The sequence below is a fragment of the Dermacentor andersoni genome, chromosome 4 (assembly GCF_023375885.2).
Source record: "Dermacentor andersoni chromosome 4, qqDerAnde1_hic_scaffold, whole genome shotgun sequence".
NCBI classification, from domain to species: Eukaryota; Metazoa; Arthropoda; class Arachnida; order Ixodida; family Ixodidae; genus Dermacentor; species Dermacentor andersoni.
In genome coordinates, this window is record NC_092817.1 from 60,963,378 (window position 1) to 61,035,466 (window position 72,089).

The following is a 72,089-nucleotide window of genomic DNA, read 5'->3' on the forward strand; positions in this document are numbered from 1 at the left end:
ATTCACATGGTATCAGGTATTTGGCAATATACAGTTAGTATGGGTTTCTTTATGATTTAATTATGCTGACGGGCAATCATTGTTTATGGCGCTCCAGAACGCCAGGCTACCATTGCGACGCGGATGCTAAATCAGCGCGTATTTACTTTCGGGGATCTATGGCACGATTCACTGAGTTACGGAAACAACTATAGAATTCGTTCCTGAGTGGTATACAGGACTGAACTTCTGGCTGTACTAAAGGAAATTCGAAAGGCGTCACGCCTGTGAGGCAGACGCACGCCCTGTACATCATGTCATTCACTTATTAACATGATCCTTTGTGTTACGGTGGTAAAAGTAAAAGACATGCGGTGGCAAATTCTTTATATCCTCTATATTTTACTACACGTTTTGGCTTTTTTGTCCTCTGCAGGGCACAGGCATATATGCCGCTTCCTTAGGTTGTTTTCGCGGAAGGCGTCTCCTTTTAGGCCGAAACTCACCTTGACTATAGAGGCTTTTGGTTGGAGCCACTTGACAGTCAAAGGGATATGTGCCTGCGTTTTCGTTTGAAGAACTTTGCCGGGGCGTCGGCTGTGGCTCTGTTCGCAGCTGTGCAAGTCCCGCCGCGAGCTGGGCAGCATTCCTTACGGGCTGGCGCTGTTCGACGCCGAGCTGGACGACGCGCGCAACGAGTGCAGCGCGCGCAACAAGTACGGCAACCACACGCTGGTGCGTGCCGGACGCCGCGCCCTACAGTACGTCGCCGGCGACCAGTTCCGGCGAGAGGGTCGCTACCGGGACTGCGCGCAGGCGCCTGCGCCATAGCCGTCCTATAGCAGCCGCGTCCCAGCATGGTCTTCGAGATCGCACGTCGGCGATCACCGCAACGTGCACGATCTCGGAAGCCGTGGTCGCAGGCTCGAATAGAGTTATTGTATACTCAGTAAACCATATAGGGTAGAACTGCGCCCGGCGCTGTCTGGACGGAAGCTGCAGGTGAATAATAAAAATGCTGCTTTTGCAACGTTTCGTTCCTTTCCTATAATGGAAGGTCCATTCGATTCACCGCGTGCGTCATTCGTGAATTGGTTCACCTTCTCTCAGTGTAAGCTTCTTGCTCGTCTAGTCCGGCTCTTCCTGTACGCTAACTTGGGCGCTATACCCTCTTCCTCAATTGTCCCATACACGGGACACCGAGAACTCGTTTTTCGCAAAAGCTATGCCACGTATGCAATGAATACCGACTCCGATGCTGGCCAAGACCGCGGAGTCGCCGGCTTGGTTCCCGTTTCCAGCGTCCGCCTCCCGATTGAATAAAATTAAAAAAAAAACATGTATATCCAACACATATGTCAGAATCTGTGTGTAGCAAAGCTTTCGTAAAGTGGTTATTTAAATTTTATACAACCGAATGCGTGGCGTATAATTGTCTTTAGTTTCCTCCAGTGCAATCTGTAATGTCATGCACTGCTTATATTTATGCACCGAACATGTCACAACTTCGATTTCATGCAATGTTTACGCGATACGACGTTCACAAGCTAGGCCGAAATGCTTAGCATCGAAGTGGATGAATTCTCAATGCGAGGCGGTGACGCAGCGGTGTAACGAATGCGAAGGCGATATATGATCTTTTCGAGGGAAGACTGATGAGAGGTTCACGCACCGAGAAGGTCAACACGTATCCAAACACATAATTAAAGACACATATTTAAAGATTGTATACCCCATCGTGTAACGGTGACACCTACCCATTCTGGCCGGAGGACTGGCCGTTCAATATCGTGCACTATTCCATTCAGATGCATGTGCGCTTTAGATATACCCATTGAGCTGACGTTATATTCAGATGTTCTTTGTCCAGATTTATTGTCTGATTTCGTTTCATTTTTCGGATCTGCCGGATCGGGACACGACAACAAAACATAACGCAGCAACAAGAATCACAATGGGCGTGGGGCAATCGCCTTACTACGTTCACAGACCTCACTCAACACTACAGACTCGAAAGACGCAAATTCCCGACCCCGCACGATAAATTAAACAGGAACGAAGCTGTAAGCTTAAGCCGCATCCAGACTACGTGCGCAACGTACGGATCATGCACATGGATCGTAAGCGTAAACATACAATGCGCAAACATAGTTTGTTCACACTACTGTCGCATTGAGCACAAAGTGCGCAAAATTCTTAACCAGCCTGGGTGTGCTTACTGCAAACACACACCTACCCTAGCCCGGCCATCTTGCACAACTGTTACCCAGGCTTATACCCAACTGATGCGTGTAAAGCGTGCGGACAGAGAGCAACACTGCGACACATGCTCTGGGAACGTGCCGGCAACAACGGTACCGAAACTTCCGCCGTTCGCGACGCGTCCATAACGGCGGCCGTTACCAGCGTAGTGGAATCCTCGAGCTCCCTCGTTCCCGACGCCTCCCCGGTTGCGGGGGACGCCGGAGACCTTCTCCGTCGGCGTCGCCGCCGCTGGGAGGCGGCTGTCAAAAGTCCGGAGCTGGAAGACCAGCTCCGGGCCGTCCGGCAAACCGAAGACGCCGCCTGAGTCCAAGGATTCGAGCCACTACCTGAGGCCGCCACCACAACCAAAAACTGCAATACCATTGTTTTTCGTAAAGTTTGTTTTTTTTCTTCTTTACGCAGAAGAGAGGTGCGCTCTATGGCGCTGTACATTGTTTGTCGGCGTTAAATGCTATGCAACTTGTCTATTCGGCGAGGAACTTACGTTACATACGAGTACGTGCATGTATTTGCCGCAAACTATTAAGCCACTATTAAGGAGTAAGTGAGAATGTCCTTAAATAAATAAAACTTGACAGTCACTTTAGCACACGCCAAAGAGGATAAAGGCGGAAGCCTGCGCGCTCACGAGACATTCATTACATTACATGACATAGAAAAAAATTAATTATGGGGCTTTACGTGCCAAAGCCACTTTCTGATTATGGGGTACGCCGTAGTGCGGTACTCCGGACCACCTGGGGATCCTTAACCTGCACCTACATCTAAGTACGCGGATGTTTTCGCATTTCGCCCCCATCTAAATGCGGCCGCCACGGCCGGCATTCGATACCGCGACCTCGTGCTTTCCAGCCCAGCACCATAGCCACTAAGCAACCACTGCGGGTTACTTGACAGTTTCATTCGAATGCGTTATTGCTTCCTCTTACTTGTCCCCCCCCCCCCCCCCTCGAAGGTCATGGGCGCGATTGCTTTTTTAACTGCCTTAATTAACTGCGTCTTACTTCGTTTTAATTAACACCGAAGGTCACGGGTTCGTGTGTTATAATTATATATATATTAATTAACTGTGCCTTTATTAACGTCGCCTCAACACCAAAGATAGTAGGTTCGACTCTCGACTTTGACGATGTCAGTTGGAATCTAACTTGGAGATACGGCCGGTTTGCCCATATTTCCGTGTTGGGTCGTGGCTTCAGGTGCTTTAACTTCGCCTTAACACCAAAAGTCGTGGCTTCAACTCTGGGCCTTCACGATGTCATATGGAATCCAACTTGGAATCAATGGTGGCACCATCAATTTTGGTGCCATTAAGTTTTGGTCCCACCAAAGGTGGATGGTTCGACTTCCACCAAAGGTAGTGGTTTCGAGTGCAGGGCTACTGACTTTTGTGTAGTAGGTCACATTGCAGTTATTTTTGGCCGATATTAAGTAATCGGCGTCCTGATATGCGAAATGACACACTAATCACGCTTTATCGCATGTCTGTCAGACCGCTTCTGGAATTTGGCTGTGTTTTGTATTCTGGAAGTGCAAAATATAATATAAAACCACTTGTTCTTTTACAGAGGGAAGCTCTTCGACTACGTTTAGGTCTTCCTAAACTTGTTGTTAATAAATGTATCGTACCAGCAAGCGCCTACATTCTCTTCACACGAGATTCCACATGTTTACGGTTCAAACCTGCTTAAGATTTTAATTTATGACATTTATTTGTGAACAAAATTCATCTTATGAGAACACGTAACCACAGTTGCATATTCCACAGGTTGTATTTGTGCAGGCACCATTAGCACCTCTAAATGTTCGTATTCGTGAGTTCATTCCGCTAGATAGTTCCACGTCGTCACTCAAAATTTACCTTGCAGACGCTAAATTGCTACCCCCAACATATTTGAATGCCCTTTTGCGAGACTATCTGGCCCGTTTCCTAGAAAACGTAATGGCAAGTGATGCTTCCTCGTGCGAAGAGAAGGCAGACGCGAGAATCTGCTCACCATCCCTAGACTGGTCTTTCACTTCGCCTTACAGATTATGCACGAATCTTCCAGGCCGAACTCTTAGCGATAATTATTGCTTTGCGGAAGCGGCCACTTTATGCTAGAAGAGTAGTTATTGGCACAGATTTTCTTTCTGCATGCAGCTTTGAACACATTTCATGCATTAGTTCCGCCCCACTTAAGTTTAGTTCGTTTAGCATGGGTACCAGACCACCGAGAGATTCACCTTAATAAAATAGCTGATTCTCTAGCACGAGCCTCTTCCTGTCTCTTAATATCTCTTAATATCTATGATTCTGGCAACTGCACGTATCACTGCGGACAGATATAGGCAGTTTTCTTTGACTGAAGACAAAAACTGCCTCTCTTTAGCAATATCTACGAACTTTATGCAACTAAATTATACTTGGAACCGAAAATGGCACCTTACCCATCGATTTGAAGCTCCACTTAAAGGCTGCGATGCCGTATCCCATATAGATTCATTTTTAGTTGCATATATGTGGGCCGCTGTGCCGTAATCTCAACTCAACGAACAACTCAACGAAAACGATGTTTGGAAATTCCACTTCGTAATCTAGGGTTGCCTTTACCCAGTAGTGTTCTACTCTCATTTGGGGCGCCATCAGAGTTGTTCGAAACGCACGTTCGGTTTGGGTTTAGTTTCACCTCATGCAATTGGCCTAGCATAGGTATTATAGGGTACAGCCACAGGAACTCATCCAGAGCCGTTTATAATTCCCTCTGCGGCAGAAAAAAAATTACCCTATTTCCACATTAAGGAAGGAAGGAAATCAACTTTATTCAAGGTCCTGCAGGCCACGAGAGCTTTGGGCTCTCATGGAGTGGGCGTCTCCCACGACGGAACCGGGAGGTTGAGTTTCCTGGCGGCGTCGTGGACCTGCTGGACGGCGCAGAGTTGGGGAGCGAGTTCTTCGCTCCGGATTGCTTCTTCAAACTTGCGCTTGTCCGGTTCGGAGTTTATGTGAGCTTGCGAGCACGGCTAGAGTAAATGATATACGTTAAGGTATGTATTGCAATTGGTGCAATAACACTTGTGGAGCTCAGGCATGTAATGGTGTAGTCTGTTTCGCGTGGGGGCATGAGTCTGTTTGTAGCATTCTGAGTGTAACCGCTTGAGCTCGAGTGAGCGTGCGGTGTGGCGTGCTATACTCTCTACGTTGTAGGTTATAGCGTTTAGTGATTTCATTGTATGTAGTGGGGGCGTCCTTGTTCTCCGAGTGGTCGGGTGAAGCCGCGCGGCCTGTAAGCGCGCGCGCAGCCTCGTGTACCGCCTCGTTAAAGTTGGGGACGTCGCCGATCTTTGGTCCTAAGTGTGCCGGGAACCAGTATATGACGTGGTTCTTAATCTCTTTCTTTGTAACAATTCTGAGAGCCTGTGCGCAGACGGTGCCCTTTGGAAAGCTCTGATAGCGGCTATGGAGCCGCTGTAGATATGGGAAAGATTGTCGTCGGTGAGCGCAACAGCGATCGCAACCTGTTCAGCCTGTTCAGGCTTCCTTGCAATTACCGTGGCTGCATATCTTGGGGATCCGCGGCCGTCCACAACCGCCACTGCGAAAGCTGAGCGTTCGCGGTTCGCCAATGCTTGGTTAAGGAGGAATTGTCCTCTAGCTTGTCGTCGACCCCTGTTGTTTTCGGGGAGTACGTTTCTGGGTATAGGTCGGACCGTGATCTTGGCGCGCATGTCCCGTGGGAGGTCCTCAACGTCTTTTTCTACGTCTCCTTGGGCAAAGCCTAGCTTCCCTAGGATCGTGCGCCCCGGAGGCGTCGTCGAAAGCCTAGCAAGCTGGGCGCGCTGCTGGGCTTCGGCGATTTCTTCCAGGGTGTTGTGCATGCCCAGGTGCCCCAGCTTTTCGTTGCTGGTGCTGGTCGGAATGCCGAGGGCTTGCTTGGTGACCTTTCTGATTTGGGCATTAAGTCTGTCTGTTTCGGATCGTGACCAATTGGGCATTGCCGCCACGTATGCGAAGTGACAGGTAGCGTCACTTCGTAGCCCGATAGCGTTGTTGGTTTTGGTGATGAGCTTATGAACCGTAAAGACATTGACGTATTTAGTCTCTACGATCATACCCAGGACTCTGATTTTGTCGACGCACGGTATGGCATGTCCTGAATTGGTTCATAGGGTAATTTCCTGATTATAATCGAAGTCTGACGAGTATGGCCTGCGGCCCTTCTGCGTGGGTTTGCGTACGAGCAGCTCCGACTTGGTAGGCGAGCATCTGAGTCCTGTGGGAATTGGAAATTCTTCTACGGTGTTCACTGCTTCTTGCAAGATGTCCTGCACCATGCCCGGGGTTCCTTTGGAGACCCACATGTTGGCGTCATCTGCGTATATGGTGTGCTCAAGTCCGCGGATCTGTCCCAGTTTCTCAGCAAGTCCCACCATGGCAAGGTTGAAAAGCATAGGGGAGATGACCGAGCCTTGGGGGATGCCCCTGCTCCCCAGCGAGAGTGTCTGCGTGAAGAGGTCGGCAAATCGGAGCGTAGCCGTCCTGTTATCCAAGAATGACTTGACGTACACGTGGAATCTAGCTCCGAGGTTCAGTTCGGAAATGGTGTCCACAATGTATTGGTGAGATAGGTTATAGAACGCTTTCTCGAGATCCAACCCGAGAATGGCCTTTGCGTTTCTAATGGGGTCATAAATGATAAAAGTTCCTATTTATCACGTTTGATTCTTAAATAAACAATAAAATTCAAATAGAGAAAACACAACAACAACACATTGTGGACACCATTTCCGAACTCAACCTCGGAGCTAGATTCCACGGGTACGTCAAGTCATTCTTAGATAACAGGACGGCTACGCTCTGATTTGCCGACCTCTCCACGGAGACACTCTCGCTGGGGAGCAGGGGCACCCCCCAAGGCTCGGTCGTCTCCCCTATGCTTTTCAACCTTGCCATGGTGGGACTTGCTGAGAAACAACAACAACGCCGCCGCCGCCGACGACGACAACATTATTATTATTATTATTATTATTATTATTATTATTATTATTATTATTATTATTATTATTATTATTATTAACCTATTTTTTACCTCGACCATTGACTTCAATTTAGGTATTCTTAATATTAAGTTCTTGTTACTCTATCTTTTTGTGCAAGGCTGACTGCATTACTACACGCTATGTTATTTATTATCGATTTCTTTCAAATCTTCGATTACATTTTTTCTTGTTTTTTTATCACATTACCACATGCTACATTGCTTATCCCCCACAATAAGTTTGTGCCACTAAACAAGGAATCACCATCATCATCACGTGCGCACGAGGAAGCACTGGTACGTGCAAGCGCATGCGCGCGTGAGAATAAGAAGAAGCTTCCGACGTTGACGGTTGCCGTTCTCGTTCCGCCGTTATCGTTGCAGTATTCCTCAAAGGAACCTGCCATGTCCAACAGCAGAGAACAGGTCGCAGACAAGGCGGCGAACTCCGACGCGCGCTCAAGCGTACCAGCCGCGGTAAGAGATCCAGCAGCGGCAGTAGTGAGAACTGCTGCGACGGAACCGCCAGCAGCACCAAAAGCAGTTGCGGCGGTGGTCAGCGGGACTCCGCAGCGGGCCGACGACCGACCACCACCGCGCAAGAGGCGGCGGTCAACGTCATCGCAGCCGTCTCAGGCATCGCGCAGCAGCCGCTCCAGGAGGAAGAAACAGAAGCAGAAGCCGGAGGATGACCTGGCACAGCGACAGCCGGAGGCCACCCCCGTCGACGGGCACCAAACCATCGCTGGGAGTTCTTCTGGCGGCGTCGTGTCAGCGTTCCTCGCAAGTCCTACTCCTGTTGCCTCTGTCATTCCTGCTGGCGATGCAGTTGCTCCTGCAGTTCCGCCTGCTGGCCCTTCTGCTCTTGCTTGCGACGCCATTCCTCCTGCTGACACCGTTTCTTCCGCTGACGCATTACCACCTGCTAACGCCGGCTCTGCTGCTACAACTACAGGGCCACCTGCTGGTGCCGTCCCTTACGTCGGCGGCAGGGCCGTTATTCCAGCTGCCGTACACCCTTCCGCTAAAGCATCCGCCCTGGTTAGAAATGCATGGTCTCTGCTGTCGCCGCCGAACACGCGGCCGCTTGAATCCGACAGTCGAAGAACATCCGTGGCCAGCGTAGCGGCAGCGCTTGTCTTTAAGCCAAGGACTCCGCGTACGTGGCGCATGAACGTAAGTCTGTCCGTCCATGTCTCGCCGTTGTCGAGCATCGATTCGTGCGTGGGGAAAGCTCTATCGTTAGCCCTAAATGAATTGTGGATAAAATACCTGGGGCCTTATTCTGAAACGATCCACTTCGGCGATACTACCGCCTCGGCGATAGTTCGCCTTCAGGTGCGCGCTGATTGGTTGTTTTAGCAAAATTGGTTGAACTGCGTCATTCGATTTTGCCCAACCAGACAATCATGAAGAGCGCGCCTGACGACGATCACGGAGGCGAGAGTATCGCCGAAGTGGATTGTTTCAGAATACAGCCCCTGGATGAAGCATCTGACACGCTGGCCGACCTTTCGTGAAGCGCGAACCTATATTTATCATGGCTCTGTCTGCGACTCCACCAATCACGTAAAGACATGTATGCTACCGTCTCAAACAGGACGAGGTATTTCTTGTCCTTTTTTTTTCTGAGATAAATCCACTTGTCTAAATATTCACCAGCCTGTCGTAACCCTGTTTCACCTCATCTTTATCCGCAGTGTTGTCATCCGTCGGTGGTTACATGTTAAAATTAATCGCAAAATTAAAAAGCGCACCGCGGTGCCCCCTGGTACGAAGTTTCGTCCAGTCATGATCGCACCAGAGCACCCTGGTGCGCACCGATGCGATTTGCCGAATTCGCCATTAGTACTGTAGGTATATGTGGTATGGCGTTCGTGATCGCGGAGAAAACAGACCGGGCTGTCGACTTGATGGTCTTGTAATGCGGTTACTTGAAACTCATACCCTTAGATAGCGCCGCAACGTTTCATAGTTCTCGTTTAGAAAATTGTCTTGTGCTCCTGAGCTTAACCACACGTATATGTTGTAGAGGCTGCCAGAGCTGTTGCATGAAGACATATACACATATGAATATGGGACCAGCGTGGAACATTTATTGTTCAATATCCTATATGTATATAGCGATGCGTGACGCAAAAGCCGAGTGAATAGAGTACGATAGCTTGGTTTTGTTGTCAGCTGAAGGCACCGCATGTTCTCGCTCCCACAAATGTAGTCGTACCGGGGATCAAAGTTAACGCGTCGATCGGAGTGGAGCTCCTTCCCCGCAGCTGTTTAATGGAGGATACCTTGTAGACTGTTCTGCAGAAACGCGAGACGACCCTGTTACAATGCTGTAAGCCAGTTCAGACTCTCGGGGAACTGTCTTTGCAGCGCAGTTCTTTTAGCCGTCGTGCGTTGTCCAGGTGTATTCGTTGAATACCTTGGCCGATGGGCTCAATAAACATTCTATAGCCCTCTTGCACGCTCACCGTCGATAGTATCCGCTTGCCGTGTTTCCGTACACTTCCGCCGCATCTTCGCGTCCAAACTCCCTGACCAGGTGTCCACGTTTGCGGACTCACGTTTGTGGACGGCTTGCACATCACATCCTTCATATTGGTAGATATCAAGCATATATTGTAAAGCAGGTAATGTTTCGTCTTACCCTCTTCGTGGAAGCAGTGAAACAAACTCCATTCATGACTGTTGTGACGTCTTTCAGACATCGCACTTTTATTCTGCTACTCCTTCCACTCGCATTGGCATTGCGTTTTTGTAGTGTCATCTATCAAGAGGTCGCACTATTGCGAGGAGCGCTTCGCCTAGCCCACACATTCTAAGCGGGTAGCTCGTGGGAGTTCCTGCCGGCCTCTAACACTGTTGGCCGTGACTAACAATATCATACTTGTTTAACCAAGCACCGCGTCTCTCAGGACATCCAATCTGCATAGTAACAAAAATGCATTTACGTACCTAATTTAACAAAAAAAAAAAATGGAAGCAGCTGCAATGTACATTCCAGTTTCTATCAAATCAGATGTCTTGATGGAATAACGAAACCATCCTGTGGCCCTATAATGTAAAACGATTCCACTTTGTTTTGTTTTTTTCGAATCTCCTGACGTCAAATTTACGGAACCGCCGACGCAAGCACGGGGCGGTGACCTGCAGCATTGTCTGAACAGCTCAATCAAACGCCCTCTTCGTTCACAGGAGGTCACTATTGTTCGCTTTGAAAACGAATAACAATGGCTACACTGAACGATTTTTCTTATATAATTGGCTGGCAAAAGACGAGGAGCAAGCTCAAATGGAGAGGGTCTCGATGGGCCGAGCAAGCGCAGTGAAAATCGATAACCGGATGAAGAGCGTGGTGCCGGCGTCTGCGATTGGTCCGCTTACTCTTAGCTTGCGGTGGCTGGTCGAAAATCGCGGTGGCGTGCAACGCACTGCTAAGAATGCCGCTAAAACGGATCCTGAGCAAGGAAGAGTTGGCATTGTGACGTCGTATACCTGCCGAAAGGGCTCGATAACGTTTTACTGCCAAGCAAGAAGGTTTGTTATACGGAAATAAATCCATGCTCATCGGCACGTGCGAGTAGCGAGTTCTTGAGCGATCGGTGGGCAGCCATCTTCTATTCCATTCGGAATGGAGCAGCCTCTGGCTATTCCGGAAAAAAAAATCAGTTTTGTTCGGCATATTATTGCATCTTTAACGCGTACACGTCACTTTGACGCGGTGACTTTTCGCGGTTTTGTGACGTCGCGTGACAAACAGGCGAAGAGGGCGTAGCCCAGAAACTTTTGACCGATAGCAGAGGGCTAATGGCGAAAAGCCGTCGAATGCGGAAGAACAATTTTTTGTTCGGATTAATCATGCATATTGAGTGTGTGCACGTGATGGAAGCTATCGCGGTTTTCGTGACGTCGCGTGACAGACAGGAGAAGTCGGGGGTGGCCCGAAAATGTTTTTACCAATCGTGGAGGCCCGATTGGAGAATTGGAATAGAAAAAGTTGGAATGACTTCACGTTATAGCGCCCCTGTTCCAAGTGCCTGTTCATACAGAACGTGAGCTGTTATCGAGGCCCGTGTGATGTAAGGATTCCTTTCCCTCTGCTCTATTCCTTTCCCCACCAGCCGATTCCGGGGGTGATAGCGTAATCTCGAATCACTAGCGAAGCGGGAAAAGAAATAGCAATGAAATTTATAGCATTGTTACATTTATCTCCGACCTTGAGAAATACGAACGCGTTACCACTGAGTACACGGACTGTGCCTGTTGTTCCTACACAGGAATCTTCCCGAGGTGACGACGTCTCGGCGCTGGATCCAAATACGCATTCCCAGAACACGCCGGCAATTCTCATCGTCTTCTGTTCCGCGGTGATCGTGCTCGTGGTCTTCTTCGTATTCGCCAGCACACGAAAAACGGCCGACAGGGAACCTGTGTGCGACACCTCCGACTGCCGCCTGCACCGCTACACGCTGGAGTCAGGCATGGACCCGAGCGTGGACCCATGCGACAATTTTAGCGCCTATGTGTGCGCCAAGTGGCGGCCAAGGCATCGGTCAGCCAGGTCTGCCCTGTCGGACATGGTGGTCGAGTGGCTCAGTGACCTGCCGAAATGGCTTCGCCGCAGTGCTTCTCTTCTTCCCACGGCGACCAAGGCTGCCACCATGTTCGACGTCTGCATGAACCAAGCTGAATCCACGACCGACGTCGCGTTGCGCTTCTTGAGGGACCGGGGACTCCAGTGGCCCGACGATGGTCCGGACGGGACGTCTTCGCCCGCCGAGGTGCTCTTCGACCTCGCGTTCAACTGGAAAGCGCCGCTGTGGTTCAGCATACAGATGCTCCCGAAGTCGCAAGATTACCCCCACCAGCGTCGGTTGCTGTTCGCGCCCAACGACCTGATCTCTCAATGGGCGCCGTTCTTCAACGACATCAACGAGCAACTGTACGTCCGCTATTGGAATCTCTTCTACCGCCAGATGGCCTCCGGCAACGCGACGCGTCCGACCAAGGCGGCCATCAACGAGTCCTTTCACGTGCAGCGATTCGTCTTCGACGTCCTGCTCCGGGCCGCCACCAACCGGAACAAGAGGCCCACTGTGCTGCCGTTGAAGGCGCTCGCCGACTACCCGGAGTTGTCGAGCGCCGGCTTCGTCGGTGACGCGATCAACCGCAAGCTAGGTCTTGGACAGGAGTCTTCCGATGATGTGCTGCTGCTGGTCAGCGACCAGGTGTTCCTGGACGCCGTGCGGGAGATTTTCCGCCGGTTGTCGGCCTCGCAGCTGAAGCGTCATCTGGCCTGGCTGTTTGTGCAGACTCACGGGGTGGTGGGCGACCCCGGCCGCCTGCTGTTCGCGCTCTTCGGCGAGAAGTCGCGCGCTCGCCAGGAGCGACCCCGGTTCTGCGCTGCTCAGGTGGAGGCCAGCTACGAACTCTTGGTCGCCGCGGCGGACAGCGTCGCACGCTTCACTGCCAAGGAACGCGGCGCCATTAGCGACAGGCTCGCGGACGTCGTCAAGGCACGTTGGGCACTGCGCTCGTGCTCGAACACGGCAAGGGCGGCCGGTTTGGCGCGTACAGTCCTGCACAACACGATGGCTCCTATAGGCAGTATCGAGACAGGAAACTAACGTTAAAGTAACGTGACACGGCTGCATATCACCTCCCACCTGTCGCCAATCCGGGTTAACCTGTCTAGTATTTCTGTACCGCAGGGGCCTCCGTATATATAGGCGTATATGCGGTGTTACTAAGCCGGTCAGGTCAACAGCGATGCCTATACCCGCATTCAAGTTTTCATTGTTGTTTCCCAGGGAATGCGTAGTCGCATTGCGTTACGTGACAACCAAACAACCTCCGCTCTCGATCGCGCTCATTTCGCTTGCATGCGCTTGCCTATACTTGCCACTTTTCACAAGCTGCGAGTGCCACAAAAAAATCTAACGTATTAGCACGCCTCGCTGCGCAGTTTTCGTTCAAGGCTCTAATATGATATGCAGTAGTGGCGGTACGATTTTAGTCGCTCCGGCACTCAAGCTAGCTTACAGTGCCCATTATGGAAGAAACGAAAATGTCGATGCATTATTTTTGCGCGTTTTAAAGAGAATTATATTTGATGCTTAAATAAATAGGCATTTTTGGGCATGTTTAGTGCCCAACTGGGTTGAATGAAGAGCTGCAAAGTGGACACGTCGCATGTTTACGGCAGCAGCCAGCTCCTTTTACTGTTTCATACTTTCTTTAAAGGTTTTTTTTTACAAGTGTGCATGCTCAGTAGTCTCAAATGATAGTTAAAGAAGGACGTACGAGACTTCGCAGCTTCATGGCTTCGGTCATTTGCTGAACTAACGCCATTTCGGCCATTTGTCAAGTTGGAAAGGAGCTCGCTCGCATTCCTCCTCGCTTTCTTGTTGCAATGGTAACAACCCCGATGACCACTGGGGCACACTATGCAGTCGTCTAACTCGGCATATACAGTTTTCACTGTTTAAAAAGAAGATCAGTCAGTATTTTGCTCTGTTTCAATTTGTCCAAAACCAGCAGGCTGCTATCAAGAAGACGCAAGGATCGCTGTGGCTAGACGATCACACTAAGGCCATCGCCATCGATAAGTTCTCCAAGGCGAGGATCACACTATGGCCCCGAGGCGAGTACCTGACCGAGAATGCGCTGGAACGGGCCTTCGAATCGTTCCCTCGGAACGGCACGATGTCGCTGACGCAGCTGTGGGAAGAGACGCGCCTGGTGTGGCACGCGCTACGGGACACGCCCGAAGCTGATGAGGACTACCGGCTGCCGGGCAGTTACACGCAGCCGTACGCCCGCTACTGGTACCTGCTGAACACGGTGCGGTTGTCGCTGGGGCTGCTGGCGCAGCCGGCCTACCACCGCGAGGGCACGCGGGCGATGCTGTTCGGAGGCTTGGGATTCCTCTTCGCTCGCCAGCTAGTGGGCGCCGTGGACGGCAGCGGCATTGGTGTGGACGCCATGGGCAAGCCCGTGGCCGGTTCGTGGATTGGCGACTCCACGGCTCGAGTCAATTTCGAGAAGCGCCTGCGCTGCGAGGTACTCCTCTTTAGGGCAACAACAAAACATTGTAACGAGTTGGCGTTAAGGGCCCCGTGTCGCAGAATATCCGGCGTCCGGCACTGGCGTCCCCGTGAGCGAAAATTCCCCTATAAATTGACACACACACACACACACGCACACACACACACACACACACACACACACACACACACACACACACACACACACACACACACACACACACACACACACACACACACACGCACACGCGCATACGCACACGCACACGCGCACACGCACACACACATACACACATATGCCACGTCTTTCTCTGACATGCGGTATGTGCGGTATCGCTAAATTTGCATACCTTGTCTCACAATACTTGACAAAGTTATTCCTCGGGGATTTTGACAATGACAGCCCATAAATAAATGTCATGAAACGAGAAACCGACAGGGCATGCCTTTTATATTAAATGTTCGCAGGCTGAACTATTAAAATATTAATGCGGCTATGCATTACTGCCGGGATCGGCCCTCGCAAGAGGCCGCGTTCTACCAGAAAGCTCGCCTTCGTGCATAGCGTTCGCCGCCAGCGTTTCCCGGTAAACGCTACAGCTGCAGAAGCTGCAGTTGCCGGGAAGCGTGAGAAGCAGTCGGGGATCTTTGAGTGCCATTACTTTCCACTCTTACCCGCCGTGGTTGCTCAGTGGCTATGGTGTTAGGCTGCTGAGCACGAGGTCGCGGGATCGAATCCCGGCCTCGGCGGCCGCATTTCCATGGGGGCGAGATGCGAAAACACCCGTGTACTTAGGTTTAGGTGCACGTTAAAAAACTCCAGGTGGTCGAAATTTCCGGAGTCCTCCACTACGGCGTGCCTCATAATCAGAAAGTGGTTTTGGCACGTAAAACCCCATAATTACTTTCCACTCTTAAAAGTGGCGTTTTAGCGTCCTCCGAATTTTTATCAGTAGTAAATGCGATTCGTGTTTTGTGAGCCAGATATAAGCATGGAACAACTGATAGGAGCCACGGCACGCCGAAGTTCATCGTTTGCCTGGAAACTATAGTCAGCGCTGCACTCGGGTGGCCCTCTGTACGCGGCGTGCCAGCTATACAAGACACGTCACCGGGGCTCTATGCACTGAGACTCGACGTCGAGAAACGTAGCAAATGCAAAATTTAGCTTCCGCTTGCAAGTTTAACGAGCGCGCGCCATTGATGGAGGAAAAGAAGATAGACAAAAGACTAACGCTAACTCGCAGCGAAATTTTATTTGGAGCAGACAACGTGCACATAAGAAGCTTGTCAAGCAACGTACGCAGACCGCAACTCGCTTATAAGCGGCAATGAGCACTGTGGTCATCTTGAAATGCGTATAGCAACCAAGTCACAGCATTCTTCCTAAAAGAGTTTGTTCATTGCTGATAAACATTACAGACGTGTCACTAAAGCACGCCTTCTTATTCTGTCGGATGTACAAAGCTCCATTAAATCACCCGAAAGCCTGTCCCCTCTCCTACTCAGGAATCGAATACTAGGGAGTATACATTTACAAGAATTCTTTCACAAAGAAAGCTACGATTTGGTCGTTCTTATACGTTGCAAGATGAGATTACGATGTTCCTCGCCACATACATGCGGCGCGGTCTGCCTGCTTTCCTTGCTTCTTTATATGTACGCATATATCTGCTCCAGATAAACAGTGGCTGCAAGTTAGCGCTTGTCTTGCGCCTACTTTTTTTTTTGTTCCGTCTATGGTATTTGCTTGTTAAATATGCAGGTGCAAACCGACTACTTTCCAGCGATATGTTCTCTTCAGTTGCCACTGACGAGGACGCAGAACATGGGCGCACAAGTCTGTTTCATTTCGTTTTCGTCTGTTGCCGCGAGACAGAACTGCACCATCAGGGCGGCACCGACGAAGGCGAGCTAGAGGTTGCTTCTCGCCATCTTTGCTGTTGCCACGACTGTGCTACTCGCCTTGTCTTCTAAATATGTGTAAAAATACGCTTTTGTGCAACACTATTGTTAGGCGTAGACAGCTTCCAGCTCCACTAAGTCAGCCACGCGCGTTAACAGCAATATAGTACGCATCCACTTAATTGAGCCGTTCTGCATCCTATAGTTGATGTAGTAAACAGATGCTGGCAGTCGAAATGGGCCGCACGCGTATGCACAAAGCCTGTCAGGCATACAATCAGGAAACGCGGTCGTCTTTTCAAATATTGCGATTGTTGAGTGTGTTACGTATGCTGTTCCCTTTCCAAACAGGTGGACCTGTTTCCCGACGTGCCTGCGGTCGAGGTGGCCTTCGCGGCCTTCCTTGATGGTGCCTCTAGCGGCTTGCGACTATCACGCCGCTTCAGTGAGCTCCAGGTGTTTTTTCTCACCCTGTGCCACCTGACATGCGCCTGTGGCCACCCTGACAACCTGTATGGCGCCGACTGCAACCGGGTCGTCAAGAACTTCCAGCCGTTCGCCGACGCCTTCCGCTGTGCGCCGGGCTCGAAGATGAACCCAACCAACAAGTGCCGCTTCTTCGGCTAGACTGTCTCTCAACGTTGCATCAGTAGTCGTTTTGATCAATTGTGCGAACGTCTGCGATACCTTACTTTTTTGTGCTTGATTTCGTTTTGTCTGTGCAATTAGTGTGATTTTCTTGACCGTACACGCCTGTTTCAAGTGCTGTACAGAGAAAGCAAATTACAAGCACATAGTCAGTGACAACATATTCTACAGCTTGGCGTGTAATGCGCACGATTTCTGATTAATATTCCCCTGCGATGTGACATCGAACACTCCGTGTGCGTTTCTTCTATAGCTGTGTGTTCGCCAACTTGCCTTAGATTTCTGAACTGTGCTCAGGATATTCCGCCTGTTTCCCGTGGCTACATGTGTACGCGAGGCTCTCAATTTGCTTTGGCAAGCGTTATGAACGATACCTGTAGTGACCTAACGCTACTGCGAGAGATTGCGCAACTTTGAGTCCTTGAACATTTCACCATGTGTAATCCTCTCGCTGTTTGTGTATTTGTCCGCGACATAGCGTCAGCATCATAAGTGTGGCCTCCTGTACTGAAACGACTGCTCGCAAAAATTTAGAAGGAACTCTGGCGTTGTAATCGTCCAGCTAACATGGGAATGATGTTCATTATAACGCGATTGTTACATTTATAACGCGGTACCTTGGTGGAAATAATTTCAAAGCAGAGGAACCATCCGAAGCCAGACGCACGATGTTTAGGCAAACAGCTCATGTTGACGCTAGCGCCAGAGTTCTCTCTAATGGGGAGAGCTAGGTTGACAGGCAAAGGATTGTCGGATTTGGAGCGGTCGTAGTCGTAGCGAGGACCTTGGGACGACAGGGCTAGGCGAGCAGGATTTATTTACATATTAACAGTTTAAGCAGGATACATTGGCAGACTAGCGCGACTCCCATATGGAGCCCGCAAAACTAACATACAGCAAACAGATTACGAGCACACAGCTCATTCATTTCTAGCATGACAAGCACTCAGCTCCCGACAACGATCACGACACGAGCACTCCCTAGCAGCCGGCAAACACTGCTTATAAGCTCTGCGCTTGACCTCATAGTTCGACGTCATCGTTCGGACGAGGACGGAGCAGGAATGGAGGGTGAGGTGTGCCGGCTTGGAGGATGAGGTGGGTCGGAGCAGGAATGGTCGGGAAGGTTCGTCCAAGCATTGTAAACTTGTCGCCGCCCCGCACTATCGTTTATCGCCCAAACACACGCAAACACACAGGTGCGAAGGAGTGAAGCCGACGACAGAGGCGAGTCGTTCCGGGAAGCTCGGAGACATCCTGAGTAGCTCGTTGTCCCGCCGCGGCTTGCTCATGCGTAGCGAAATCAGGTTCGCGCCGGGAGCCTCGGGTAAAATAGTTCGTCAGGCGAACCCGTTTCGTCACAACGGAGATGGGGCTCGTGGAACTGCTTTGTCCCGGGTGGTGCGGCCAAGTACCAATTTCCGGAGTTGATCACGCGCCTCGTGGCTGTCGGCTCTTCGCAGTTCTCCGAACCGGTGGGCTTCAAACACGTGCAGCGGGCTGAAAGCTGGCACGTTGCCACCCCGTATGGCCATTTTCAACAGGATACGTTCTTCGATACGCATCTGCATCGTCCTCTCCTATTAAAAATAGCAACGGTTTCGATGGCCACCTAAACTTTAAAGGAATACTAATATACACACCCCCTAAGAATAAGTATACGAGTAAATGGTCGAGCGACCACTAATGGACTCTGTAAAGAAACCGCAATCAACCATGACTTTCTCAGCGACGCCCACGATAAACACTTTGCGGTCGGCCCAAGTCATTCAAGGCAGTGAGGAGAATAAGGGGATCCTAGAGCCTTGATTTCTTGATAGTCACAACCATACCAAGTGACAGAACATTATGTCACAGGTAGCACATGGAAATTATTACGTTTACTTGAAATGCATGATTAAGCAAACGATAACTATTGTGGTGCTTTAACAATCAAGCTGCCGCGACGCCATCTCTCAGGCAACTTTCTTGGGTATTTGTGTGCAAGATTAGCGCTGGGATTGTGCGGTGGTGTGAAGTGCGCGAGACAGTGCCGTGGTGAAAGAAGAGGACAACAAGGGTCGCTCGCGTCGAGCCACATCCCGAGCTTAGTGAAAGACGACGACATCGACGAGCATTCGGAAGGAGAACGCGCAGCGCAAGAAAATAAGAAAATGAAAATGACCCAATCGGAAGAAACCAGGGGCCAATCGCCGATGAACACTGGAGCCCGAAGATCAATTCGGAAGACAGGAATGGACCAGAAGGGCAGCAAAGCGAGGCGTGCTGGCTGGAGAGAGGGAAAGTTCCAGGAACAGACGCAAGGGTGGAGGTCGGCCACCGGACCGGAAGCTGAAGACGGGCAGTCGTGTTCCGGACCCGAGCGTCCAGAGCTTCACCCGACCGGGGCCTCCTGCCGACCCGTTCCCAGGCGTCGCTACTCTTGCCGAGTACGGACAGCTACCCGAGGCAGGCGAACTTCTGCACCCGCAGGCAGAGCGCGAGCAGTAGGGCTACGGGCTGCCCAACCAGAACGCCGCCTCCATCTGCATGTGCCGACAAGCCGCCTGCGTCCCAGCTTCAAGCCGGAGCTGCCACGCTCTGGCCGCCTGCTCATCGGTCAACCGCGTCGACCTTTTTGCCGAGACCAACGCCGCTTCAATCGTCGCCTCGTCTCCGCCCCTCCGCGTCAAACTGTTGCGCGCGCACTCGCAATCTGCCCCCAACTCGAGTGCTGTTTGTATACTGTTGCAGCTCTGCCTGTATTTTGTTTCCTGTTGGGAATTTTTCATTAAGCGTTCTTGTGTTCACATTTACATCATTTTTATTAAAAGCTGTGTGCGCGTTTTGCAACAAACTGCTTTGTCCTCAATTGAGTTCTCGGAGGCTCCGCCTCAGCGAACCATCTGCAACAATTAACGAAAAAAACCTGAATCACAGAATGTTAGCCAACGCCGCTCACGGCCAAGGCGTCGGTCGTAGAATGGCTTTTTAATCGCAGTCACCACTTAGTACGTGGCCTTAGATGCAGGTGACCCAGGATGCATTCAGCAGGAGGATGATGCCGATTCGCAAGTATAACGGTGACCTATACAAGTACTAAATAAACACTTGACTACTTAAATACATATTCATTTGATTTTAATTAAGGTCTACCGCCATTTTCTTCAAGGGCTGCTTTTTGTGCTACTGCATCGCACAAATATGCTCTTTAAAGTTAAAATTTTAGCGTTCCCAATGCGCTGGCGTAGCCTGTTGCCACACGAAGACACCGGATTCTCCGCAGATTCCTGGTACGAACGTTATGCCTGCAAATGGTTAAATAAATGAATGAAGAAATTCATAAGTACGTAAAGCAAAGAAAGAAGATAAACAGTTATTGTGCAGAACAATGTTTAAAACATCATTTGTTTAAGTCTGCAATAAGCCCGCCAGCCGTACCCAAGGGTCCAAATAGGCCTCCACCAAGCAAAAGTCTAGAAAAACACACTTTCATGGAGTTCTTTCTTCCATTTTCTTCCTCAGACAGTGCTAATTTTAGCACCGAGGAAAGATAAGCAGTGTAACCTTGTACGATATGGTGGGAGCTGTGAAAGAACTAGCATCATATTGGCACAACGTTATACTGGAGCGGGAAAACGGATTAGGGGCCAAATTAATTTTTTTATTCATCAGTGTTATTTGCCTTTGGCCCCCTGCCTGAACTAATAATATGTCCGAAATCACGATTGGCTGTCATTCGCACTTAGGAACAATGATTGTATACGTAAGAACATTTTTTTTTGTGTGTGAATACGGCCTGTTTCTTGTTGGTGCGTGACAAGCTATGCAAAAATAAGTTTCACATACATTTTATTTAACAAATTAGATGTGCACTACATAGGAGACTATAGTCTTCTACGTATACTTCAGACAAAATTTGCTCTAACGAAAATTTCCTAATCGCAAGCTATGAAGTCGGTGCGTATATTGAGCTATCTGACATATCTTTATCTGGAGGGCCTTAATGCTTAAATTTGGCTTGAATATCACAAGAAATTCATTTCTTTGCCAACTTTGTAGGTATTTTTTTAAAAGACTATATTTGTTAATAATTTCAAATTATTTTTAGCATACATTATAGCAACAGGCAAAACGGGAGAGAAATTATGGTATACCTGCAAAATAGCGCAGTTTATGAAAGAAATTTCGGAAAACACAACATCTATTTCTTTTTTACTGAGCCAAATAAACGCGGAAAATTCTGAAATTCATTCAATTATGACTTCATATGCAAGAAGAATGCCAATATAATGGTCTAAAATAAAATTTGTTATGGCACCTAGTTACAGACCTGATTGAAAAATATGTGCCTCCCACCAACTTTGCTTCTTTGCAGAAATCTCAGAGCGCCCACGTGAGCAAAACATATTTGACAACGAAAATACTTGGGTGAAACCTTATTCACACAAAAGCAATGTAGCCCAATTTTTTTCAAGAAAATCAATGATGGGCATGTTTCTTGTCTGGCACGTTTTGCATGGAATGACCCTATATACAATTTGGCAGTTTGACTTGTAAGCTGCTTCCGTGCATGAAAAAAAAAAGTTAGGTGCTAGTTTTAACCTCGGAAATGTTCTAGAAGCAAAAGTGGTTACCGGGTATTTCGTTGTAGTTCCATTATTTCTTCTTTTTTTTTACATCACGTGAAGCATATAACAAGATTTCGTTGACTTATGTGGATTAGCTTAGCAGAAGGACGTTACTTGCGCGACGAGTCGCTATGCCCAGGTGACTAATTAAGGAAAAGGTTCGCTAGATAGCTTCTTAATTTTTCCTTTTTGATTAGTGGCTGTGTCGTTGGGCTGCTAAGCACGAGGTCGCGGTATCGAATCCCGGCCACGGCGGCCGCATTTTGATGGGGGCGAAACGCGAAAACACCCGTGTGCTTAGATTTAGGTGTACGTTAAAGAACCCCAGGTGGTCCAAATTTGCGGAGTCTCCCACTACGGCGTGCCTCATAACCTGATCGTGGTTTTGGCACGCAAAAACCCTATAATCTTTTAAATTATTCTCTGTAGGGAACATGTTCCAAGTCATGTGTGCTCACCAGAAATCGCAAAACTTGCACCCCTTCGACATATCCAGCCTTAATTAGAGCGTGCCGCGAGATACACCAGCGTTAAAGTAAAAAATTTACCAAACCATGCCTAAGGCAGTTGGGAATAATCTTAACTGCAACGCCATTGCGTTTTCTAGCAGACACTTTCCGACGTCGCATTCTGTAACAGCGTGCCAGTCACTACACGTTTAGGGTCAGTGCTAGTGGACCAACTCCGACGACGACGCCATACGGGAGGATACAACGCGATTACTTACAATCAGTTTCCATTGACGAGGGCAAGAAGCGCTTTCCTGTAGTCTCCCGAGGTGTCACTCTGCGGTCAAAACAGCAACGGGGACTCAATACGGTTTATGGTGAAACGTAACTTATGCACTTTCAAGCGCTGCGAAGATGAAACTTTTTCGACAAGAAAGGAGACGGGCAGACGAAAGCGCTTCTATGACAACTAATTTTATTCGATAATGTCACGGTAAATTTTAAGGTTTATAGGGTGAGGGAAATACAAGACCATGGGTGAAGGTAACACAGTGAAACTGGACAAGATAACGGATGCTAAGACAGAAATTGTGCAGATCCCACGCACTGTGGGAATCGATGTTATGCGAAGCATCTTAGGTGTACCTGGGCTATCCAGCATTGTTTGGGGTGTTGCAAACCATTACCAGGATAAGCAACGTGTTTGTGCAGATTGTATAGTTGGTCGGGAGCGTGCGTGTGTGTGACGACAGCCACACGACGACGACCTCGTCGAAGACGGTCGTATGCTAGTGAAGGCATGATTTCTAAGCCGGCTCGACAGACGCTTAAGACATGACGATTGTTGGGTTCCACGTTGGTAGTGGACGAGTGTGAGAGGGAGAAGCACGGATCAGCAACTACGTGTTATACAATCGCACGTACCCATGACTATGCCATATGGTGTGTGTTAAAACTACGATGACATTTGTACGCCAGCGAAGAAATGTTAAAACATGGTTAACTTGGGCGATCATGAAGTCGGCACAACGGCGCGCAGTTTCTACGCAGCGTAAACTGCTACGAGAAAGTGCTGGGAAATGTGGGCCGGTTCCGGAGACAGTGCAGCAAAACACGGTGCCTAAAAGCGCAAGCTGTCACAAGAAAAAGAAGACGAGAAAGGGGCATGTGACGTACGCGGCAAGTGTTTCAATGAGCTGGCTGCCTTTGGAACCGGCGGTTTTTTTATATGGGCTGTGGGTGGTAACTCCAAGTGCTTTTGTGGATATCAACTGGGAAACATCCCCAGCGAAGTACCTGGGAGTCCCTCTTCAGTACTATGCTGACACTGACCTGTAGTGGCGAGCACAAACTGTAGAACTACGAGGTCAAGTGGAAAAGTGGAAAGACTGGGACCTATCAATGTTTGCACGTGCCACGAATTACAGTCTGTTTCCTGCAAGAAAGCTTTGATGCGTGCTACAAGTATTACACTGTTCGCATGTAAACTTCAAAAGCTGCGTCGTGCTTTTGTCTTGTTCGTTTGGGGGTCAACATGAGAGAGGACAAGCCGGGCACACTTCTTGATGGTGGGCTTGGTATGGCCCACATATTCGTGAAATAGTTTGTCAATCGCTTTTTTTTTTTTTTTTGCGGGTAACCATCCCAGGCCCCTTTCTGAGGACCGTATGTCAAATGTGCTTATGTAACGCTCTACCTAAATTCATTGTTTCTTCTGCGTGCTTGCCTGTAACCATACGTAGCTATCACAGAGAGGCTGTTATTTCATGCCAATTTATAACTGGGTATTTTTGTTAAACTTATCCATGTGGGATAATGCATAAGAAATCACATAACGATGTTGTAAGTACTGTTTTTGCTATACCTTTGTATCGCTCTATGTACTCAGCAGGCGCTGGAAAAAACGTCCTAAAACGTGTTAAAAGAATGATTGTACCATCTGGCGTGAAGACTGGCGTGCTACTTGTAAGAACATAGATAGAACAGAAACACATCTTTGTTCCTTGAGGTGTAAACTGTTTATTATGTCCAAAGCCGGAGACGATTGCGCACGTTTTTGTTTAATGTTGGGACGCGGTTTACTTCTAGAACATACTCCAACTAACTATACAAAGAACAACCTGCCATTAGGTGCGCATGGAATACGGTATTTGGCAGTAAAAAAATGATGATCGTGCACTTTTTATGCATCAGTGCAACTTGACCTGCACAGTATGTCGAGAACTCGGTTGGTATTTCGCCACAATGATGTTGATGCAAAACCTGTCGGCTAGTATTTTCGAGAAGCTGTAATAATTTTTCTCGGAGTGAATAAAACACAAAGTTGTGTTCCGGAGTGGGTGCCGCATGTAGAAACTGTACTGCATATATGAAACATTTCTAACTTCAATAAGAACAGCCCATGTGGGACTGGCATCCGAAATGTGTTGTATTTCCTTTGGCATGTTCACTCGAGTTATTTAAGTACATTATGCTTTGCTGGCAATAAAGACCGAAAAAGTGGTCGTGGCCTAGGGGTTAGAGCACCGGGCTGCTGTGCCTTACGGCAGAGGTTCGACTACACCATCGGTCATGCATTATTTTCTCTTCATGAAAGGGAGCTTTGACAGGAACCCATCTACCTACCTATACCTAACGCAACCTACCAAGAACGAGGCAAAGAATGCTGCGCATTAAAAAAAATACCAAACCACCGAGCACATCCTGAATACCAATAGCCAAGATGCGCATCGTCGACTGAAGTTTCACTTAGCCGATGTAGTGATCACTTGTGATCTAGATCACTCAGAGGAGAACGTTGGCCACGAGTATTCCGGATGCGCTTGGTGGTTTAGTTTTTTTAGAGCATTTTTCGTCTTGTCTAGTCATTGAAGACAATGTCTTTCTTGGCGAATTGGCACGCCACATTTATGTATGAAGTATACTTATCTCTGTTTCACAACTCTACAGCTTCTCACTCTGGGTAGTGCAGTTCAATGTCAGACGCTTTCCTAGACCCCCCAAGCGCGGAGTAAGGCGCTATAGGGTGCCGTGAGCAGTGTCTCCTTGCCTTCAGGCGCACTTCAGGACGTAGAGGAGTGCAACATCGCACTCGCGCCTGGGAAATTTCAGTGTATCAGGGGAGCGACATGGAATGAGACCGGCACTCGCTACTCGCCTTTGCATTGCCACGCCGCGCCCGGACAAGCTGCTGACCGAAGCGGACTTCGAAGTGCGGAATAATAAGCGTGCTGAGGGTGCGAGGTGCCGCTGTGGATTCCCTCGAAAGTACAGTTTGGAGGCAATTCAACCCCTATAGTTGACCTTGATCAAACGTTGTCACCCCAGAGTGGCTCTCACAAATAAGTTATACAGTTCGCATTCAACTAATTCTCCCCTAGAACTTGGTCAGAACGAGATTGTGTTCCATCGACTTCAACTAGAGGTTCAATCGCCTGCAAACGCGTGAGATATACAAATGCGCGAGTGAAAGACACGATCAAGGAAATGGATGCACGTGGGATTGTAGTATTCAGCTTCTTTTACCGAAATGACTAAACCGAGCAAGTAAAAGGGAGCCATTCAATGTCTTAGACGCTGACCCGACAATTATGAACTGAGGATGACTTTCGGTGAGAAGTTGGTTATATTTACGGCCCTTCGCTTTCAAATTTACATTTGTTTAATTTCTTAGGCGGGGTGAGGAGAAGAAAAAAAAATTAGCGTTACTTCTTTTATGTGTATAATCAAAGGCAATATGTTCGTTTTCGAACCGGTACAGAACCTGATCATTTCTAGTCATCTAAAAATTTATATATTTGATTAGAACAGAATTCGTCATTTTCATGCTTAATTAACTTATTTCTTACGTTACCTATTGCATAATATTTAATTTGAAGAAGATTGCGGATACAAACAAATAAATTTTATAAGTGTATGTTATGTTAGCTGAAACTTAACAAGGGAAGAAGTGAATTTTCTGAGCGGCAAATGAAGATTAAAGACAAAGTCACGTGGTCCACGTTTATGACTGCTTTTTCATCGTCTCCCATTTCATCCATAATGTGTTTTCGAATAGGCGCCAATTGATAGTTTGCACTTCACATGTTCGGTCTCGTTCCATCCTCCATGTTCGTTCTTGTTCGAGTTGTTTCCTTACGATAGCGCAATATGGTGCAACTCCACCAAATAGCCCTATTTCAATCGTTGCTAACATACTTCACATTTAAACTTTCTGCTCAGACTTGCTGACCGTTAGTAACATACTTTACATTTAAACGTTCTGCTCAAATTTGCTGACGCACATTATCCACGAAATAATTCGCATCTTTTCCATGTTTATCAGAGTCCGCAGCCGGTGATATCAAGATTAATATTGATAGATTTTGTTTATTTTATATCACTGACCGCTCATCCATGCTTATCGTGTCGAATCGAAGAGCGGAAAGGAATACGAGTTTGACATGTAACTCTTACTAATTATTCCGGACCTGAGGGGTAATGGCGACGATAATGCGCAGTCACTATATAATGGACGTTTGGAATGAACCAGAGCGCTGGAGCTGCGTATTTCACTGCAGGGTAGCGCACTACATAATGATTGGAATAAAAAATATATGGGTTGAATTAACAAGGCTCTTCTGTAGTAAAACCTAGAGCCATATTCTCAGTACGTAAAACAGATGAGCAGTTTCAGACATAGGAAGATAAGACGCGCTTTAAACAACTGAATTTCCATGGCATGAGGCAAAGCGATTTTTCCAGCGAAGGCACTGACCCCTCCGCGATTGCACTTGACGCGCCATAATTAGCAGCGCTGCCCCGTATACAACCCTCGCACCCTTATGAAGCTGTCCAGCGGCGACTTGTAGTTTCTGGTGAACTCCTCCTTGATTTGGACCATGTCAACTTCACACCGGGACACGACTATCCTAATGAGCGCCTTGTCGCTGGTTCCGAGGCCCTGCATGCGCGAAGAGAGGCACGTATGGATTCACTTTTTGACAAATGCATCTCAGCAATGAGAGCAGGTAATTATTGCGGTACATTCGCTGTCTGTGGCACTGCGGCGGATGCCATCGTGGCTGGGTGCCAAACATAACTGCAGACATATTAAAATAAAATTAGAGGGAGAGACAGCCACTGTTGCCGTTGGTGTATCAGTATATGGAGCAGCGCACACGTCAGGTAAAAGCGGTGAGTTCGGATTCATTTGGCGGCTTGCTGCCTTCCACTATCGTCGCATTTAATTTGCCACAAATATTAGAAACAACATTAGAATAATATGACCGCTAAATAAGGCACTTCAACTCTCCCAACGTTCTATTAGTTTCGGATATTCCATAGGCTTCTTTATTAGATACTACACTATCGCTTGTCCTGCTTGTTCAAGTGATATTAGTTTTCAAGGTCTTACATGATTGGCGCAGAACTATTCATCATTGAGCGTTATAGTATAGCGGCAACACCATTTTAACTTGCAGTAAGTTAAATTTAAGATATCGCCGGCCGCCGCAAATGTTAGCATATGCGTGATGCTCAGTAAAGTGCCCTGAAACGAGGTCTCGGGTGGGAAAACGTAAAGCTACTTCAATCATCAGTAATTCAGTGGTACGTGCATCATTAAGATTGCCTTAAGTTTTCTCTCAAATCATAAGAGCCTTCTTGTGAACAGAGGTCCTGGTCACAAGTACGTCAGCCGTGCTTGCGCAAAGCATATTGAGCATCGTCTAGTGTACATTCTACAGAACTCCTTATTCTTATTCTAGTTATTATTAATGTTCCTGTTCCTAAAGCTAAGTTTGTTCTTCGCACTTTTTATGACTTCGCACAAGCTGATGGCCAGTCTATCAGTCATTTTCTTGCTGATTCTTTTGCGGATTTTGGGCGCCCCAGTATCTACGACGATGTAAATAGTTTGGTTTAGTTTTTCAATGCTGCCGTATGTGTACATGCGTCAGCCGCTTTGTTCCACTCAAAACCAAGAAAAGAAATGTTGACCTGCCACGAATCACCAGAGAGATCCTTCACCTTTCTGACCGCCTTGCTAGACTTAGGCGACAAAGACGCACCACCGGTGGCTCTCTTGTATAACCACACTGTTTCAGACTATTAAGGATGAACTTCGACTAAAAACTAAAGCAGCCAGAGATTTATTCCACGCCATTAGTTTACCTAGGGCCTACAACGTAAAAGTATTCCAATATGTCTTATTCCAATCTCCAGACGTCAAATTTGCGTAACCGCCGACGCAAGCATCGGGGGGTAACCCGCAGCGTTGTCTGAAGAGACCAATCAAACGCTGTCCTCATTATTTATAGGAGGACACTTTTGTTTGCATTAAAGGGACACTAAAGTGAAACAATAAATCAGTTTAGACTTAGACTAATAAAGCATTGTTTGAAAACCCTGCAGGCAGTCATTACGAAACAATAGATTCATTATTAGATGAGAAAATGAAAGTCGAAGTATGAGTATTTGAATTTCGAGCCGATACCCCAACGCCGGTACGTCAGTGAGACGTCAGGGATTCCAAAGTATCTTTTCGAATTTGGTCCGCATTGGCTGAATAAAGGTTCCCGAAACTTGCTATGTTCAATATTTGGTTCCTTTAGAACAGAATGTAGTCAATCTCTACCGCCGTATAAGTAAGTAGGCCCTAGAAGATGCCATCAAAATCCATGATGTCACAGTGATCAGGTGCGGAAACTTGAAGGAGGCGTGGCCACCTGTCTTTCGTTCTTGCGCTTTTTCCGGCTTATCAAGAGTCTTATTGTGGTGTCGCAGAAAGGTAATTACTGATGCAGAAGAAATCGTTTTTCTCTTTAGTGTCCCTTTAAAAGCGAATAACATTGCCTAGACTAAGCGGATTCGTCTTATCTAATTTGCTGACAAGAGGCAAGGAGCAGGCTCAAGTGGAGAGAGATTCTATGGGGGGGAGCCAGTGCACTGAAAATCGATAACTGGATGAAACGGGTGGTACCAGCGTCTGCGATTAGTCCGCTTTCCTTTACTTAGCTTGCGGTGGCTGGTCGAAAATCGCGGCGGCATGCAACGGAAGGTTATGAATGCTTTTAAAACGGGTCCTCAGCAAAGAAGAGTTGGTAGGTCGAGGCTGTGAACGTGATAAAAGTGCTCGACAATGTTACACGGCCACGCAAAATGTTTTATTATACGCAAATAAACCCATGTTATCCGGTAGGTGTGAGTAGCCAGTGCCTGAGCGATTGGCGGCAGCCATCTTTTATTCCTTTCGGAACAGGGCAGCTTATGGCTATCCAGAAGAAAACTCAGTTTTGGTCGGTATATTAATGCATCTTTAACGCGCACACGTCACTTTGACGCGGAGAGTATTCGCGGTTTTGTGACGTCGCGTGACAGGCAGGTGAAGTGGGTGCAGCTCGAAAACTTTTGACCTATAGCCGAGGGCTAATGGCGAAAAGGTGTCGAATCAGAAATAACTATTTTTCTTTTGTTCGGTCAAATCATGCATAATCACTGCGTACACGTGATATGCGACGGGGAGCTATCGCGGTTTTCGTGATGTGGCGTGGCAGACAGGTAAAGTGGGGATGGTACAAAAAAGTTTTTGACCAATCACGGAGGGCTGATTGCAGAATTGGAATAGAAAAGTTTGGAATAGTTTTATGTCATAGCACCCCTCGTTCGCTAAAATTATATCCTAAAATATGTTGGGGTGTGATTTGGCCTGGTGAAACAACATCTCAATCCTTCATAATAAACGATGTTTCGACTGATGATCCTCATGTTATTGCAGCTGCTTTAAATTCGTATTTTTAGTCAGTCTTATCTGCACCCAACTTTGATATCCCTTCTTTCAGTTCAGAATCACGGCTTGCTATTACTAACTTAAGTGTATCCATGTCAGGTGTCTTAAACTTAGTTTTAAACTTAGATTCTAAAAAGTGTTGTGGTTCTGATAACATGCATAATTCATTTCTCATACTGTATGCTTTCCGGTCCAGCAGGTTTCTTACAGTGATATTTAATAAATTCTTGCAAACAAGTACCATTCCATCAGCATGGAAACTTGCGAAAGTTATTCTTTTGCAGAAGTCTGGGAGTAAACAAGAACTATCCAACTGCAGACTAATTTCCTTAGCCTCTAGTTGCAGTAACCTTTTAGAATATGCGGTCTACAAAAATATTATGGAGTTTCTTGAGGCCAACAATATTTTAACAGTCTTCCAGCATGGATTTAGCAGTGACCTCAGCACCGCGCAAGCATCCTAATTTACTCATGACATCTGCCACGCTTTTGACCTAGGCTTTCAAATCGATGCCATATTCGTAGACTTTTCCAAAGCCTTTGATACAGTTGTACATTCCAAGGTTTTCCATAAAAATATTTTAAATAATACTAGCTTAGTTACCTGGATCTCTAGTTCTCTCTCACATAGGTCGCAATGCGTTTGTTTAGATTCTGCAAAATCACCTATGGTGGCCGTTACCTGTAATGTTCCACAGGGTTCAGATTTAAGGCCGCTTCTCTTCCTTCTGTATATAGATGACCTACCTAAGAACGTGCTACCAACTAAAATCCGTCTTTACGCCGATGACTGTATTATCTATCACACAATTACCAGTCTTGAAGATCACGCCATTCTGAATAAATCATTTTCCATCTTTTTTGTGGCAGATGGACATCAATTTCCGCAAAACTGTCTCTATGACCTTCTCGACACGTACTACACAATATCGTCTTCCTGATTGTTTCAATAGTATTCCTCTAGAAAACATTTCTCAATATAAGTACTTTGGCCTTCTATTTACACAAGATTTATTCTGGTTCAGCCATATTGAAGCAACCGGTTTTAAAGCTCTAGCACATCTAGGTTACCAAAGGCGTTCTTTGCGCTCAGCCCCCAAAGAAACAAAATTGCTCACTAATAAAACCCTAGTGCGGCCCATCTTGGATTACGGGTGCGTCATTTGGAATCCATGACTTAAATCAGACATAAAAAAACGCGAATCCTTCCAAAAAAGAAAAAAAAAAGCTATTCGAGCTATATACCGGCGTTACGCCAAGGACTTCCCCTCATCTAACCTTCCCTCCTTTAACCTCTCCTCTCCAGTAGAGCGGCGTAATGTAGAAAGGCTGTTTTGCACCACTGTTAAGTTTGAACGTTGCTCCATCTTTGGAATGCATTAAGTTTACTAAAGCGTCTAACACACGGAAGTTTCACCCTCTAAATATAACACCCCTGTCCGCCTGCACTGAAAAATTCAAATATAGTTTTGTCCCCGATCCATTCTATTGTGGAATCTGCCTTCGCCTAACATACGAAAATTGACACTTGATAACTTCGTTAAGGCAATCACTGGTTAATACCCGTGATTCCTAGGACCATGTATTACACACGATGTTCATGTGCATATATGTATGTATTGAGACCATTTTTTCCCTTTTTCAACATATTTCTTACACTAGTGCTTTGCTGTGTGTCAGGGAGTCAGAGGAGTCGGAGAGGAAAGGCAACGCGAAAGTAGTTTTCGCCCGACCGCGTGGAATGTGCAGGATGTCCTCTGGGGCCCCCTGGGCGTCACACAATAGCCTCTTGAGATCTGTAATTATCCGTGACGCCCCTCAGAATTACTGGGAAAACTACAGCGCTTCCCTTTCTATTAACCTGCAAGTCCGGAGGGCGCGTAGATAGAACTGCACAGGGAGGCGCAGAGGCAGTCCCCATGCAAGGGGGGGGGGGGGGGGGAGGTGAAGTGCGGAGGCAAGGAAACCTTACCACTAAACGACAGGGGTTGCCGGGAAACTGGATGAGCTTAAGTTCCAGGTACTGTACAGTTCCTGCTACTTCTGAAAAATAAGCACCATGCAAATACCCCGCGGGAGATTTGCGGCTATGGCATTGCCGGAGGTCGCGGAATTGACCCCAACCACGGCAGCCACATACCGACGAGGGTGAAATGGAAAGCGCACGTGCACTTATGTTTTGGGAAACGTTGAAGAACATCACGGTGAAAAAATTAATCCGAAGTTTGTCACTACGGCGTGCCTCGTTATCCGATTGCGGTTTTGGCACGTATAGCCCCATATTTTCGTTCGCACATGCTATTTGCCAGTAGCAGCTTGCATTCGCTAATAATATGACTATCATCAAGTCAATGCATCAAGAATAACTAGAATTTGCTCTTCCTAAGGATTCTATTGTAAGAGCTTTTTGCAAATATGGGGGCTTAAAATCCGTATTCCCAAACAACTTAATACGTTGTTTTGAAATAAACCGGCCAGACGAAGGCAAAGAGCACTCACGAACCAAAAGCTTCGTGAATTTGGCCCCAGAATTGAAAGCTACTGCAAACGTTTACCGTCGCGCGACTTGATTATCCGTGCGAACGTAGAGATCACATACGCACCAAGCATGAAAAGTTAACCATAAAGGCCTCTCTGAAGACAGCTTCCTCCGCATACAACGCAAATTAAAAGAAACTCTTCGGGACAGGAAGCTAGAAATTACTCACTTTCATTGTCTTGTAGAGCTTCTCGGCGAAATAGGACGGGATGTTGTAGACGCACTTCACTGCGCAGCACGAGAAGGGAAGCATAAAAATGTGCCTAATAAGTGTTCTTCAACCAATAATTACATTTTTTATCACATTACCAAAAACAAAACGCCAATGAAAGCTTTTATTTATTTATTTCGTTAGCTTCTCTCTGGAACTTAACAAAATACGTAGTTTAGAAGTAACACGTGGGCCTTGTGAGACAGCCACTAGCAAGAAAGTTCATATTGAAGCGCACTTTTTAAACAAAGTAAAGAAAGCGAGGGCTACGATAAGGTCAGAGTCCTCGAATACTTTTCTAAAACGTGTATTAAATGATTCTGATAGGGTGCTTAGTAAAGAAATCTTCTGTAAATATATCGTCGGTTCGGTGGAAGCAGGATAAAAGTAATTGAAGGCCTTTGTCTTGTAGTGGACTCAGATCGACAATAAAAAATACTGCTTCGACACAAGACTTGCGCTGAAACCAAGACATTAAAAACGCCGCTAGACATTCAGCTGTATATTTTTCTCTGAGGCCCACCAAGTTATTTCTTCCTGGCGTAGCCCCATATTTGTCTCTTCCGAATAATGTTTCATAACATAGCATGTGTCATGTTGCGTATTATGGCCCCTTCATGTCATATGCTGAAAATGTTTACATTATTTTGGTCAATGTGCAATCTTCACGTGGATATTAGCAAACAAATTTTCACGAATTCTCCTAATTGTTCACTTTTGAACACATGCCGCAATCATTCACAATTGAAATGGCTCAGTAAGGTGTCAATGTCGTGGTATCGACCCCCGAATGTAACGTTTCGGTGTTCCAATTAGTTTCGTCCTTAAATGTCCATAGGGGGCTATATATCCATTTATACTATATATATATATATATATATATATATATATATATATATATATAGATAGATAGCTCAATTCTAGTTTATGCGCCGACCTACTCGAAGGACTGCGCAAGCCGGATCCACTTGGAACGAATTCTCAGGACGACACCAGTTTCGAGATATAAATTCCCGAACTTTGCGGAGAAATGAATTGGTGTTATATATATATATATATGTATATATACACTAAGTGGATATGACTTCAATTCAGCTAAAAACATTGTCTTTTCGGACAGGAGGGAGAGAGGGAGGGGTCTAGTTTTTACGGTATATTTATTTATTTATTTCATTATTGAAGACTACAACCTCGATGTAGGGTATTTAGTAGGGTGGGCTTACATTTATTATATTTTTGCTAATTAGCCAAAAATATATACAGGGAACACAAATTTATGTTTTTTTTGCATGTAGCACGACGCTTAACTTGAACTAAACACATAAGCAAAACAAAGAAATTGCAAACACAACACGTCATGTGAGATGTCATATCAGTACTGAAGATGGCAGGCAAACAGATTCATGGATGGTCGTAAGACTGATTCGTCTGTAAGTTGATTACATTCGTTTGTTGGTTTAGAAAATACAGAATACCTAAGCGTGTTACTAAGGATGGAAAAAGTAGCTATTGTTAACGCATGTCTAGGCCTTGTGACATATACCATGGAGAAAGAAAATAGAGATAAGTCTGCCTAAATTTGACGCGCTCGATTACTTTTGTTTGAAGTTTAACAGCTAAACACGGTTTCCTTGTGTTATTGTCGGGAGGTTTTCTTCCTATAATATTGCGGTGATCGAGGTTAGCCCTAAATCGGTTATGAATAAAACACATCCCCACATTTGTATTTTTTTATTGTGTTAATATAGGGCACAAGATGTTAGTTGCATAATCTAACATTGATTGTATAATTGTTGAAGCGCAGTAAGGCGAACTGCAGCTGTAGAAAGCTTCAGCACTCGTCTATGAAAGAAAAGCTTATGAAACCATGGGAGTGGAAAATATCGGAAACAAAAAACAAGCTCGCAAAAGGAGACAACGGTGAGCACTTATGCATGTTAAACATGTGCGCTAAATGTAGAGAGAAAAAAAAAGAAGGTTATTAGTGAGCCTTGTTGGATTAATCACCCAAACATTGCAATTTAACATGCATCAAATTCGCTCAGCTTGCTGCCCTTCATCCGCATAGTAGGGTAGACAGCGTGATATCCACTGCAATTTCCTTTCAGTCAATTTCAATTGAAAATACAGTTGTTATTTACAGTTAACCCCCTAAAAAAAGATAAAGCTAGGAAGGGCAACAAGCTGGCATCAACTCCCTCATCTTGACGCTATACGCTTTTCACGCGAAGCTGGAGGCGCGTTTCTGAAATTTACTTTCTCCATCGATATGACATGGAACAATTTATCTGGGCTTAAGCTGCGATTTTTGTAAACATAAAAATCACAACCCCACCCACTGCTATTTGTTATGCTCTTATTTTGTTGAAGAATCCTGCTCATGGAACTTTTCCTCATTACAAGTTCACACACACGAGAAATTACCAGCTTTGAGCACAAATTCTGTTTTCTTTTCATATTGGCGGAGAACGTTCCTTTATGTTGTGAAGGGCACCTTCACCTCGCGCACCTGCGCCTGTTTACGCACGTTCACAACACGTTTTTTCATGATCCCTGGCGTTCGAGTGAGTATGATGGTGCGACGTCGTTCGTCCCGTTTGAGGGGTCTCTTAAACACCTTCATGTCCAGAGCGTTCCCTCGGCGCGCATCATCGTAAAACCATTGTGCGCTATGCAGGTGCCCCGACTTCGGTGCTCGGTGAGTCACAGTAGCTTCCGCGGTTTACTACAATCGACTTTATTTTCGCGCGCACCTGCAGTTCCCGGTGCCGTCGAGCAGTAGCTATACAATCAGGGAACACTCAGTTCCTCGAAACGCTGCTGGTTACAATTTACCATTTTAGGCGGCCTGTAGCGGCTCGACTATCCCCTCCAGAGCCAGCGACGATCCCCTCCAGTGGGCTCACGAGCTGGTAGCGAGAGCATGAAACACGCTCGCGCACTCGACCATGAGAGGCCGCGGTATCGGCCGCTCCAGAGATCCCGCGGTACCGTGGCCGGCCGGTATAAATAAACCGTGACTACGGCGGCTACCTCTTCGGGCCGCCTCCGACAAACTGGCGATCCGGACGACCCACGAGTTGGTGACCGGACGTGATCATAGATGGAGGAACATATCGCGAAATTTAATATCCGCGAAGTATTCCGAAATTTCGACATGAAAGTAAATCGCAAGAAATAAAGCTCGCAAAAATACATTCATTTAGCATTCGTTGTCAGATCCAGAGATGAGCACATAAGTATGACAAGAAAAACAGACATTGGTACCAGTATACTTGGCCATCTCTAGTTTATTTTGTGTGTTTTTTCCTATTCTTTTTGATCTACAGCGTTAGAAAAAATAACCCAATACTAACTATAAGCCCGTTTCAGGCCTTGAGAGAGTAAGTAGCATCTTACCTTATACTTGCATAAAATAGAAAAAAAATTATGCGGATCCCAGGCACTGTGGGAATTGACGTAAGCGAAACTTTCTATGCTGCTTGCTTTGATTGATGATAATTAGCGGTTATGTTGACGGTGAATGTTTAATTTCTTCAGTGTTTTGTGCAATGAAAGAGTGGCGAGTTAATGGTAAATGTTACCTTGCGTGCACCACTGCAGTACACAGAACACAGAGTGAGACAAGTTCGCTTGAGGCGTTGTTGTGCGCCATTGTTCATAACCTCCGAGAAGGTTAGTATTGTCATTTCCTCACCCGGCAAACCGCATCGGGGCAGAAGTGCCAAAATTTACTTGAATGATGACACTATACGTGCCAATGCCAGAATCGTATTATGAGGCATGCCGTAGTGGCAGACTACGGATTAATTTTGACCCCCTGGGTTTCTCTAACGAGCCTCCTAAACGAACGTTTTGTATTTCGTCCCTGTCAAAATGTGGCTGCCACGGTTGGGATTAAACCCGCGACCTCGAGGAAGGATACCACGGAGCCACATAGCCGCAAGGATACCACGGCGGGCACAGAACTGTTGAAGTGCGACGCCTAGACTCTACGATGCTACGATGTCCCCTAGACGCTACGGTGCTTTAATGTGGCTTGGAGTCTGCACGCCGTGCGTGAATTGTCCGGTTGACAAATTTACAAGGCGTTTATTGCTGAGAAGTAGCAGAAACGCACCGCACCATACCTTGAACTTAAATTTGTCCAGTTTGCCCACAACCGCTGTCGTTTTAAGCAGCTATAGTCGGATACAACTCAAGTCGGCAGTGAAGCTCCGCCAGCCACTGTTGCTCAAGCGAGGCTGCAAATTGTTCGCACTTCAAGCTTTCCCTGTTACTTAAATAAGGCGGTAGCCACAAAAATAAAATTATAAGCGCGTAATTGTATATGTTTTCACTCGTCTATTATAGAGGAATGGTGAAAGCCTAATTTTTTATTGAACTGAAATAAAACGCTTGCTTCGCTGCAACTATTTACGGTCAACTTTCACTTCAGTTGACATTGAAGTTTCATGAGTCAAACGGACTCAGCAGTGAAATCAACTGTACCGTGGATTTTTGAAGGGTGAAATGCTCAGACTCCATACACTTTGTCCATGTCTGTTGCATATAGGGAATGCGACTAATTCGGGCCCTTCTGCATTGGGTCCAATACTTCTTTTGAAACAATATCTCGATCTAAGCGCGATCTGAGATACAGAATTACGCTATGGGGCTCAGTATGGTGAGACAATCATTGCGAAAAATGTTCGAAACCGTACATTTCAGTGAATCAGCAAATTTAACAGCAGATGATCACCAAGTGTTAAGAACTTGAATTGAAGATAACTGGAAATCTTTCCTTCGATTGCGTTTTAGCATAAAACATTCTTATGAGAGCCAAAGCACTTCTTGTTCATCTGGCAGTTCTTGTGGGCCAATCTCGAAGGAAGTGCAGTCTAAAGTATGTGCCACTTTAGTCACTGGGTAAGTGCCACTGTGTTATGTTCACCTGGGCCAACAAATTATGCGCTCCTGGGACCACTGGGTGTGTGGCACAGGGGCCACTGGGCAGATGCCGCTTCTCAACGAACGTCTTTGACACCAATTTATATATGTGGCGCATGGGGTGTACCACTACTGTGTGCCACTTTGTGTGTATACTACTTGGTATGTGCCGCTCGTCAACGCACATTTGTGACACAGCTTGCGCATGTGCCACTAGGCCCACTATGTTCCAGTGGGTACACTAGTCATCATACCGTGTGGGCGAAGCAGTGCACTGACCAGGACAAAGCAGAGAGACACATGAACACCCTACACTCGCTGCTAGTGTGGCTTTTTTTTTCCGCTTTGTTCATGGTCGGTGCTCTGCTTCACTCACATAACTGGCCTGATGATTAGTCACCAACTCGCCCAACTTTCCACGTTACTGGGCACACTAGCTATATGCCACTGGGCATGCGACACTCTTCAACGAGCCTTTCTGACGCCAAATTTGGCCGCTGGGTATCACAACAACAAACACCTTCTACGTATTGACGTATACGTAATGCGAAACGTTAAGTAGATGTAAGCTAGAGTGTAATGTGCTTTAAGCTCTCTCGCAGGTGGCTTCGCAGACGAGGTCTTCTTAGCTGAACTAACATGTGTTTTGCATGTCTGAGATATGGATATCTCGTAACCTCTTCCAGAAAACAAAAACTACCCTTTCTAGCCTCCAGAGCGCCGTAGCGAGACCCAAATGGTATTAAAACGTAGGCCTCAACAAGACAAGAAGCGAGGATTGGTCCCGGAGTGGCTTAACTTACCGTTACGGGCATAATTAGTGCCAATATAGTGGGGGAATTATCCATATTGCAATATGCTTTTGTAAAGTGTGCACCGTCGTATATATGGACATGTTGAAGCAAAGCATCCGTACGACACGCTTTTGCGAAATTGAGTAAATTCGCTTGTACTAAGCAGGGCTCGCGCGATGCAATGGTTTCAGAAAGGCAACTGGAACAAGCGAGTATTAGTCGCTGGGCGGGGGGAAATTGCAGTTGCGGGTGTGATTAGCGCCAATACACAGCATAAGCCTACTTTACGTGTTGGTTCAAAAAAAAAAAAAAATTGGGAGGAGTCTATCAAGTTCTGGCGCTAAGGCAGACAAGGTTTACGCAATTGCGCGTTAAATAAGATACAAATGAGATACGAAATGAATGAATATAATGAACATGAAAAAGAAACACAAAGATACAAGATATAGAGATATAGCCAGCATTTAATCATAGAATCATTTAAACCACCACCCACGTCGAGCTTGTCTTCTTTGAACCATGCACTTCGTTGAACCTTTCTTTTTATTTAGTTTCTCATCAAAATTAAAGACTATCGACGACGGTTGCTAAACTGCGAATGTGTTCGCGAAATTAAAATTCCGGTATTCTAGCTCTGTCTGGTTTCTTGAGAAAGCAATCTATGAGCCACGTCGACAACGTTGACGTATAATTCCAGCTGACACTAAATAATGAACAGTTCGTTTTTATTCTGTCACGGGGCGTCTGACATAGAGAAACTTAAACTTAAGACGCCTTGACAACAGTGTCTACACGTATAGCACAAAGCAGGGCATCGGTGGCCACCCACCTATGGCGAGCAAGCCCCTGCGCAGATCTCCGCTCATCTCCTTCGAGATGGACTCGATGATGGTCTGGTTCGTAAGGACGTTGTACTCGCGAAATACGAGTAGCAGCTGTTCGTAGCTCTGGCTAGCCAGGATCTGGTTGAACATCGACTCATCGGTGCCCCAGCGCTGGATGCCCGCTTGCTGCAAGAGCTGCGTGAAATATTAGACCGGGAGTCGATGAGCGCGTCTATTTCGAAAAGTAGATAGCGTGGATGAAGAAGCGACGCGTGTTTTTCGTAAGTAGCGCAATGTCAAGGTAACTGAAATGCGACAGATGCGTAGTGTTCCCGTTCATTTTCCTAGAGAAAGCAGGGTGCCCATGCACTGTGTATTGTAAATTGCGTATCGTTAAGCATCATGCTTCGTGTTAGTGGCGTGTGCTTTGTGTACTCAATACCAAGACTTGTGTAACAACTGCGTCTGGATTTCGTCTTTTCGCAAATACCAAACGCAACGGCCGTGAAGGGGACGGTTTATATTTGACGACAGAAGGCTCACAGACACAGCGTTTACATGAACCCGTCGTCTAAGGCGGATCAAGCTGTCTGTCTTGGGTTGAGAGCTACCCGCCACGCTCCCGTAAAAGCTAGGATGAACCAGACCTGTTTGTAAAGTGCGTGAGGACGTAGTCAGGTAATCGACGCGGGATACTGGCTGCACTCTCAGCTCAAAAGAAAGGTTCAAAAATTACAAGGTCTCTCAAGACCTCTCTTAACAGGTGAACGGCGAAAGCTTCCTCTTCCTCCTCTTATCATTCGCCTCTTTCTCTTTGCCTCTTCTTTTTCTCTTCTTTCTTTTAGTCATTGCTGCTCACTAAGCATTTTTAGTCATTTGTAATCAATCGCGGCCACAACAAGCCGTCGTTAGACATGTTGGTCATATCATACTTATTAGTAGTCATTGCAAGTAATTTCAGTCATTATTAGTCATTACTGCTCACTAGTAAGCACTTTTTAGTCATTTGTAATCAATTGTGGTCATTACAACCCACCGTTAGACATATTTGTCATTTCTGAGTGATTAGTAGTCATTACAAGTCATCAGTAGTCATTACTAGTCATTATTAACTTCTACCAATCTCGATTACAATGTTATCATTCACTAACTGTCACTATCAATCATTTTTCATTCTTTCATCTGCCTTCATATGGCGTGACGACGCTTCGGCGGGCACTCCGGCGGTCAGATCTGCTAACACAAACTTCACCATGAACCTAGAAAGGCTTTCGCCTTAAAAGTGGCGGCATAGGTTTAATACACCGTTCTCGTGAATGCGTCTTCGTTTTTATTGGATATCGAAGACAAGAAATCTACTGCCAAATGTAGTCAGAGGAGCGTGAGATACCAAATTCTGGCGAACTCACGTGAGCGTCGTTCCTCGCTCTGCCGGGGTCCGGAGTGACGTCTTCCTCGCGATTCGCCTATGTAAAGTAGAGGGGACGAACTTGGTATGCACATTCGGATGTCCGATAGTGACGTAATGTGGTCGGTAGAATGCGTGGTAAGCAATAATCCTTCAGTGATTTCTACTTCATTGCTGGTATTTTTTTTATCTGCTACTGACGACGCTTGTAACTCACGTTGCACATGGAGACCAAGAGTCTTCGGAAGTGGCCCGACGTTTCACTTCTGATGTCCGCCTCGAGATCTCTCCCGAAAACTGCAGAGGAAAATCGCGTGATCAATCTGCGATTGATCGCTGCTAGGTCACAGAAAGTCCTGCTTGACACAGGGAAAATCATACATCCACCTATTCGTAGCAATTGCTACAAAGGAACTGGTGCTACGAAATTGCTACGAAGTGGTGGATGTCTGATTTTCCCTTTATTAATTACTTCTCTCCACCTTGCGGGTCTCCGCAGAACTATTACGTCAAAGTCCTGCTTGCTACAGCTAGGAATTAGGTTTTTCGGCATCTATTTTTTTAAGTTCGGGAGGCATTTATAGGCATTTATTTTCCTCGAAGAATTCAGCAGTTGTCAGAAACTATTTTGACGGTGCCGCTTTATTTGCATTTTCAGCGCTTTCTTGGGCCATAAAATTGGTCGTCATTGTTTGCAATGCGAAGCAAACAGTGACACGAGAGTAGAAATGAGTTGAGGGCATGCATTACAGTTGAAAAATTAAAATTAAATTATGGGGTTTTACGTGCCAAAACCACTTTCTGATTATGAGGCACGCCGTAGTGGAGGACTCCGGAAATTTCGACCACCTGGGGTTCATTAACGTGCACCTAAATCTAAGTACACGGGTGTTTTCGCATTGCGCCCCCATCGAAATGCGGCCGCCGTGGCCGGGATTCGATCCCGCGACCTCGTGCTCAGCAGCCTAACACCATAGCCACTGAACAACCACGGCGGGTTTCATTACAGTTGAAATTTTCGTTGAAATGCATGGGCACATACATAAGGAGGTCCTCGTCAAGGAGCTTACAACGTTTTCTGTTAATCGTACGAATTTGGGAAAAGCTGCACGCCCCGTTGATCCTATACTAAGTACAGGAAAGGAAAGTGTTTTAAATGCAGCACCAGACATCCTACGGAGGACATAGAGTGTGTAGATTCCTTTATTTATAGCCCTTTCTCACTGGTTACCGTGGAGATTGACGAACAAGCACTTGTGTTTAAGATTAATGTTTAGAATGCGCGCCACGAGCCAAAGTCAGGGTCGTCACCCAAGCGCCCATCGGCACTCTTATTGCAGTGCGTTCCGCATGGCCGCTTCTCAATGAGGAGTTTTGTGTAGGGGAACAGCCGTTTTTCTATTAACGATCATCATGGAAAAAATCTCACCAATTGACAACTCCCCGATTATCTCACCTTTGTTTTAGAATAAAGTACGATGGTCTAGATCACCGCTGGTTGCTTGTATATGATGAACAACACGTTGACTCGGCTCGGTTTACGGTTTATAGATAATAGTCGGAGCTTCGCCCGATAGGCGAAACATCGATTGGTATAGCAAATTAGTAGACAGCTATATATACGAAGTAAGGAGAGTAGTTTTATTTGCCGTAGAGACTTGGAAACATTCGCGAAAGTGCCCGATTTCGAAACTACAGTAGAGGAACCGACAAATTAAGCAGTATAACTGAAATGCAACGGTAACAGCAGTCGATAGAATGGCCACATATACATTCCACACCGCAAACATGAAAACGAGAGTGAAGCGTGGCGGCGCATTGCAGAATTAAAGGCTAGCGATGCACGAATTTAAGCATCTGGGCAATTCAATCTCACCCTGGTGGAAGCACTCTTTGATCCTCCTGATATCGTCGTTGCTTCGCGTGCACAGGATCTCCACGAGGCAGTCCTCGTCGGTGCCGATACCCTTCATGGCGCTGCGCAGCTCGCGGGCCAGGTACTCGTGCATCGGGAACAGCAGGCCCACCATTACCGACTTGAAATTTCCGGAAAGCTCAGATTTGATGTCATTGACCAGGTCCTGCGGAGTACAGCGGGCCACAAGTGCAAGAACAGACGGCAAAAAGACGCCGGCACGCCGGTCTGAGGCTTACGAGCAGCTCACAAAGGCATGCGTTGCGTCAGCGTAATTTCAGTCGCATTCGGGGATCGTGCGAACAGCGCGCGCAAGCGCAGTTGTGCATGTGCGCGGTGACGCTTCGATAGGTCGATGGGTGCGTTTGCGACTGAAGCTAATGCACCAAGTGGTCCTGAACGCGACGTAAATTAAATGCTAGCAAACAATACATGCAAGTGGACTTACTCGGCCTAACATCTGCTTGTATGTGCTGACAATCTCAAGCCTCTGGGATGATGGCCGTGAGCATAGGATATTGATAAGGGTGTCTTCGTCAGTGCCTAAGAAAAAAAAAAAATTCAGTGGCCATTTAGCGGTAAATGCGAGATATATCCCTCACTTAAACCGCGACCACCCCATTGCAAAGTGTTGCCCAGCGGCTCACTCGGCACCCGTCCTGCCTGATCCTTATATATATATATATATATATATATATATATATATATATATATCATGCGCTAGCGTTAGGAGTGTCGAAAGTGGAAAAAAAAGTGTATATGTATGAAATGTGAGAAGCTGGTCATGTGCTATAGAGATTGAGAGGGGATATATATCCCCTCTACCACATGACCAGCTTCTCTCTTTTCACACATATACACTTTTTTTTTCCACTTCCGCACGCATAATGCTAGCGCATTGAAGATTGCCCGACTCAACTTGACATCTGCGTAATGCCAAGCATCGCCTGAATCGTGGCAGCACGCGACGACGACTCGCGCCGAGCTTGCGGAGTCTGAGCAGCCCAAGACACAGTTTGTCGTTTTGCTATTTATTGCTTAGCCGACGAACGCGTCCCGTGACGTGCCCACGGTAATCAGCCAAGCGCAAAGTGCAAAGGTAAGTAGTATTCAGGGGTGATATTCCTAAGCGATCACACCCGGTTATACGTCATCTTCCAGAGATTTCGCGCGTTTCTACATCGCACACGTCCAGGAAGACGAAGGAAGACATTGCTGGCACAGCGCCAGAAACGCTGACAACTGAAGCGGCACGCTGCGTTTGTCGCAAGCGAGAACGCGACGCGGCTGCCTCTCTGTAGATGGGGCAGTAAACGGCCACTCCGCCACCGAAGCGTGGGCAGAGCAACCAACAACACCCACCAAGACACCCAGAAATATCGCGCCATGCACAGCCACGGCCGAGGGCCATAAAGGGAGCTGCGCGGTCACCTGCCACCCCACGCCTAAAGACCTTCGCCCCCCTACGACGGGGTGCGATGCCGCCAGCGCGAAACTTGACGCGCTCTTCAGACAGCGCATCACGTAAGTTCGCGCGTCGACACTAGTCGACATCGCAAAAAAAAAAAATCGCAGCTTCGCCAGAAAGGCAATGCACCGATAATAATAATAATAATAATAATAATAATAATAATAATAATAATAATAATAATAATAATAATAATAATAATAATAATAATAATCAGCTTATATAATGTCCACTGCAGGACGCAGTCCTCTCCCTGTGATCAATTACTCCTGTCCAGCGCCAACCGATTCCAGCTAGTGCATACGAATTTCTTAATTTCATCACCCCACCTAGTCCTCGAGTGCGCTTCCCTTCTCTTGGCACCCATTCTGCAACCCTAGAGGTCGGCTATACCGTTAGAATACCGGCAATACCCGTTCGCTCTCCGATCCACCCCGCTCGCTTCCCGTCTCTCGACGTTATGCCCAGCATTCTTCGTTCTATCGTTCTTTGCGCTGTCCTTAACTTGTTTTCGAGCTTCTTTGTCATTCTCCAAGTTTCTGCACCGATTTCGATAGCAAATTAGTGGATAGCTATACGAAGTAAGGATAGTAAGTAGCTTTAGCGGCCGTATAAACTTGAAAACATTTGCTTACTAACTAAATTAACAATGATAGAATGTGTAAGCATGACTGAATGATCACATAGGAAGGAACAGACGCACAGAGACAGCGCTGTCTTTGTGTGTCTGCTTCTTTCTACGTTCTCGTTCAGCTGCGCTTACACATTCTCTCATGAATTCAAACTGACTAGCCCACTAACGTGTTCTAACTAAATTAAACAGCACGTTGTTACGCGAGCACAGGTAAACATGAACACATTTTGCTCGATGAGCGTGGAAACTCGCTGCCGAAATTCTGGAGTGAGGAATCGCGGCAGCAGCAAGCGAATTGACCTTCATGCATATCTCGCTTCAACGTGAACGAAACGTCGAAAGCACAGCGCATACGAGGCTACCGGTGCTATGCGCAATCCGTAAAACAACGCAGATCGCTTTGAATATGATGCCCGCGTGGTGGCGCACTTTGGGCACGTCGCACGTCGCTTTCAAGACACACGAGCGTCGGCAACGCGTCCCTACGGCGTCCACCAAAGGCGTCTACTATACGGCGTCCGCGCTTCGCGTGGCCAACGCCGTAGTAGACGCCCCGGTTGTCTCCCCTCTGTACGGAGCGGCGGGCGAGGAGGACATCGAGGCACCCTAGCAGCCGCCGGAGAAGACTCCCCTCCTCCTCGCCTGACACTCCTGCCTCGCGCGTGATAGGAGAGGGCATGGATCCTGACCGCGTTCGTCGGCTCACGCTCACACGCTTTCACTCGGAAATACAGCATACGGCGCGAAGCGACGGTTTTGTCGCCCTTGGACTTCATTGGAACCTCACGGCGACGCCGACGACAGAAATGCGCCCGGAGTGTCCATATAATCAATAAAAGCAGGATTCACTCGGAGACAATGCTTAGCATTAAAGTTAGAGTGGACTACCAGACCTGCTTCGGGCACGCTGTAGGAGGTGTGTGTGAGTGACTTTAAAATGTGGAATAGAAGAGACAAGTGCAGAGCCGTAACTGACTCTAAGTCGAGGTACAGGAGGTGCTGACAAACACTGATATAAACCTACCCCATCCTTTCATCGCCTTCCTCAGTGCCTGAGCGTCCTTCCTTGCATCGAAGTTTGGGTACGGCCTCAGCGTTCCTTGCTAGTGCAAGGAAAACGAAATCGGATAAAAATGTTAGTAAGGTTTCCCAACTTTATAAACGGCTAAATGATTTATTCAAACAAAGCGAGGCTTTGTCTCTGCCTGAATTGGGCGACTTCGCCTCGGAGCAAGCAAAAAAAAGCATCGACCACTTCTTATCTAAACTACACTGCATGTGTTTGTGCTGCTTTTCGGAGTCATGATTTCAAGCACTCTGAGCACTGCACCATGTGCTCCAGATAGAGCATTTGAAACACATTTACTCCTCAACGCACCTCCCCAATGCTCCGCTACCATTTTTTTACCTCTTTTTTTCTTTCTCTTTTATGCAGATGTGAACTTTAACGGGCTCTATTCACGTGTTGAAGAAATGCATTCAACGGTAAAAATTTCTCTTTCGTGAGGCAACAGAACACTTACCCGACGTGACTCAATATTGTTTTGCGGGATTGTGCCCCATAAGTAGGCAGCATCGGTAACATAATCATCATCGTCATAATCACCACCATCATCATCATCATCATCATCATCATCATCATCATCATCATCAGCCATATTTATGCCCCCTAAGAGTTTCTCATATATTAACATGAACCTAATATAAAAGGTAACCTAATAACAGGTGACTAAATAACATAATATGGCACCTTGAGTAGGTGCAAGTAAACAGCGCCCTATACTACACAAGCAGAAAAAAGTAAGAAGAAAAATTCCTTGATGCGCTTACGCAGTATCTGTAGCCGCCTCCCGTCAAGCCGGATCTTGCGTTGTAGCTGGAAGACTACGAAGAAATCGTATTTGAAATATTTAATAGAATAATAAAGTCCTTCTTATCCGTCTGGAATAATAAGGCGAAGTGTTTACTTCAGAAACTTCACGCGACAAATCGTTAAGGCACTAACTGTCACGCGTCGTCACATCATCGGTTCAAGAAAAGTGTTGTTCAGTATCGGCGTGAACGGAGTTGCGAGGCCTTGTGGCGGTGTTGGTGGTTGCAGGCTCAGTCCTGGCTTGATAGTGCAATCTAGAGGTGTGTACTGGCTCCGGGTGACCCGAAAGTCCCTACCCGACACGGTCCGAGGGCCGGGCTCGGGCAGCCCGACGTCGTTTTGTCTTGGCAGGGCTTGGGCCATTGAACATTTTTGTTGTTCGTGCCGGGTCACGTACAAAGCCCGAATCACGCCCAAAACATGGACGCTATTGTGGAATGGTGCTCGAGCGCGATATGCAGAAATTGTTTCAAAATTTTAAATATGTTTGAGGGCCGCGTCGCTGGACTAGTTTTCGTTTTAGCGTGATGACTTATGATGTGACGGTGTGTGTTTTCCGAATACAGTCGGTTTTGTATTGTAGTGAACGCCATCCGCGCGCCGCTATAGCACACTACAGTATGTTTAATTAGTTTTTTCTTAAACATGTTCAACAAATCTTTATATAATCTAAAAGGAAGTTATTGGCAGTGCATCCATGTTTTAGATATAATCGGAGCCTTTAATGCGATTGGCGATCTATCTTATGATAGGTGCGTAACTGTAGATTGTATATGCTTTAGATGACGATTATTAAGAAAAGCGGCACGTATCCTGTGATGCAACTTGGCGCCAAAGAGGTTCATTTAAGAGCGGCACATACGCAGTGATTCAATTTAGCGTCGAATAGGTTCATTAAAGAGCAGCACATGCCCAGTCTTACACACCCAATGACCCGAGTTGGCCCGACGGTTGTTTTTGAACCCGGTTTCCTCAGCACAGCAGCCCGGCGCTCTACTGATTTGGCCATGGGCTACCTAGTGAGCAAAGTTGGCAGGTAAGAGGTTAAGCGCAGACATACATACTAGAGACATAGCGCAAACTGGGTGAGTGCCCAAAGAACGCTAATCACATGTTTGGTCAGCGCAACAAAGACATGGCAGTGTCGTACCAGGCCGGGCGTAGGATGCAAAACTTTAATGCTATTAGTATATTTGGGAACTTACTCCAGTTTGCAGTTAGTCTCTATGCGTTTATGTATCTGTGTCGATGCCTAACCTCTTTCCCGCCATGCAACTTGGTTCACTAGGTAGCCCATGGTCAAATGGGTTGGGCACCAGACGGCTGTGCGGTGGGAACCCGGTTCAAAAATGAACTGCAGGCCCCAACTTGGTTGACTGGGTACATAACTCTTGGCATGTGATGCTCTTCAATAAATCTTTTCAACGACATGTTGGACAGAGTGGCCATGAGCCACTCTGCAATGAACCGCTTTCGAGCAAGCTTGGGTTGCTGAATATATGCAACTCCAGGCCGGCATGTGCACATGCCGGCCCATAATAGGGTCACTGAAGGGCACCCATGGTGCCCTTCAACAACTCTAATTGATGCCAAATTTGGTTGCTCGCTATGTGCCACTTGGTATGCGTTGTTCTTCAATGACTCTCTTTCAGGGAAACTTGGGGCACTGGGTATCTCACCGTACGTGTATGTGCCGCTCTGCTATGAACCAGACTTTCATACCAACTTAGACCAGGGAGCATATTTGCCACTTGGTATTTGCAGTCAACATCTTCCGTGGCATCTTGGATCACTGGGTATGTGTCTCTGGGTATTTGCTGCCGTTTGTGATAGCAATCATGATATTGTTGCGTGTGGAAAGAAACAGACAGAAGAGGCTATTTACAGGCTATATACACTGGAGCCAGGCAGCCAGGCCGACACTCGCTCGCGCCAAGCGCACCGACCAACTTCATCGTCGTTCTCGCGGTGGATCGTCTCTTGAGCATCGCTCGATGATATCGTAATACTACCCTCCAGGCGGCAAAAGCCCCGTCATGGTGCTGTTAAATATCCAAGGCCCGTGGAGAGTTGTAGGGCTTGAGTCGGGCAACGTGGACAATGTCACTGGTTGTCACAGCGGAGGACGTAGTGGGCGTGGCTAGAACGATTTCATAGGTGACATCGGTCACTTTGCGGAGCACGCGATATGGGCCTGTGTAACAGGAAAGCAGTTTTTCACAAAGGTCGACTTTACGCGATGGTGACCAAAGCAACACGAGGGCGCCGGGCACAAAATGGACATCACGGTGACGGAGGTCGTAGCGTTGTTTCTGCTTGTCTTGAGACACTTGCAGACGAGCGCGCGCAAGCTGGCGAGCATGGTCAACATGGGCGATTGCATCACGGGCATAATCGCTAGTTGAAGCTGTGGCGGACGGAAGCACTGTGTCCAGTGGTAGCGTTGGTTCGCTGTCATACAAGAGGTGAAACGGGGGAAAGCCAGCCGTTTCGAGACGGGAAGAGTTACATGCAAAGGTAATGTAAGGTAGAGCCAGGTCCCAGTCACGGTGGTCGTCGGAAACGTATTTGGATAGCATGCCTGTAAGGGTGCGGTTCAAGCGCTCAGTGAGGCCGTTCGTTTGGGGGTGGTAGGAGGGGGTAAATTTATGCCGTATTGAGCAGGCACGCATGATGTCGTCGATGACATTGGCCAAAAACGTACGGCCACGGTCTGTTAGCAATTGACGCGGAGCACCATGCATCAAAATGATATCATGTAGGAGGAAGTCCGCAGCATCAGTTGCGCAAATGGTCGGAAGAGCACGGGTTACGGCGTAGCGGGTCACGTAGTCCGCCGCGACTGCAATCCACATGTTTCCTGATGTAGGTTCCGGAAATGGGCCGAGAAGGTCTAAGCGGACACGATGAAAGGGCTCGGCAGCGATGTCCAGCGGCTTTAGGTAACCAGCGGGGACCTGGGAAGGCTTCTTGCGTCGTTGGCAAAGTTCACAAGCGGCGACGTAACGTCGTACGGAATGGGCAAGGCCCGGCCAGAAAAAACGGTGACGGTCATAGGTTCGAGATACGCCGAGATGTCCTGCCGTTGGTGCGTCGTGGAGCTCTTCTAGAACGGTGGAGCGGAGGTGTTTAGGTATTACAAGTAGGAACTCAGAGCTGTCCGGATGAAGGTTACTACGGTACAGAGTACCGTCGCGGAGGACGAAGAGGCGTAGAGTAGCATCGGCCGGATAGTGTTGAAAACGGTCGATGAGCGCTCTGATGTAGGCGTCACGGCGTTGCTCATCGGCGAAATGAAGCAGCTGTGATACGGAGGATACGCAAGAAGCACTGGCAATACTGGGGGAGTCAGAGTCGTCAACAGGGTAACGCGACAAGCTGTCAGCGTCTTGGTGCAGGCGGCCAGACTTGTACACCACGGAATATAAAAAATTTTGTAGCCTCAAAGCCCATCGACCAAGCCAGCCTGTAGGATCCTTTAGCGATGAGAGCCAGCAGAAAGAATGATGGTCAGTGACTACGGAAAAAGGGCACCCGTAAAGGTAAGGACGGAACTTCGCAACCACCCAGACAACAGCAAGGCATTCTCGTTCCGTAACGGAATAGTTGCACTCCGATGGTGCTAGGAGGCGGCTCGCTTAAGCAATAACGCGATCCTGGCCACGCTGACGCTGGGCTAAAACGGCACCTACGCCATGACCGCTGGCATCTGTGCGCAATTCTGTAGGGGCATCAGGGTCGAAGTGGACGAGAATGGGTGGTGTGGTTAGAAGAGACGAGACGAGAGAAGGCGGCAGCTTCTCCAGTGCCCCACGAAAATTGTACGCCTTTCTTCAAAAGATTAGTTAGGGGTCTAGCAATTGTCGCAAAATCTGGAACAAAACGACGAAAGCACGAGCATAGCCCTACAAAACTTCGTACGTCTGCGGCTGTCTTCGGAACTGGAAACTCTCTGACAGTGCGAGTTTTGTCGGGATCAGGCTGTACTCCGGAAGCGTCACCGAGATGGCCCAGAAGAGTAATTTGTCGGTGGCCAAAACGACATTTGGACGAGTTAAGTTGCAGCTTCGCCTTTCGAAATACATCAAGTATAGTTGTGAGACGATCAAGGTGAGTGTCGAACGTTGGCGAGAAAACGATGACGTCGTCGAGGCAGCAGAGGCATGTGGACCATTTGAAACCTTGGAGCAAGGAGTCCATCATACGCTCAAAGGTGGCAGGGGCGTTGCATAATCCAAACGGCATTACTTTAAATTGGTATAGGCCATCAGGTGTGATGAACGCGGTTTTTTCACTGTCCATATCGTCAACAGCACTCTGCCAGTATTCCGAACGAAGATCAATAGACGAGAAATAGCTGGAACCGTGCAGGCAGTCAAGGGAGTCGTCTATACATGGGAGCGGGTAGACGTCCTTCTTAGTAATGTTGTTCAGATGACGGTAATCTACACAGAAGCGCCACGTGCCGTCGTTCTTCTTAACCAACACCACAGATGACGCTCAGGTACTCGAAGAAGGCTCAATGATGTTTTTGTCTAGCATTCTGTTGACTTCGTTTTGAATTACTCGGCGTTCCGACGCAGAAACTCGATACGGTCATCAGTGAATAGGTGTAGCATCGCTAGTAAGAAAACGATGCTTGACCGCGAGCGTCTGGCCTAAAGGGCGTTCGCCGAAGTCGAAAATATCTCGGTAGGACGATAACACTTGGCAAAGCTCTTCAGCCTGCACAGTGGACAGGTCCGTCGCAACCATTTTCTTTATGTTGGGATCGGCACCCGAGGCAGGCGTGAGGGGCATGCTAAGCTCGGGAGAACCTTCGGTCGATAACGCTACCACGTATTGGTCGCCGAGACAATCAACGGTGGCAAGGCAAATACCTTGCGGTAGAATTTCTTTTGACAATCCAAAGTTACAGACAGGCATGCGAGTGCCGGTTCCCAGTAATATGAAGTATACTGTGAGCCCCTGTAACGTCATACCTTATTGGAATGTCGGGCAGAGGAGTGACGAGGTACTCGCCGTCAGGAACTGGTGGGAAAGACAACAGCTCAATGTAGGCTATGGACTTTGGCGGCAGGCGAAGAAAGCCGGTGGAGCGTAAGCGGCAGTGGGGTGCGTCAGAAGGTTCTGCGAGCATCGGCAACTCAAGGCGATGGGTACTGGAAGAGCAGTCAATAAGAGCAGAATGTGCGGAGAGAAAATCGAGGCCGAGAATGAGGTCGTGGGGGCAAGGAGCAATTACGGTGAAGAGGACAGGAGTGTGCGACCGGCGATGCTGACACGTGCCGTACACATACCGATGATAGGCACAGTACCGCCATCCGCAACGCGGACGACGCGTGCCGACGATGGAGTGAGGAGCTTGTTCAGTCGTCGTCGGAAGGCAGCACTCATAATAGAAAGATGTGCTCCTGTATCGATGAGTGCCGTGACAGGATAGCCGTCAACGTCAACGTCAAGAAGGTTTCGGTTCGAGGGTAACGTGAGCAGACGATTTGAGGGCAGGGTCGACAACGCAGCTTCACCTCCAGAAGCTGCGGTGCCTAGTTTTCCGGCTGGATCCGGGAGGCGATAGGCGGCGAAGAGAAGCGACGGGGTTGGGGCGAACGAGACTGATGGCGTCGAGGGGAGGGCGAGCTGCTGTAGCGAAGGTTCGGAGCAAGAGCATCAGCGGCAGTGGATTCATGGCGGGTGGTATAGGGAACGGAAGGTCTAAAGGTGGGGGAATAAGCGGCGGCGTATGTCCGAGGAGGTGGTGGCCATCGGTTCCGGCAGTGACGAGCGACGTGACCGATGCGACAGCAGTGGAAGCAGATCGGCCGGTCATCAGGGGTACGCCAATCGGACGGGTTGCGGCGAGATGTGGCGGAAGAAGACTGCCGAGCACGAGGAGGGCTACTAGAGAACTGGGAAACGCTGGGTTGAGACGTGGAACACACGGAGTTCAGACCCATGTTCTCAAATTCCTGTCGGACGACGGCCTGAATCATCGCTATGGTGGTTGCTGGCGGATCGGGAGGCGTCGTGGAGAAAGCTGGCGAACAGGCGGCCTCGAGTTCGCGGCGAACAATACGGGTGACGTCGTCACAGGTGGTGGTCTGACGTGGTCGACCCTCACATGTCGATGTAGCAGCAGTGTTGGGTAGCCGCGTGATGTGGTGTGTAATGCGGCGGCTCTTAGTGTGTTCAAGGCGACGGCATTTTTTGATGATGGCGTCGATAGTCGAGATGTTGCCGAAAACAAGCAAATCGAAAGCGGCATCGGCGATGCCTTTTAGAACATGTGACACTTTATCTGCTTCGGACATAGCATCGTCAGCTTTGCGGCATAGAGCCAAGACGTCGAGGATGTAGGAAACGTACGGCTCCGTAGATGGCTGGACACGAGACGCAAGAGCCTTTCTCGCCAAAGCCTTGCGCCCAATGGGGTCGCCGAAGACTTCTCGTAGCTTCTCTTCTGTCCAACTGGTTATCTCGTCGTCATGCGTTTGGTGCCAAACGCGTGGGGTGCCGCCGAGATAAAAGATGACATTGGCGAGCGTAATCGTTGGGTCCCACCTGCTATTAGCACTGGCGTGTTCATAGAGCTTGATCTAGTCGTCAACACCCTGTCCCTCCAGGCCAGAGAACACATCTGGGTCGCTATGTGGGGCGACCGTGACGATTGGAGCAGTGGGACAAGCCTAAGCCGTTGCAGAAGGGGGCGCGTCACCGGGAGGCATGGTGACAAGCTCGGTGTGCCGACCACTTCGGAGTTCCGTAGTGAGGACGGAGATCGCTGACCTCCACCAGAATGTTGCGTGTGGAAAGACAGACAGAAGAGGCTATTTACAGGCTATACACACTGAAGCCAGGCAGCCAGGCCGACACTCACTCGCGCCAAGCGCACCGACCAACTTCATCGTCGTTTTTGCGGTGGCTCGTTTCTTGAACATCGCTCGATGATATCGTAATAATATAAAAAATATCACCACCAATTACCCACGAACCATAAAATAGGTTGCTAATAGAATTAAATTCACCAATCACCTCTAGAAGATGGATGCGCCGCCAATTTTTGTACCGCTTCGGGACGGGCGGGATCATTGCAACGTCGGGATCGGGCTCGGAAATGCGGTCAATTCTGCCCTCTATATAGTATAGACTGCTACGAAGGCTCTTAAGGGTTATACATCTTCTACAGCCCCAAAGCTAACCAGCAGCTGAAAAACGAGGCGTCAAGCTCATCGTAGTCGTATAAGTAGAGGGCTAGATTTTATTGATCCATGTAGATAAACTTAATGGCATTTAACGTACAAAAAGAAAGTACTGGAATTGAACATTTCGACACGTCGCTTCGATGACGTAAAGGAAGAAGGTGGGACGAACTTTGCTCGTAAGCCCTTGCGCCACTTTGGCTTCCCTACTCTGTATATAGCCTTATTAGGCGAATATTCGGCTACATTTCACTCATTTGTTTTTCCGTCACAATATGGGCTTGAGAGACACCGCGGTGGAGTGCTCCAAAATAATTTCGACTATTTCGGGCTCTTGAGCGTGCACCAAAAGCTAGGCGCTTTTGCATTTCGCCCCCATCTGAATGCGGCCTTCGTGGACGGTAATCAAACCGCCGACCTCGTGCTATGTCTTTAGGCGAGTGCTGGGAGCCACATGAATTATTCGACGATGTCCCTCAGGAAACGTTGTACAATTTAAGAAAAGTGTCTTTCAATAATATTAACAGCCTCGGTCTCCTGTGTTCTCAAAATATATTTGTACAGTGTTCAATCCAATAGATCCGCCCAGGTGGATTGTCTTGCTTTCTCGCACGATCTGAAAAAACTTGCTTTGAGTTCTTTCCAACCGATGCGAAAGCTGCCGGTTTCCTGACATTGCACATAATTGAACTTCTTCACTTAAATGCTTCCGGACGGCTCTTACTTGGGTACTACGGTATCGGTACATACATGATCTCAAACAAAGAACGAGTTGGCGCCATGTTGATTCCATGTAGAACATACTAACTGTCGTATAATTAAGCAAGGTAGAGAAAGAAAATGCCACCTTTTGGCCGGATAAAAAGCGGACAACACACGCGAGTGCTGATAGCCTTCTGACGAGAAAATTTTACCTTCGCTGCCTTATAGCACTGGCTCTGCCACTGCTGTATACAGAGCATTTTTATGAGAGGCTACGTACTCACCCGTCCTCGGTCGTAACTTGTGCTGGCTCCACCATAGCTACAACCCTGGCCACCATCGTAATTGCCGCCTCTCTCGCTGCCATATCCACTAACCCGATCGATGGCGTAGCCACTTTCCCGCCCACCGCCGTAACCGAGGTCTCTGTCAGTGCCGTAGCGGCCCCCTTGTCCACCGTAGCTGCCTTGGGGAGCTGGAGGATATGGGCTGGATGCTGGCGTTGATCTGTACGGCAGCGTGCCGTATTCGCCAGACGAACGCCGCATCGGCTGGGCTCCACACAGTGGCGGTAGTGGTGGTGAAAGTTGCCCGTACGGTGGATAGCCGCCGTCCGGCTCGGGCATGCCTCCGGGCTGCGGCATACCCCCGCCCGAACGTTGCCCGTACGGTGAACGGTCACTCGACGATTGGCCGTAGGGCGGATAGCCGCCGTCCGGCTGGGGCATGCCTCCGGGCTGCGGCATACCCCCGCCCGAACGTTGCCCGTACGCTGAACGGTCACTCGACGATTGGCCGTAGGGCGGATAGCCGTCATACTGCTCCAGCATGCCTCCGGGTTGTGGCATACCGCCCGGTTGTGGCATACCGCCGACTGAACTTTGCCCGTAGCCTGGGAAGCGTAGGAAGGAGCCGTTGACCTTAGGTTGACGAGCCTCGAGAATTGGCGAGGCCGGTCCCATCTAAGCACGAGCTACAGCAGGTGGCCGGCCCACACAAAGCGATGCGATAAGACAACATAGGCGACAGCCAATCATAAGCCGTTCCCTGTGTTCCGTCACTTACTGACTAGTGCCCACTTTAGCGTTCATGGTGCTAAAGATTTTAATGAAGCAGAGTTTCATTACTGACGCGAAAAATGTTTCTGGAATCGGCTTGAAAGCATAAGCGTTTCAATGCAGACCTTGGTCGCGATATTGCTGTGATGGCTTCGGCACGATTCTATACCTCTCTTATCAATCAACGTTTGATCACGGCCAGCTATCATATTGGCAACACGGGCGGGACGTCGTTCTGACCACTAACGAAGGGAGAAAAGCGCGAAAAGGAGTGGAATCGGAAAAAGCACCGCTAGGATATGGCGGCCCTTGCCACTCGCCAGGAAAGTGGCAGTGGCATTGTCACGGAATTCATATGAGGGCGAAACGTAGGTGTCTTCAGCTACTGAGATAATGTGCACGTTACTATAGCTTCACGTATAGTCGTACTTAGCCTATTTGACCAGGCGCTATTTTGTAGCGATCGATGCCTTTTCCGATGCTATTTGCTTCCCACTTTTCCGGCTTCATAAAAAGTCAGAGTGACACTAGGTGCACGTCATGAATGGGACCAACCGGGCGTGAACGGCGGACAATAAGAGTGGCGAAGACGTGCGCGAAAGTAATCGCTACGAAATCGCGGCTCTATTCGCGACTCCAACGAAATGCTCGCGCCCTAGCGGTCGCACCGAGAACCAGCCGATCTAGGTTCAGCCACAACTTCTTAGCATTACTGCGTGCGCCGCAACGTTGCCTCGCAGTTCTCAAATCGTCCTGATGCTGCCACGCACAATTGCGAAAAAAGAAGAGGGATGAAAGAATTTTGCTGTATACCATTATGGCGTCTCATCGCGGTGAAAAGACAGTCATTCATCATTTATCGTTTCTCAAAAATAGTATATGACGCATAACGGAAAGTGACATGGATAAGAAACTAGCGCATTGGTAAGTAAAAAGATTACCGACACTATAGACGGTGGTTTGTTCGAAAAACTTCACTCGGGACGACTTCTTTAATACCGGCGAGTAGACTATTGCTTACTTTTTGTATATTTTAAATATGTTGCTGGCGTTTCAAATCGCGGAATACACTTTGTTTAGGCAGGTGATTTAATAGAGCACTGATGTACGCTAAGCTTCATTTGGTTTGGTTATTTAGTTCTCTGGCCTAGCATTAATATATTACTGATGCCTTAAGCAGCAGGAGTATTCTCGCTAATGTGCTTTTGTTTGCAAGCACCAGTAGCATTAACGATAACTAGCTCGGAAGATCTCAAGTTTATCACGACAGATGTTATGCCGCGAGGCGACATATCGCTTTGATAGCACGCTTTACTTTAGCGACGTAAGAAGAAATGTTGTTTTCAAATTCATCGCGGTGAGTTGTCAATTTAGAAGCTCGCAAGAGGTTGAGAAGCAACTGCAAACAGCGCTCGTTCCAGATTTGGAGCCCTCTGCCTGGCCACAGCACTGCTAGAGTGCTTTCCAACACTGTGTCCACGGCCAAATTCTATTACAACTGGTTCGATTTGTTTCCAAGTCATGCACTTACACTAACACACGTGACATTGCTCAAAACGTGACATTGCTCAAAACTTGGTCCTCTTGATTGTTATTATTACTGCTCACATTTCACCAGCGTTTGACAATTCCTGCGAGCGGCGGGTATCATGCTATGTTACCAAGCCTGGACCCTTTATATGTATACCTTGAACACTGCATACTGCGAGCACGAACACGCGCCAGTCATCAGATGCAGACTGCCTTATCACACGGTTTAGCTAACTATAAAGATAAAGGTGCAACTCCCCTCACAAACGGAACTCGCATTTGTTTTTATCCCAAGACACATCAACCAGGTAACTTAAAAGCTTTTAGCCTTGTTATATCAGTGCATAATATCCGTATTTACCTTCTGAAAGCATGACAGACGTTACTACCAATATATTGTGGGACGCTGTGTGATACACTGCAACACAAGGTATACAGTGTGAATTTGCCAATGAAGCTCGAAAACAGGCAAGCATCATATCTGTATAGCGATGGAGCAACGCCGTGAACAAGTGCTTCCACCTTTCGAAGGCCAGCTGGTTCGCTTGATCGAAAGGCTTTTTTCTCTTTAAAAAAGGCTGGTGCGGCTCTCTAGGCAGGCCAGACGTTTGCACGCGCAGCGCAATGATTTACGCGGTTTCGTTGACGAAATCCTTGAGACCGATCGAAATAAAGTAATCGGCACCAATGACCCTTTCGGCGTCGACGAAACACTTAAATTCTACGCCACAAACATGAACTGTGACCACAGCAACAAGTGAAATAGCCGCCACGACCCTGGAAGTAGTAGCCATCTTTGTTTATTTGGACAGTGTTGCCAAGTGTATAACTAATTCTGAAGTTGCCAATAGGTCCGCATTCAGAAAAACGGTCTTACACGGTAATAGTGATGTTTGAAATATCAGTGGTTGTGGCCAACCGATGGCACGCTTGAGAAAAATCTGAATTCGGTGGATTCGGTCCGTTATAGCGTCCCATGTTCTTGACCGGGACGTAGGCAGATGTGCCATGTCTTGAATCAATTGCAAGATAGTGAGCGCCTTACTGGGCCAGAGGCAAGGAGGAGATATGACGTGATGCAGATGAATCAGCTGGTATCATTCTTCAAGCAGGGGCGTTATAACCTAAAGCTATTACAATCTGTCCCTATTTCCTTTCTGCCACTAGCCCTCCACGATTAGCCGAAATTTTCGCCCCCCCCCCCACGTCGTTTGTTCGTAATGCGACGTCACGAAAACTGCGAAAACTGCTAATCTGATATGAAGTGTAAACCGCGACCATGCATGATTATGCATAAATAAAAAAAATTATTATTTCCGCTCATATACCCCTTTTTCAACATTAGCCATCTGCTACTAGCGAACATTATTCGTGCTGCACCCACTTCGCTTATCTGCCACGCGACGTCAGAAAACCGCGAAAACTCACAACGTCAAAGTGATGTATACGGCCTAAAGATGCCTTAATATGCTGAAAATAATTTTTTTTTCGGAGTAGCTGGATACTGCCCTGTTTCGAAAGGAATTATCACCCGCCGTGGCTGCTTAGTGGTTGTGGTGCTGGGATGCTAAGCACGAGGCCGCGGGATCGAATCCCGGTCACGGCGGCCGCATTTTGATGGGGGCGAAATGCGAAAACACCCATGTACTTAGATTTAGGTGCACGTTAGACACCCCAGGTGGTTCAAATTTCCGGAGTCCCCCCTTACGGCATGCCTTATAATCAGATCGTGGTTTGCGGCCGCCGTGGCCGGGATTCGATCCCGCGACCCCGTGCTCAGCAGCCCAACACCATAGCCACTGAGCAACCATGGCGGGTCAAAGAAATGTCAAGGGAAGCAGTGCCATTTGCTTTCTAAGCAAACGAAAGTGTCATCCTATAAACGAGGAGAGCGTGTGATTGGGATGTTCAGACAAACCTGCGGTTCACTGCCCGGTGGTTGCGTTGAGAGTATGATTGTGAAGAGGAAGAAGCGCTCTTCACTGAGCACTTGTTCTAATTATCTCGATTAAACACCGCTCTCCGCTCTTGTCTCAAGAGAGCCGTGACAATATGCACTTGAATAGGTACTTGAAAAGAAGTAGATGCACCGATCTGTCCTGTCATTCTGTCGAAATTCAAGTACTATGTGTTCATGAATTTCCACATAATGACAAGGCCGGTAGTTGCATTTACTCCTTTTCTGCTATATAAACGTGCTCCTTTTTTGTGTAACTAAACCGCACGCCACCGCTGGTATTATTGAAATCAAGCACTCAATACATACCTCCTGGTGAAGCGTATCCGACTTCTGGGGATGAGGGGTAACCCGGGGCTCTTACGCTAGATGGTGGGGAGTAAGTACTAGAGCCGCTGGCATAGCTGCCCCCAGGCCGCGATGGGGGGTAGCCATCCTGAGGCGGGTTGCTACCAGGGTAGCTCATCTCTCCAGTGGTGCCGCTTAAGAGCCGTGGAGGACCTGCACCGGGTCATGTACAGGTACCTCACGAACACGATTGCCCTTTGGAGTTTTATAGCACAGGCACAGAACGCCCTAACTGTTAACTGTCGCTTCCCTTGAGGGTGGAAACGTCATTACGGGACGATTATGCATAAGCGACGAACCTGTTCCAACTATAATAAGAAGTCATCCCAGTGCCACCACCGGCCGCAGTGACTCAGGGATTGCAGGGTTCGGTTGCTTCTGGGCACGCAGTCACCGACATACGTTGCCACTGAAGCGGTGGCATTCCGATGGGAGCAGCATGCTAAAGCTCTCGTGTATTTAGATGAGGGCGCCTCTTAAATTAAATCACTGTTCTTCAGTACGGCGTCCCGCATAGCACACTGTTATTCTTCAGGGTTTAAACCCTCAAGGAAAGCCTAAAGGATTTCCTAGGGGAAATTCCTAAGCCTTTGGGCGTCCAAGACGTTTGTCGAGAGATGTTTCTTTGAGTTGGCAAGATGTCGGACCGACGCTGTAAGACGGATGTTCCAGGTAGCAGCACTGACGAGACCGGCGCGACGGTTTCTATGCGTCAGGATTAGGTCAGCACTACAAGCACCATTTCGCAAGCATGGATATCGGCACTAGCCGCTTCTTTTGTCTGACTGAAAGCACGATTTAATGGCAGGATTGGCGCCGCATACTCACCAGGGAGAAATTTTGCCACCGGTGGCCGGCGAATAGGTTGAGGCCAAATTCTTCTTCTACTACGCCGCGTCTGGCGCGTGGTGCGTGCTGGAAGCACCTCTTTCACATTCATCTTAAGTGAAAGGCATAAAAGCGATAAACGTGTCAAAAACTGTCAGCTTCGTTTCTCTGCCTTCTAATTTTCCGTATCATCAATGAGCACCAGTGGCTAACTTCTAATAAAAATGGATTCACTATAAGATGTATTCTTTAATATGTTAATAAGCCATCCTCAATTCTTTCTTATGATGGAGTTTTTTTTATGATGGCTTTCCTTGCGTAGCGGCCGCAGAATAAAAAAAGTGAATTGGTACAAATATGGTGCGAATAACGCGCACGGTGTGAGGTGAGGTCAAATCCCGAAACGAGAAGGTGCTCGCTGCATCGCAGTATGCAAACAGCGTGACACCATGAGAATACCATGGTTAACTTAATGATTTATTATTTATTATCTTAGGAAATTCCAATTTAAGTGGATTAAAATTTATCACCTTCTAGATTGTTCTCCTTTCAAAAAACCACACGTTTTCCTAAGAAAATTAGTCTGTCTACTTTAATCCATTGCACAATTTCAACTGCTCCCTCACATATTCTTTTTCCCTCGAGTGTACCCCCCACCACCCCCACCCCGCACCGGCCGTTTACTGCCGGCTTCATAGCCAATCCCCTCTAGCGTGTACGCCCCATAAATAGGAAGCAAGCAGGCAAGCAACAACCAGTTTCTATCCGGCCGTTCGATGCCCTCTTCCCCCGGATAGAAGTTGAATGTTGGTTGCTTGCGTTTAGATCATCATCATCAGCATCATCATCATCATCAGCAGCAGCAGCATCATCATCGTCATCATCATCATCATCACTCTTCCCCCTTCCACCGGTGCCGGGTAGAACGTCAGTGCTTAGCGCATCAGGCCGACACTTCTCAATTTTATTGCGATAGCAATTATATGGACACTCCAGGCATATTTCTGCCGTCGCACCCGCCGTCAGCGTGAGGGGCCGTATAAAGTCCAAGGGCGATAAAAGCGTCGCCGTGTGCTGTATGTGCGAGTGAAAGCACGCGAGAGTGAGCCGGCGATGGCGGCGCAATCTCGTGCACGCATTCAAGAAAACCGTCGCGCGCAAGGATCACGGGAGCGGGAGTGGTTAGGGAGGGGGTCACGTTCTGCCCACCGTTCTGCCACGGCCGGACTCGACCTTCTCTTCTGCACTCGCGCGCGGACGAGCGAGTGAGTCTAGAGTCACTGGAAAAATTTTCAGAGTATCGCAAAGGTCGGGATTTGACTGGCAACACTGAGCGGCCACCGCCAAATACCTTCCAAGCCGACCGCGTCGCGGGAAGGTCGCCGTGTTGGAAGAGCTTGATATTCGGGGCACATCGGGTTGAGTGTTTACTGAAGTACAAATACTTTGTGCCCGGAGGTAATGGTTGCTAAGAACGAAAATAAAATGTTATTTTGTGCAAAGTAATGCAGCCGGTGGTTGTTTTGCACGCCGATCGTGTTTACTGCTGGAACTGTGCTACGATTGTGGGCAACAGCTTAGCGCTGCTATCGGGAGTTTATGCACGCGTCTTTTTTTTTTCTTCCGTGGAGCGAGCTACGAAGGAAACATTTCATCACTTCGAGCCGGAATGCGGCAAGCTTGTGCTTTTGGGCATGAACATCGTGGACCACCGTCGGCTTCTATTGAATGTTTCACAATGTCACAGGCACATACGTTCATTGTATAATTTCAAAAGCTAAATCGGATACATTTAATTTAGTTTGTAAACGGATACCGAGCATTCTCGATTCTGCCGGGCGACTTCGTCCGCCGTATACGCACGACACACTGCGACTGCCGTGTGCGCACCGGTGTTTGGCCGCGATCGTAAGACGATCTGTGCACAGCAGGCGTAAAAACCAATTTAGATGACCATTTCGCGCACTAAACCTTGTGGAAGGCCAATATGAGCCATTTGCGTAATTACAGCAATGTATATGTACTTCTGTACACTGATAATGACCGAGAGTTTGCTACATGGCGATTTACGAACGCGGCTGTCTAGTGCGTTCATGAGCGGCTACTCTTCTCAACTTATTTATGAGTGTTTTCTTAGACTGCCAAGATTTGCTGCCTGTGTAAAAAAAAAAGAAGGCAGGAATGCCCGCTGGTGACGCAGCATTTTTTTTCCTAAGTTACATAGGCGATGCATAAAATTCTTGTGCTTTTAGAGCGGTTTATGTAACATGCATAGTGACAGAGTGAAACTAAAGCTACTGGGTGTTGTGTTGTATTTCTTGTTATGCATCAAGCACAACATTTGGGTATGCACCGTAGCATTTTAACATAAAACATAATATGTATGCCGACTTCAGTTCATTGCATATGCTCGGCTTACAAGTTTAAAATTTGAAGCATGTGTTGTGAATATCACCTGGCCATTAGTTTCAAGCTCGAAATGCGTATGTATAAATGAGCAAAGGATAAGTGGAAAAAAGGAAGTATCATGGGTCTCGTATTTTTTCCAGTGACTCTAAGTGAGTCGAGTCAGGCGTGGTTCTGCCGACACCCCCGACAAGAGAAGGCCTCAGCGCTCGGCGAGTGACGTCACAGAGGAGAGGCCGGAGGCGTGCTTGGGGATACGGGTTCAATGAAGGGTCGCGCACCTACGTGGAACGTTAACCGGAGTGCAGTTTTTTTTTTAGGCATAGTTGAACAGGTGGCCCGAAGAACATAAAGGGTGTTCCAAGATTATTTTATTTATGCAAAGCTATTTTCGCGCTGCTTTATTAAAAGCCCCTCCGTAAAAAAAAAATGAAATGGCTCAACCTCAGGAATGAGAAAGAATCCCGGATACATGATGACAAGGAGCATGGATTATATTGAAAAGTCAGGGTGCTGCCCTCTTCACAGTAGCTTCTCTGCCTTGATGTACCGTCGGCGTCAAAGAGTTTGCCGTTCATGCGACCACAAAAGTTCGTCAACAGAATGTTAGCACTGCACACATATCTCATGACAACTTCACTGGTGTGTCCTTCTTCACGTTCGGGACACGTGTATTTATTCCAGTCTAGATTAGGCTTTAAACAAATAATTTCGCTTTCAAGGCATTATTACATACAGTACCGCAGTCCACATATTTACAACACCTCAAATGAGTTTAGCAATTGAGATACGAAACATATTCGCGCCACTATTTGCAAAAAAATAATAAATACAGCTGCCTTATACAGCAGGGTTCCAGTTTTTCTCTTCTTTGTCTTAGCATTGGCACTCAATATTCTGTCATTCATCTTGCGGAAACATGAACACATGATTTTTCGGCCCCGATTTGTAATTGCCCCAGCAACTGGGCACGCAGCACTTATTAGGCATTTCCTGGCATGAACCTAATCAACATTCCGCGGCAATGAAGGCTTGTGGGACACACGAGCACAGACTACATGCACGATTCACGTCCAGAAAAAAAAAAAAAAAAAAAAGGTGCGCTCGGAAGCATGTCGCACCGTGCCAGGATTTCCATACCCCGAAACTATCCCAGGAGCGGCAGGGTTCCCGGAACTAATCGTATTGTTATCGCCGGCGTCGTCCAGTCGGTATTCCATGCCTCATTTTCAAAACAGGTGCGCCGCTCGTAGCTTTGTAGCACGCTGCACGGACCTTCTACGTAGGCCTCTTTTGCGTGACGTCGCTCGTGGGGGGGAGGGGGGAGGGGGGGGGGAGAGAGGGACAGCCAGAAGGCTCCGGGCAGGGCGGCCGCCCGTGGCCGCCCGCCCCTCGAACAGTTTATTTTTCCGCAGTCAACACGGTTTCCGGAAAGGCTATTTGCCCGAGATACAGCTACTCGAATTTACAACAGATGTCCATCTGAACATGAATCGCTACTTACAGACTGACTGCTTATTGCTTGATTTTTCCAAAGCGTTTGATCGTGTTGCACATTGCCGCCTCATATCGAAATTATCTGCGTTAAAATTAGACTCCTGCGCATTGTCATGGCTACGTAACTATCTCATCGAGAGCAATTTACCTCCGTTAATGACTTCAATTCCCCCAAATCTAACGTTACTTCTGGTGTGCCACGAGGTAACGTCTTGGGGCCTCTGTTGGTTCTACTCTATAGAAATGATCTGCCTAACAACATATCGTCTTGCATACGAATATTCGCCGATGATTGCATGATCTACCGTCCAGTAGCCAATAGTGATGATCATATAGCGCTCCAACGAGACCTAGAGACAGTGAACCAGTGGTGTACTACATGGCGCATGACAGTAAACGTGCCAAAATGTAGAACAATGTCTTTCGCCCGTAAACCTGTTAACTTGCAGTTTATCTACCACATTAACAATAGTGTTATATCCCCGATGAGACAATATAGGTATCTTGCCGCGCACCTTACATCTAAGCTATCGTGGTCTGAGCACGTTACGTATGTCTCTGCCAATGCATTCAAATTATTAGGGTTTTTTGCGCTGGAATTTGTGCAGCGTTCCATCTGCCTTGCGTAAAATGGCCTACTTAACGTTCGTGCCACCCCAGCTTGGGTACGCGTCTCTCATTTGGTCTCCATACCAGCATTACCTAATTGAAGCGCTAGAAACCATCCCGAATAGGGCAAATCGTTTCATTACTCATAATTACAACGCCCAGTGTAGCATTACCCCGACCAAAGCCGAACTATCGTTGCAGTCGTTGTGTACTCTCCGTGATGTTGCATTTCTGTCGTTATTCCATAAATAAATTCACTCTGAGGGATTATCCGTACCATGCTTGAAACACCACGTCTTCACATCGCGCAGATTGCGCAATAATTTCAGCTATGTCTGCGTATATAGAGCGACGCCAACATTTAACTTTTCACCACTGCCTCGCGCTATCCGTCTCTGGAACAGCCTTCCGATAGCAGTGCTTCGCTCAGAAATCATTGCAGTAATTACTTTTGCAGCAATTTGGTCAACCTTTTTTCTGCACACTGTGCGTAGGGTTGAGTTAGTACACGGGTAGTTATCAATCCCATTACGTTTACGTTTTCAATGTATTGCCACGCGTTATGCCATGTGTTTTTTTTTTTTTTTTAAGGTTACGCTGTGTATAACGTCTCAACGCAAAGTACCTTGCTGCTTTTATGTAATACGTCTTGCTGTTTTTATGCAATGCTTATATGTTCATTCCTTTTCCTTTTTTTACATCTTTCTGTACATATGTTTATTTCATCGTTTTGTGCCAATGTTTATCTTTTTTATGTTTATGCATCGATATCTTTTTATTGATCACCTACATGCAACGTTAACCGGAGCGCAGTTTTTTTTATTTTTAGGCATAGTTGGACAGGTGCCCGAAGAACATAAAGGGTGTTCCAAGATTATTTTATTTATGCAAAGCTATTTTCGCGCTGCATTATTAAAAAGCCCGTTCGTAAAAAAAAATGAAATGGCTCAACCTCAGGAATGAGAAAGAATTCCGGATACATGATGTGAAGGAGCATGGATTATATTGAAAAGTCAGGGTGCTGCCCTCTTCACAGTAGCTTCTCTGCCTTGATGTACCGTCGGCGTCAAAGAGTTTGCCGTTCATGCGACCACAAAAGTTCGTCAACAGAATGTTAGCACTGCACACATATCTCATGACAACTTCACTGGTGTGTCCTTCTTCACGTTCGGGACACGTGTATTTATTCCAGTCTAGATTAGGCTTTAAACGAATAATTTCGCTTTCGGGGCATTATTACATACAGTACCGCAGTCCACATACTTACAACACCTCAAATGAGTTTAGGAATTGAGATACGAAACATATTCGCGCCACTATATGCAAAAAAAAAAGAACTAGCTGCCTTATACAGCAGGGTTCCAGTCTTTCTCTTCTTTGTCTTAGCATTGGCACCCAATATTCTGTCATTCATCTTGCGGAAACATGAACACATGATTTCTCGGCCCCGATTTGTAATTGCCCCAGCAACTGGGCACGCAGCACTTATTAGGCATATCCTGGCATGAACCTAATCAACATTCCGCGGCAATGAAGGCTTGTGGGACACACGAGCGCAGAGACTACATGCACGATTCACGTCCAGAAAAAAAAAAAAAGGTGCGCTCGGAAGCATGTCGCAGCGTGCCAGGATTTTCATACCCCGAAACTATCCCAGGAGTGGCAGGGTTCCCGGAACTAATCGTATTGTTATCGCCGGCGTGGTCCAGTCGGTATTCCATGCCTCATTTTCAAAACAGGTGCTCCGCTCGTAGCTTTGTAGCACGCTGCACGGTCCTTCTACGTAGGCCTCTTGTGCGTGACGTCGCTCGTGGGAGGGGGGAGGGGGGGGAGAGGTACAGCCAGAAGGCTCCGGGCAGGGCGACCGCCGGTGGCCGCCCGCCCCTCGAACAGTTTATTTTTCCGCAGTCAACACGGTTTCCGGAAAGGCTATTTGCCCGAGATACAGCTACTCGAATTTACAACAGATATCCATCTGAACATGAATCGCTACTTACAGACTGACTGCTTATTGCTTGACTTTTCCAAATCGTTTGATCGCGTTGCACATTGCCGCCTCATATCGAAATTATCTGCGTCAAAACTAGACTCCTGCGCATTGTCATGGCTACGTAACTTTCCATCTCATCGAGATCCAGGGAAAAGACGAGGAATGCGGGAGATGGAAATTCAAGACGATGAGCAAAACGTGAACAAGGTGAATGCAGGAGCCAACGTTTCGACAAGCGGACTTGTCTTCTTCAAGGCGACATACGCTTTCCTCGCCACAGTATAAATAGGTGGGGTTTCTATTTATACTGTGGCGAGGAAAGCGTATGTCGCCTTGAAGAAGACAAGTCCGCTTGTCGAAACGTTGGCTCCTGCATTCACCTTCTTCACGTTTTGTTCATTATCTCATCGAGAGCAATTTACCTCCGTTAATGACTTCAATTCCCCCAAATCTAACGTTACTTCTGTTGTGCCACGAGGTAACGTCTTGGGGCCTCTGTTGGTTCTACTCTATAGAAATGATCTGCCCAACAACAAATCGTCTTCCATACGAATATTCGCCGATGACTGCATGATCTACCGTCCAGTAATCAATAGTGGTGATTATATAGCGCTACAACGAGACCTAGAGATAGTGAACCAGTGGTGTACTACGTGGTTCATGACAGTAAACGTGTCAAAATGTAAAACAATGTCTTTCACCCATGAACCGGTTAATTTGCAGTTTATCTACAACATTAACAATAGTATTATATCCCCGACTACGCAATGTAAGTATCTTGGCGAGCACCTTATATCTAAGCTAACGTGGTCTGAGCACGTTACGTGTGTCTCTGCCAATGCATCCAAATTATTAGGGTTTTTTTGCTCGGGAATTTGTGCAGGGTTCCATCTGCCTTGCGTAAAATGGCCTACTTAACGTTCGTGCTACCCCAGCTTGGGTACGCGTCCCTCATTTGGTCTCCATACCAGCATTACCTAATTGAAGCGCTAGAAACCATTCCGAATAGGGCAAATCGTTTCATTACTCATAATTACAACGCCCAGTGTAGCATTACCCCGATCAAAGCCGAACTATCGTTGCAGTCGTTGTGTACTCTCCGTGATGTTGCATTGCTGTCGTTATTCCATAAATAAATTCACTCTGACGGATTATCCGTACCATGCTTGAAACACCACGTCTTCACATCGCGCAGAGTGCGCAATAATTTCAGCTATGTCTGCGTATATAGAGCGACGCCAACATTTAACTTTTCTCCACTGCCTCGCGCTATCCGTCTCTGGAACAGCCTTCCGATAGCATTGCTTCGCTCCGAAATCATTGAAGTATTTACTTTTGCAGCAATTTGGTCAACCTTCTTTTTGCACACTGTGCGTAGGGTTGAGTTAGTACACGGGTACTTATCAATCCCATTACGTTTACGTTTTCAATGTATTGCCACGCGTTATGCCATGTGTTTTTTTTTTTTTTAAGGTTACGCTGTGTATAACGTCTCAACGCAAAGTACCTTGCTGCTTTTATGTAATACGTCTTGCTGTTTTTATGCAATGCTTATATGTTCATTCCTTTTCCTTTTTTTACATCTTTCTGTACATATGTTTATTTCATCGTTTTGTGCCGATGTTTATCTTTTTTATGTTTATGCATCGATATCTTTTTATTGATCACCTACGTGCAACGTTAACCGGAGCGCAGTTTTTTTAATTTTTAGGCATAGTTGGACAGGTGCCCGAAGAACATAAAGGGTGTTCCAAGATTATTTTATTTATGCAAACCTATTTTCGCGCTGCATTATTAAAAAGCCCGTCCGTAAAAAAAAATGAAATGGCTCAACCTCAGGAATGAGAAAGAATTCCGGATACATGATGTGAAGGAGCATGGATTATATTGAAAAGTCAGGGTGCTGCCCTCTTCACAGTAGCTTCTCTGCCTTGATGTACCGTCGGCGTCAAAGAGTTTGCCGTTCATGCGACCACAAAAGTTCGTAACAGAATGTTAGCACTGCACACATATCTCATGACAACTTCACTGGTGTGTCCTTCTTCACGTTCGGGACACGTGCATTTATTCCAGTCTAGATTAGGCTTTAAACGAATAATTTCGCTTTCGAGGCATTATTACATACAGTACCGCAGTCCACATATTTACAACACCTCAAATGAGTTTAGCAATTGAGATACGAAACACATTCGCGCCACTATTTGCAAAAAAAAAAAAAAATAACAGCTGCCTTATACAGCAGGGTTCCAGTTTTTCTCTTCTTTGTCTTAGCATTGGCACTCAATATTCTGTCATTCATCTTGCGGAAACATGAACACATGATTTTTCGGCCCCGATTTGTAATTGCCCCAGCAACTGGGCACGCAGCACTTATTAGGCATATCCTGGCATGAACCTAATCAACATTCCGCGGCAGTGAAGGCTTGTGGGACGCACGAGCGCAGAGACTACATGCACGGTTCACGTACAGAAAAAAAAAAAAAAGGTGGGTTCGAAAGCATGTCGCAGCGTGCCAGGATTTCCATACCACGAAACTATCCCAGGAGCGGCAGGGTTCCCGGAACTAATCGTATTGTTATCGCCGGCGTGGTCCAGTCGGTATTCCATGCCTCATTTTCAAAACAGGTGCGCCGCTCGTAGCTTTGTAGCACGCTGCACGGACCTTCTACGTAGGCCTCTTTTGCGTGACGTCCCTCGTGGGGGGGAGGGGGGAGGGGGGGGGGAGAGAGGGACAGCCAGAAGGCTCCGGGCAGGGCGGCCGCCCGTGGCCGCCCGCCCCTCGAACAGTTTATTTTTCCGCAGTCAACACGGTTTCCGGAAAGGCTATTTGCCCGAGATACAGCTACTCGAATTTACAACAGATGTCCATCTGAACATGAATCGCTACTTACAGACTGACTGCTTATTGCTTGATTTTTCCAAAGCGTTTGATCGTGTTGCACATTGCCGCCTCATATCGAAATTATCTGCGTTAAAATTAGACTCCTGCGCATTGTCATGGCTACGTAACTATCTCATCGAGAGCAATTTACCTCCGTTAATGACTTCAATTCCCCCAAATCTAACGTTACTTCTGGTGTGCCACGAGGTAACGTCTTGGGGCCTCTGTTGGTTCTACTCTATAGAAATGATCTGCCTAACAACATATCGTCTTGCATACGAATATTCGCCGATGATTGCATGATCTACCGTCCAGTAGCCAATAGTGATGATCATATAGCGCTCCAACGAGACCTAGAGACAGTGAACCAGTGGTGTACTACATGGCGCATGACAGTAAACGTGCCAAAATGTAGAACAATGTCTTTCACCCATGAACCGGTTAATTTGCAGTTTATCTACAACATTAACAATAGTATTATATCCCCGTCTACACAATGTAAGTATCTTGGCGCGCACCTTACATCTAAGCTATCGTGGTCTGAGCACGTTACGTGTGTCTCTGCCAATGCATCCAAATTATTAGGGTTTTTTGCGCTGGAATTTGTGCAGTGTTCCATCTGCCTTGCGTAAAATGGCCTACTTAACGTTCGTGCCACCCCAGCTTGGGTACGCGTCTCTCATTTGGTCTCCATACCAGCATTACCTAATTGAAGCGCTAGAAACCATTCCGAATAGGGCAAATCGTTTCATTACTCATAATTACAACGCCCAGTGTAGCATTACCCCGATCAAAGCCGAGCTATCGTTGCAGTCGTTGTGTACTCTCCGTGATGTTGCATTGCTGTCGTTATTCCATAAATAAATTCACTCTGACGGATTATCCGTACCATGCTTGAAACACCACGTCTTCACATCGCGCAGAGTGCGCAATAATTTCAGCTATGTCTGCGTATATAGAGCGACGCCAACATTTAACTTTTCACCACTGCCTCGCGCTATCCGTCTCTGGAACAGCCTTCCGATAGCACTGCTTCGCTCAGAAATCATTGAAGTAATTACTTTTGCAGCAATTTGGTCAACCTTTTTTCTGCACACTGTGCGTAGGGTTGAGTTAGTACACGGGTACTTATCAATCCCATTACGTTTACGTTTTCAATGTATTGCCACGCGTTATGCCATGTGTTTTTTTTTTTTTTTTAAGGTTACGCTGTGTATAACGTCTCAACGCAAAGTACCTTGCTGCTTTTATGTAATACGTCTTGCTGTTTTTATGCAATGCTTATATGTTCATTCCTTTTCCTTTTTTTACATCTTTCTGTACATATGTTTATTTCATCGTTTTGTGCCAATGTTTGTCTTTTTTATGTTTATGCATCGATATCTTTTTATTGATCACCTACGTGCAACGTTAACCGGAGCGCAGTTTTTTTTATTTTTAGGCATAGTTGGACAGGTGCCCGAAGAACATAAAGGGTGTTCCAAGATTATTTTATTTATGCAAAGCTATTTTCGCGCTGCATTATTAAAAAGCCCGTCCGTAAAAAAAAATGAAATGGCTCAACCTCAGGAATGAGAAAGAATTCCGGATACATGATGTGAAGGAGCATGGATTATATTGAAAAGTCAGGGTGCTGCCCTCTTCACAGTAGCTTCTCTGCCTTGATGTATCGTCGGCGTCAAAGAGTTTGCCGTTCATGCGACCACAAAAGTTCGTCAACAGAATGTTAGCACTGCACACATATCTCGTGACAACTTCACTGGTGTGTCCTTCTTCACGTTCGGGACACGTGTATTTATTCCAGTCTAGATTAGGCTTTAAACGAATAATTTCGCTTTCGGGGCATTATTACATACAGTACCGCAGTCCACATACTTACAACACCTCAAATGAGTTTAGCAATTGAGATACGAAACATATTCGCGCCACTATATGCAAAAAAAAAAAAAGAACTAGCTGTCTTATACAGCAGGGTTCCAGTCTTTCTCTTCTTTGTCTTAGCATTGGCACCCAATATTCTGTCATTCATCTTGCGGAAACATGAACACATGATTTCTCGGCCCCGATTTGTAATTGCCCCAGCAACTGGGCACGCAGCACTTATTAGGCATATCCTGGCATGAACCTAATCAACATTCCGCGGCAATGAAGGCTTGTGGGACACACGAGCGCAGAGGCTACATGCACGATTCACGTCCAGAAAAAAAAAGAAAAAAAAAAGGTGCGCTCGGAAGCATGTCTCAGCGTGCCAGGATTTTCATACCCCGAAACTATCTCAGGAGCGGCAGGGTTCCCGGAACTAATCGTATTGTTATCGCCGGCGTCGTCCAGTCGGTATTCCATGCCTCATTTTCAGAACAGGTGCGCCACTCGTAGCTTTGTAGCACGCTGCACGGACCTTCTACGTGGGCCTCTTTTGCGTGACGTCGCTGGTGGGGGGGAGGGGGGGAGAGGTACGGCCAGAAGGCTCCGGGCAGGGCGGCCGCCCGTGGCCGCCCGCCCCTCGAACAGTTTATTTTTCCGCAGTCAACACGGTTTCCGGAAAGGCTATGTATATATGGCAGGACCCATACACGGGCGCATAGCCGGTCGATGAGGTTTATCTGTCAACTCACTGTCAGGAATGCGGCTGTGCGCCGGCATATGGGCCCTGCCGTGTCCTTGCGAAGCACAAAGATAAGGATGTGCGAGAGATTATTGAGGCTCAGGCTATCTATTGGAATAGTGATACGTGTGTTAGTGCCCCTTCGGTCGACTTGTTAGATAAGTAGACTGCTTTTTCTTTATTATTAAAAATG

The 72,089-nt window shown here is 47.3% G+C and overlaps 2 protein-coding genes across 2 annotated transcripts; one reads left to right on the forward strand and one right to left on the reverse strand.

The window, feature by feature from the left end:
• The first annotated feature begins 12,824 nt into the window (after positions 1 to 12,824).
• On the forward strand, positions 12,825 to 17,898 carry LOC126536188 (neprilysin-1-like). Its single transcript, XM_050183075.2, has 2 exons — positions 12,825 to 14,327; positions 16,568 to 17,898. Exons 1-2 carry the CDS (start codon positions 13,971 to 13,973, stop codon positions 16,841 to 16,843), a joined length of 633 nt encoding a protein of 210 aa, XP_050039032.2. The 5' UTR covers positions 12,825 to 13,970; the 3' UTR covers positions 16,844 to 17,898.
• A 2,089-nt stretch (positions 17,899 to 19,987) lies between these two features.
• Positions 19,988 to 59,982, reverse strand: LOC126536698 (annexin A4-like). Its single transcript, XM_055073853.1, has 14 exons — positions 59,909 to 59,982; positions 59,042 to 59,233; positions 54,472 to 55,079; positions 46,244 to 46,297; positions 45,438 to 45,516; positions 42,760 to 42,854; positions 42,273 to 42,477; positions 40,614 to 40,693; positions 40,398 to 40,454; positions 38,994 to 39,183; positions 32,400 to 32,458; positions 26,743 to 26,865; positions 22,202 to 22,260; positions 19,988 to 20,151 (listed from the first exon to the last, which is right to left on the reverse strand). Exons 2-13 carry the CDS (start codon positions 59,196 to 59,198, stop codon positions 22,204 to 22,206), a joined length of 1,764 nt encoding a protein of 587 aa, XP_054929828.1. The 5' UTR covers positions 59,199 to 59,233; positions 59,909 to 59,982; the 3' UTR covers positions 19,988 to 20,151; positions 22,202 to 22,203.
• Positions 59,983 to 72,089: the final 12,107 nt, after the last annotated feature.

Coding starts and splice junctions, on each gene's coding strand:
- LOC126536188 (XM_050183075.2), top strand. CDS start 13,971: ATGTCGCTGACGCAGCTGTGGGAAGAGACGCGCCTGGTGTGGCACGCG. Junction 14,328..16,567: donor AGAAGCGCCTGCGCTGCGAG/GTACTCCTCTTT, acceptor CTTTCCAAACAG/GTGGACCTGTTTCCCGACGT.
- LOC126536698 (XM_055073853.1), bottom strand. CDS start 59,198: ATGAGCTACCCTGGTAGCAACCCGCCTCAGGATGGCTACCCCCCATCG. Junction 46,298..54,471: donor CAAGTTACGACCGAGGACGG/GTGAGTACGTAG, acceptor ATTTCTTCGTAG/TCTTCCAGCTACAACGCAAG. Junction 45,517..46,243: donor GAGGCGGCTACAGATACTGC/GTAAGCGCATCA, acceptor TCCTTGCACTAG/CAAGGAACGCTGAGGCCGTA.